This window comes from Nuphar pumila, chromosome 6 (assembly GCF_984573655.1).
Source record: "Nuphar pumila chromosome 6, dmNupPumi1.hap1.1, whole genome shotgun sequence".
NCBI classification, from domain to species: Eukaryota; Viridiplantae; Streptophyta; class Magnoliopsida; order Nymphaeales; family Nymphaeaceae; genus Nuphar; species Nuphar pumila.
Genome location: NC_143254.1, coordinates 19,012,388 through 19,084,476, shown reverse-complemented (window position 1 = coordinate 19,084,476; position 72,089 = coordinate 19,012,388). Strand labels below are relative to the sequence as shown.

Genomic DNA, 72,089 nt, shown 5'->3' with positions numbered 1-72,089 from the left:
AATAAGTATTTTGAATTATTTATAAAATCTAGAACCACTTGCTTCACATATATTTACAAGTGTTTCAGCTAGCACATGCAACTTTGCACTCCAAGGGGTCCTTCCTATGGGATGACCATTCCCTCTTCCATCCTTCACATCTTCATCTTCATCTTCCTCTATGTTTTATCCCATACATGACCTGCTCCATTGTAAAAGTATCTCTAACAAGATACTAAGATCAAGACCTTAATATTCTTGATAACAAACACGACACACATGCACGATAAGAATACTTTAGAACACTTGTGCACAAAAGCACAACTCACAAAATCTCACAAATACGCAACGACATAAAAATATTGGAACCACTTTATTAAGCACTTGGGCTTTGACTCAAAGCCATGAAAAATACAAAGGGGTAAAACCCCTATTTATAAGCACATAAAGGAGCCACAAAAGGGGCCCCCCAAGAGAGTCGTTGGGAGACCCCAACGGTCACATATGTGACTGTTGGAGGCTCTCCAATGACTCTTTGGGGAGCCTCCTTATGTGGTGAAAAAACCAAGAAAGAAAAAGAAAAAAGAAAAGAAAGAAAGAAAAAGAAAAAAAAAAAAAAGAATTACAATCATATTCCAAGGGGAATATGCGTAAAATAGGAATTTACAGAGATACCGTTTTCGGGTAAAAAGAAACAAAAAAGAAATAAGTAAATATATTCATATATATATATATATATATATATATATATATATATATATATATATATTGAGATACATATATACATAGTACATATGTATATGTATTTTAATATATATATATATATATGAATATATATACTAGATTACATAATTTAACACCCCCCCTCAAACTTAGGGCATGATGACCGAAAGTTTGCCAAGGAGAAAGTTGAATTGTGGTGCACATAAAACTTCGGTGAAGAAATCTGCCAACTGATATTCTGAAGTAACATAAGGTAGATCAATTATCCCTTTTAGATAAGCTTCATGAACATAATGGCAGTTCATTTCAATGTGCTTAGTCCGCTCATGGAAAGTATAATTTTTGGCAATATAAATTGCACTCTTGTTATCACAGAATAGCTTAGTGGGCCCTTCAATAGTGATACCCATATCTTCAAGCAACTGATGAATCCATACAATTTCCATGGTAGCAGTTGTCATGGCACGATATTCAGCTTCAGTTGAAGATGGAGAAACTTTTTGTTGCTTCTTATATCTCCACGAGATCAGTGAATCACCTAAGAACATACAAAAACCAGTGGTGGACTGACGATTATTTGGGTCAGCTCCCCAATCAGAGTCACTATAAGCAATTAATTTTAAATCAGAAGAAGATGACAGAAAAACTCCCTTATTTAGAGTACCCTTTAGGTATCTTACGACCCGTAAGACGGCACTCATGTGAACAGAAGTTGGTGCATGCTGAAACTGACTTGTTGTATGAACTGCATGTGAGATATCTGGTCTGGTAATACTCAGGTACATCAATGATCCTACAAGTTGTCTGTAGGGAGTAGGATCGAAGAGGAGAACACTATCATCAATCTTCATTTTAGCTCCTACTATAGCAAGAGTTTCACAAACCTTATCATCTGTAATACCTGACCTGTCAATAATCTCATATGCAAGCTTAGTTTGAGACAAAAAATACCCTCTATGAGAGTATGCTACTTCAATACCCAAAAAATAAGTTAAAAATCCCAAGTCAGACATTTTAAACTGATCCTTTAAAATTGATTTTATGCTTTTAATCCCTTTAGAATTGCTTTCGATTATAAGCATGTCATCCACATATAGAAGTAAAATAACAATCCTTGCATTGGATTTTCTAACAAACAAAGCAATATCAGTAAAACAAGATGAAAAACCATTTTCTATCATTACATAATTAAACCTATCATACCAAGCCTTGGGGGCTTGTTTCAAACCATAAAGTGTTTTTCGAAGGTGAAGCACCTTTCCTTTAGGAGACTCCATACCAAGAGGAGCATCCATATATACTTCTTCATTTAGATCTCCGTTTAGAAATGCATTCTTAACATCCATGTGATAGATGTTTCACTTGTTGATTGAGACAACGAATATAAGACATCTGACAGTGACCATTCGAGCTACTGGGGCAAAGGTCTCTTCATAATCAATCTCATATTCTTGACTATATCTTTTTGCAACCAAACGGGCCTTGTATCTCTCAAGGGACCCATCACTCTTAGTCTTAACCTTAAATACCCATCTACACCCTATTGCTTTCTTACCTTTAGAAAGGTCTTGAAATTCCCATGTCTTAGCTTTTCTCAGAACTTTGAGTTCATTATCCATTGCAGCTATCCATACAGAACATTTTTGTGCTTCCTCGAAGTTTCTAGGATCTATGTAAGAGTGAATGGCGCTTAGACATGCTCTATCTATGTTTAGGTGAAAAAGACTCATATGAGATGAACCTAGAAGGGGTTTTTCTATGTCTTTCGGTCCTATGAAGGTTCTCCTCACTTTGAGGAGCAGTCCCACCAGTATCATCATATCTTTCAAGGGCACTTCTGAAATTATTTCTATCTCTATGAGTATAGGTGATGGGATCTCTATGTGGCTCCTCATTGACATGTTGATGAAATAAAGAGGACACAAGACTGGTTTCATTATCACTTGAGTCATTTTGATTTGACTCATCATCACTAGTTTCATCACCTTCAGTTAAAAGATCAAATAAAAAAAATAGTCTATATTCTCGTCATTAGATTCAAGTTTTTTGAAACCACTGAGATTTTCCAAAAAGCTTACATTTCTGTAGACATATAGTTTATCATTTTAATTATCATAACACCGAAAACCCTTTTGAGTTTCGGAATAACCAAGAAAGGCATAAGGAATGGCCTTGGGGGAGAGTTTGTCATTTTTATCAGTAAGGACAAAATATTTACATCCAAAAACCCTTAACCTGCTATAATCAGGTTTTTTTTCATACAATCGTTCAAATGGGGAAACCTTGTTCAGATTTTTTGATGAGAGTCTATTTATGAGATAGACCGATGTAAGAGCTGCCTCAGCCCAGAGTCTTTTTGGAATATTCTGAGAAATGAGCAAGGTTCTAGTAGTTTCAATGATATGCCTATGTTTTCGCTCAGCCAACACATTTTGTTGTGGGGGTTTTGGGCAAGATTTTTTATGAAGAATACCATGACTTTCAAGATAACTTTTGAATTCATTTGAAAGATATTCGCCACCGGAGTCAGTTCTAAGAACTTTTAAACTCCCATTGAATTGATTTAAAATCATCATATGAAATATTTTAAAAATTGAAAAAACTTCATGTTTATGTTTAAGAAAATATATCCAACAAAATCTAGTGTAATCATTCAAAAAAATAACATAGTATGAGAAACCTCCCTTAGATATCACAGGAGCCGGACCCCATACATCGGAGTGAACAATTTCAAAAGATTTTGTTGTAAACATAGATCTTTGAGTAAACGGTAGACTTTTCATTTTCCCAAGAATACATTCATTACATACAAAATTTTCATTACAAAGATGCTTAATAAAAAGAAAATAAGAGATTTTAACAATGTTGAGATGCCCCAGTCTCTTATGCCATACATGAATATCTTTGTTTTGAGCAACATTACAAAACTGGTTCTTGGGAATTTAGAGAAAATCAACATAGTAGAGGTCTCCCCTCCTAGAGCCTTTCCCAATCAACTTCCCGGAGTGGCGATCATGTATCCAACATTTATTAGAAGAAAATTTTATATCGCAACCATAGTCTGAGAGTTGAGAGACCAAAAGTAGATTTAAGTTTAGTTTTGGTATAAGACAAATTTTTGAAATAAAGAAGTCTTGTTCTTCAAAATTGCCTATTCCTTTAATTTCAAGAGGTGTTCCATCCGTCGTTGAGACAAAAGATGGAAGAGAATTTTTAGAAAAATCGAAAAGAGAACAAGCATTTGGAGTCATATGAAAAGATGCACCGGAATCTAAGAGCCAAGACGTCTTACCGGAAGTTGAGGAGGATGAAATAACAGCTCCGAAAATGCCTCCCTTGAGAAGAGGTTGTAGAGCATCCACAATTTGTTGAAGGGAAAGAGACCCATTTGATGAAGATGGTTGTTCCTCTGGTTGGGATGCCATAGCCGCAGCAAGAATTTTCTTTCATTTGAGGCAAATGGGTTTGATATGCCCAGCTTTTTTACAAAAATGGCAAGTTAATTTGCTATAGTCTTTTTTGCCATATCGATCATTTCCTCCTTGACCTTGATTTTTGAAATAAGGAGGTTTGTAGGCCTTTATATTATTCCTAGGTCTTGATACGGCATTAACCCCTTCACAATCATCTTGAGAAAATGATATAGCAAGGATGCTAGGATTATTCTTACTAATCCCCATACGGGTTTCCTCACCACTTAGCTTGGTGATTACATCTTCAATAGAGGGAGATGTGAAGGCGGATATAAGAGAGGACCGAATTTGTTCAAATTCGGGTCTAAGTCCATTTAGAAAATTGAAGAATTGATCTTCCTCTAGTTGTTTGTGTCTTAACTCAATTGTTTCTCCTCTCCATTTTGGTTCAAGCATAGCAAGCTCGTCCCAAATAGACGATAGTTCGGCAAAATATTCTCAAATAGATAAATCATTTTGTTGAAGGGTCAAAGCCTTCTTTTAGAGGTAATACTTATGAGATAAATCTCTTGAAGTATACATTTTTTCAAGGTACAACCAAGCTTCGGAGGCCTTTTTGAACTTAATGATGTTGGCGTTGATCTTGGTTTCTACGGATGAAAAAATTCAAGACAAGATCTTGAAGTTCTTCATCTCCCACTCATCATGCTTTTTTGAGTAATCTTCTAAGGCTTTTTGTCTATCTTCCCCTTCAAGAATCTTAATATCCCCTTGTTCAATGATTGTAAGTTTGGGTTCGGGTTTCAGTATTGAACCTTGAACGTACCCCCAAAGGCCCTTTCCTTTTATATGAGCTTTCATATTGCCGGCCCAAACATGATAGTTTGAACTACTAAGTTTAAAACCAAGGGAGAAGTGAGAGTCTTTTTCACCCATTAGAGAGGGTAGAAGATAGAAAATAATACGTACCTCAAAAGATTTTCAAGTCTTTCTTGCCAAAAGAGGCTCCTAAAATATTGCCCGAAGAAGAATATCCACTTTAAATTCCAATAGCTTGAAGGCACATTTTTTGAGGCACTTCAAAAAATGAAGAGATGCACAATCCTCCTTCTTCAACGAGGCTTTGATACCATGTAAAAGTATCTCTAACAAGATACTAAGATCAAGACCTTAATATTCTTGATAACAAACACGACACACATGCACGATAAGAACACTTTAGAACACGTGTGCACAAAAGCACAACTCATAAAATCTCGCAAATGTGCAACGACATAAAAATATTGGAACCACTTTATTGAGCACTTGGGCTTTGACTCAAAGCCATAAAAAATGCAAAGCGGTGAAACCCCTATTTATAAGCACATAAAGGAGCTAAAAAAGGGGGCTCCCAAGAGAGTCGTTGGGAGCCCCCAACGGTCACATATGTGACCATTGGAGGCTCCCCAACGACTCTTTGGGAAGCCTCCCTATGTGGTGCAAAAACCAAGAAAAAAAAAGAATTACAATCATATTCCAAGGGGAATATGCGTAAAATAGGAATTTACAAAAATACCCTTTTTGGGTAAAAAGAAACAAAAAAGAAATAAGTAAATATATTCACATATATATATATATATATATATATATTAAGATACATATACATATATACATATTACATATGTATATGCATTTCAATATATATATATATATATATATATATACTAGATTACATAATTTAACATCCATATAGCCATATATGGAAACCCATACATTGGGTCACATCTAAGGGGTTTTTCATTGGATATATGCTCTCATTTCCAAACTTGTAAGAATTAATACATAGATTAATATATCATTGATCACAAAATTATGTTTTAATAAATTAATTTTGTACCTCAAACAAAACTAACATGCTGACAAAGTTTTTTATTTTCTGCTTCACTTGACTCATACTTGCATATAGGTGTGCAAGTGAAGATTATCTCCATGCAAATTCATTGACACAATCTAGGTCATGCATAAGTTGTACAAAGGATGCATGAATCATTTTTCCACTAGTGTTGATGAATGCACATGTACTAAAAAAATAGAGAAGGAATGCCCTCAACTCCCTCTCTATCCTATGATCAACCTTCCCTCCCACAGAGGGTGTCTTCTCCTTCAGTCTCTTTGCTTTGTTATTGTAATATGTTCTTCTCAACCATAACAACTTTAGTCTATCACCTTCGAATGCATTCTTGGTTGCTCCCAATAAAACTTCACATTCGTATATTGAAATTTCTAAACCAAAGTGCATTTATTAGCTTCCTGTAGCACTTTAACCTGTGATGCGTGCCACGTCTTCCAAGGTGATGGTGAACTCAAAACTAAAGAACTAAAACATGTTCGTTGCCAGATTTCAAAATTACATCATAGAATCTATGAGACTATGACCAATAGTACATAGTGCAACATCCATGAATCACAGAAAGTGCATTTGATTTAGTCAGTCCATAGCATCCTCCGATAGCGTTAAGAACCACTTATGTGCTTGAAACCAATAGAACTAAAATGACAAGCATTAAGAACCACTTATGTGCTATTTATGTCTGTGGATCCTGTAATGACAATAGAATTTACATGAAATCAGTCATATATCAAACATCAATAATTGAATATAACACTAAAATTGATTCATTTTAGTAGACTAATTAAAACTGCATATATTAACGAGAATTTGCATGAAATCAGTTACATATCACACATAATCACTAAATATAACACCAAAATTAATTTATTTTAGTAAACTAGTTATAATTGTACACATTAACAAGAATTTCCATGGCAAATAAAAATTTTCACATATCACACATATTGTATTTATTTTTTAAATAGTGAGCTATAAATTTTCATGGCAAATAAAATTTTTTAAGAATCAAAATTTATAGTCCAACTATATTTAATTCTAATCACCAAAATGATGATTTGATATTTTCAATTAAAAGAATGATTAAAGAAGATAATGTTAGTATTCTAACATGCCACATATTGTATTTATTTTTGAGACAGTGAGCTACAAATTGTCATGGCAAATAAAATTTCTTAAGAATCATAATCTATAATCCAATTATATACAATTCTAATCACCAAAATGATGATTTTATATATTTCAATTAAAAGAATGATTAAAAAAGATAATGTTAGTATTCCAACATGTCACATATTGTATTTCATTTTGCAAATTGTGAGCTATAAATTCCGAACAAATAACTTTTTTTTAAGAATCACAATTTCTAATCCAGTTATATGCAATTCTAATTACCAAAATGATGATTTTATATTTTTTAATTAAAAGAATGATTAAAGAAGATAATGTTAGTATTCTAGTATGCCACATATTGTATTTATTTCTCAGAATTGAAAGGTCTGAATGATCAACTCTGCAATCAGTTGTTATAATCAATAGGTATCTAAATCATTCATTTGAATAAATTGGAACCTTTCTTATTGGATGATCATGATACTTTCCAAATATCGAAATTCTTGATCAATGGAGAAACAATATCAGTATTTTTTGTTCAATAAGATACCAAAGTGGATGATTGACTCACTCCATACTAGGAATAATTGTAGAAAATTCTTTAATAACACTGATTCCTATTTCTCAATGATATCCCACGATTGGGACAATTGGCTTAATCCCTTGAAACCATTTCATAGAAGTTCATTGATATCTTTTTTTTAAAGCAAATCTACTTTGATTCTTAAATAATATACATCACTTTTGCTTCTAATCTAACAAAAGATTATCTTTTTATGCGGAAAAGACTCGTATTGATAATTATGATCTTACATATGGACAATTCCTCCATATCTCGCTCATCCGCAACAAGATATTTTCTTTGTGTGTAAGCTATAAATTTTCATGGCAAATACTTTTTTTGAGAATCATAATTTCTAGTCCAATTCTATACAATTCTATTCACCAAAATGATCATTTTATATTTTTTAATTAAAAGAATGATTAAAGAAGATAATGTTAGTATTTTAACACAATAAAAATCACTTTAATTGTATAATCAAAACAAAATTCACAACCAAAGTATAGTCTTTTAATGACATTATAGATTCATTGTTACATTATGATATGGGTCCAACCATATATTTTTCATAGACGAGTTTGTTTCACTCTTTCTAGGAAAGAGACTCTGTTTCTCATGAAAGAGAGTCTCTTTGATAGGAAAGGGCATGAAACAAATGCCATAAGGGCAAAAACATGTCTAACATAATGTTGAAGCGGGAAACAATCACTTGTTTTGATTCCATGGAGCATTAAGGTAAAAATGTTGGTAACATAGACAGGCAAGCCTGTTTGCACTACGTGAGGCTGACTAGAATGCATTTACAACTTATCCTTTAAACTCTACAGAATCGCAACAACCAGAAATGCCCACAAAAAGAAAAAGAAAATAGATTCAGCGTTATCAGAAAGCCTTTCTATTCTTCTCTTTTCGGCAGAGGAAATACCCAAAACGGAACAAACTGCTCCTCCCTCTGGAAATGTAAGGTGGTGGCACGTTCAAAACTGGATTGATCTTAACACCATTGTTGTATTCCTTCTTCTTCGACGTCCATGGTTTCTTTCCCGGCTTCGCCGAAGTTGCTGTTGGTGGTGCCTCCTTCGCATTCGTTCCAACCGAATTGCTCCTTGTCAACCTGCTCAGAGAAGAGAGGAAACCAGACTTGGTGATTCTGTTGCAATTCAAGCTGCTGCTTCTGCCGAACCCCCAGAAGGATTTCGATGCCATCGGCGCCGGAACTGGCTTATTCATGCTGCCGGGGACTTCTTTCGGGCTCTCCGGTCTCGAACTCGGCGGCAGGAATGGCCGGGGAGGTGTGCAGAAGGGTGAAAGAAGGAGGATCTTCCCGTTGGAGAAGAGCTGATCAGCTGAGGATGAGTAATTCTGCTTGGGGATGCAAAAATGGAAGTCACTGGAAGGAGATTCTAAGAGGGAGGAGTCTTCCCGGTGTTCGCCGAAGCGGTCAGTCTGCGAGAGATCGCCTGAGAAGGAGATCCGGGGGCTGATGGTCCAGCCCGGATTATCAGAACACGTCTCTAATGCCATCCAAAGATGTTGCAGACAACTCAGAAAAGGTTCAGCATAGAAACTTCAATATGGGCTAAAGTAAAGAAGTTTGAAGGGAATTATAGGCAAGATACCAGTAAGAGAAAGATTTACTGAATCTTTTTCAAGAGAGGATGAAGAAGATGAGAAATTGGAAGCAAAGGTTTGGATTAAATGAGATTTGCAGAAGGTTATATATGTTTATCTGCACTTTGGATATGAAAAGTGGAGAGTTGAAGTTTGAGCGAAAAACTCAAAAGATGGGAATATTTTGCTGAGTGGGTGAAACAAAAAGGAAGCAGTTGTTTTAACTAAAATTGGCAAACATAGTAAGTGGAAAAGCAATAAGGAAAAAGGAAGAAGCAGATCTGAAGTTTTAGGAAAGGGAAGAGAACAGTTGCTTTATTGCAGGCAAGGTAAAATCTCTCTCTCTCTCTCTCTCTCTCTCTCTCTCTCTCTCTCTCTCTATATATATATATATATATATATATATATATATATATATATATATATATATATATGAGAGCTGAATGCATTAGACTCTATTTTTCATTCTGCCCTATAGGTTTTAAGTGTTTTATGATAGATCTGAACCATTAGATATGTTTAACATGCTCGATTTAGTGGGAATTGGCTCTTGGATCATGTTTTTTCAACCAAAAAACATGTTTTTCTGAGCAAGGGAAAATTGGTACCTTCGTAGCCATTGATTTTAGATCACCAGAAAAACCTGTATACATGTCAGATTCCGGCGATCCAAAAGCTGGTTCCCACTAAACAAAACCTATAAATAACATTTACCGTGTTAGCCATGAAAAAAAGTATCTAAAACAAATGATTTTTGAAGAAGCCTAGCGAGACATAACGGAAAAGGGAGCCAAGGAGTCCTATATATATATATATATATATATATATATAAAGAGAGAGAGAGAGAGTAATGTGTTCCTTAGGCCCCCACTTAGGTTAGGCCCCTTAAAAATCAGTTTTAGGGTTTTTTTTTTTCACATCTAACACCGTAAATGTGATCTATAGATTTTGTTTAGTGGGAATCGACTTTTGGATTGTCAGAATCTGACACAGTTTTTTTCGGTGATCCAAAATCAATGGCTATGAAGGTACCAGTTTTTCTTGGATCAGAAAAACATATTTTTTGGTGGAAAAAACATGATCCAAGAGTCGATTCCCACTAAATATAGGAACTGAACTTATTAGGATTCATTTCTCGTTCTACCTCGTTTTAAGTATTTTATGAGAGATCTGAACCGTTAGAGATGTATTTAGCATGCTAGATTTAGTAGGAATCGACTCTTGGAGCATGTTTTTTGAAGAAAAAACATGATTTTATGAGCCAAAAAACACTAATACCTTCATAGCCATTGATTTGGGATCACCAGAAAAACCTGTATACAAGTCAGATTCTGGCAATCCAAAAACTGGTTTCCACTAAACAAAACCTATAGATCACATCTACAAATACTTAATTAAAACTATGATATTTGAAGGGGGCCTAACGAAAAGTAGAGAGTTGAAGTTTGAGAGTAAACTCAAAAGATGAGAAGATTTTGCTGAGTGGGCAAAGATGCGAGACTGGTGGTTGTTTTGACTAAATTGGTAAACATAGTAAGTGGAAAATCAATCAGGGAAAAGGAAGAAGCAGATCTGAAGTTTCAGGAAAGGGAAGATAACAATCCCTTTATTGCAGAGAGAGAGAGTAATGCATTCCTTAGGCCCCCTCTTCTAGTTTTAAGTTTTTTTTCTCACTTCTAACACTGTAGATGTAATCTATAGGTTTTGTTTAACAGAAACCAGGTTTTGGATAGCCGGAATCTGACATGTATACAAATTTTTTTTGGTGATCCAAAATCAATGGCTATGAAGGTACCAGCTTTTTCAGCTCATAAAAAATATTTTTGCATCAAAAAACATGATCCAAGAGTCGATTCCTACTAAATTGAGCATGCTAAACACAACTGACGGTTCAGAACTATCATAAAGCACTTAAAACCTATGGGCAGAATGAGAAATAGGGCCTAATATATATATATATATATATATATATATGGTCGATGCACGTCTTAGTTTATTTCATCAATTTATATCCTATCACTTGTATTTGGTTGCCACTAACCGAATGACAAAATTTGCGGACCTATTCATTGTATGCACGCAACTAACTGTCCATGGAAGCATTTGAGACTACCCTTAGGTGCTGCAAAGCTGCTTTTTAGATGACATCCAACCTCATCCCTGACATCTCTTTTAAACTTTTAAAATTACAAACAGACAAGAACGTTTACTTAACCACCGAGTTGGTATCCCATGAGGTAAGCGGAGTCCTGTGCCAAGCTGAAGGCCCAGGTTCGAATCCCTCTGCCACATGGGCCAACCTCAGCTTGCCTATCGGAAAAAAAAAAGTTTAGTTAAGAAAGGCCAACTAGACGCAGATATTTATTGTAAAATGAAATTCAGAATGATTTGGAACAGCCCCGAGTTTATCTTACTATCATTCAATATCACAAAATTCAAGTTCTTTATTTCAGACCAGCATGCATAAAATTATGGACATTTGTTCTATGTGGTCATCATTATAGGTCCATGTATGAAAACAAATATTAGGAAATGAACATGAACGATGAATATTTGCTACTAATGAACAAGATGCCCAAACTAAAGTGGTGGCTCCTCCCCATTGTTAAGAGGAAAAACATTGATTTCAAGTAGTGGCTATATATGACTTGTTTTATTGGCAGGTTCAACGAGACCGTTCTTCCATCATCAACGTACACTAATAGGTCTCTAGCTGGTAAAACCCTTGAGGTTTCCTCATCCTACCAGGGAGTACGCTCACCTTTGATCAGAAAACAAGAGGAGCCCCAGGTGGGGTTTCGAACCATGATCATCCTATGTCAAATGACAAACCATGATCACTCCTAGCCAGAAAAGCAGAGCCCTTGTGAGCAGAGATGATGTACAATTGTGTATGAGGTGCTATAGCTTTTTTTGACCTTGGAATCCTTCATATGTTGGATATATATAAATATTCATGCAGTTCCACAACATGGACCAACCACTAGACGTCATAAATTGCCCAATACGTTTCATTCTACTAGACAATTCATGCCACCAAAATGCAGAATGTGTTATGGTCAAGTGCAGGTACCTCTTGGCTTTTGAGAAATCAGTATATGGTTGCAAAGTTGATATAAAGATACTTGTTTTCTAGAAGATACATGAGTGGTTTCTTCTCTTGGCTTTGCAAAGTCTACAAGAGAAAATGTACACCTTAGTAAGGTCAGCGCTTAGTACCCTTCATCTACAAGGCTGATTTAAACATGAAGCTCATAAATCATAACACCAATCAACATGGCATTGATTTGAGTAGGACCTACATTCAGGTGTTGTAGGGCCCAAGCAATGCTGTCATGCAATTGGTTGCTATGATCACACTGACAAAACATGTAGCCCACATGGTCACTCTCCCATAGGATTGGTTCATTAGGTGCCCCGATCACCTGGTCAGATGTAGAAAAGAACTTGCTAAGCTATCAGATGTCAACCTGGACCAACCTGGATTTGACCCACTTTAAACCATTGACAGATCTAATTAACCATAAAAGCATGATAATCATTTATTACTTTTTTTTTTGCTAAACTAAATCAATCTCTAGTGTGGCTTGTTGATAAGAGTGTCAATGGGTCAGACATGACCAGATTTGATTGGATTGACCATCGTAATAAAGAAAGAAGTTCGATTAGGAATTTTGGTTGGACCCATACGATTTGATTAGTACAGGGAGCTGCGCAGTGTTTGAAGCTTCATTGAGTGAAAAAATGCATGTATTGGTCTATTAGTGACGTATGGTGTTTGTATGTCATGCGATGAACAATGGTATCATCATTGTTGTGATTGTTTGTAACAACATAGATGTGAAGCATTGTCCGGTTAAGCATTGGACCAGAGGATGGTTGCCTTTGAAAATTATGAGAAGCATTGTCCGGTTAAGCATTGGACCAGAGGATGGTTGCCTTTGAAAATTTAGTTAAGCACCTCTACGTGGATGAAATATCCCACACGTAGTGTTTGGTACAAGGTTTTTTAAGAGATGCTTTCAGAAGATTGCATCGTGGTTGTGAGGATGCGGCGTGGCCGTTGAATTTGGGTTGTTAGTTTAGAGAGACGTCGCCTTCTCCTGAAAAACTCGAACGATAAGCGCTATATTACATTCGTTAGGGAGCACTGTAGCTTGCATATAAAGAAAATATGCAGAGCCGTGGCTTGGGCTAGGCAACTGGACATGAGTGAGTGGTGGGAAGGGGAGGGTGGTGTATGCCCCCCCCCCCGATGATTCACTGAATCCCACGTCTCTGTTCGGGACTTTGAATGAGCACCATGTATACAAGCACATGGGGCTTGTATTCCCGTGTATGTTGACATAAATTTGCATCGGACTATGTTGTTGTTGGAAAGACTTAAGTATCCTTTCTTGAAGTGATGGTTTGAGAAAATGACAAAAATACCTTTCATTCAAAAAAAAAAAAACAGTTCAAAAAATGTTTACAAAGTGATCCCTGCCTTATTCTTGATTTGCAAAATAGTGTCTTCCTTATGCAATTTTGCAAATTGGTCCTCGCCTTTTCATTAACCTTGGGAGATTACTAGTCAATGAGGTTAACGAGGTTAATAATCGTTAGTTTTCTTGCCCGTAACCGTTAAAGGACAGCAGAATTGATGATTCTACCCATGTAAAAAGGACCAATTTGCAAAATGTGAATAAGATAGGGAGGGAATCAATCTTGTTGACTGTTGTATTTTTGCATGGAACTTTCCTCTAATTTTACCCTTTTATACGTCCAAAATCCATCTGTTGTCCCAAGTATCGTGAGCGTGGTCCAAAATATCAGCATTATTTTAAAATTATCATGAAAAAACATGTCATTTCGGTTGACATTTTAAATAAGCCAAAATATTATGACATTGACATTTTGTACCATAATATCAGCTGTTTAACAAGGAAAAACAACAATTTTTATGTTCTCAATATTTTTAATTTAATGCAATCTTCTGTTATTTATTTATTTACTTATGTATTCATTTATTTTCAGCATTTTAGGTGATAAAAACATGGGGAAAAGAGAACATTTTCAAGTTTTCATGAGAATTTTTTGGTCCATCCAACAAAACTCAGAATTTACATCCACCAAGATATCGAGAGAGACTGTCAAAACCCCAAAACCTTAGTATTTGCATGTACTCTTTCATTCCAAGCATAAACCCGATTACAGAGAACGTTTACATCACCACAAGATGGAAGGGCCCTTAAAACCATCAATTTTACAGAACATAAGAAACCAAAAACCCCTAAACCCCAAATAACAAAGAACTCCCAAAACCCCTACTACCCAAGAAAAACCTAACTGCCATCATATGACATTATGTTCCGTTGATATTTTAGACCATTGGTGTGTGTCAAAATGCCACTAGAGAAAGGATGCCACTTCCTCTCCCCTGTTCACTGCAACCTACACTCTGTTTAGAGAGAGAGATTGGGAATGTAGAACGAAGGGACGGGGTTAGATAGTCATTTTCCATGAAATCTGATCATGGTCAATGTCAAACCATAGTTAGTTTGATGCCAAATTTTAACAGAAGGGCTATTTTGCACTAACGGCTTAAAAGGAGGACCGAATTTCAAAATGGCATAAGGTACCGACTATTTTATAAATCTCCAATAAGGCAGAGACCAATTTACAAAAAAACCCCAAAAATATTATATTTTTTTCACTAAAGGGTTCTTGCCTACGAGTGAGGGTGTCAACAGGTCGGGTTTGGTTTGGACCTAGGTGGAACCAGACTTGAACCAGATTTTTGGGTATGGTATCGGGTCTAGACCTGGGTCTAATCGGGTCTACTATAAAAGAAACCATACCTGAATGAAATAAGAACTACATGAACCAGACCGAGACCGAGACCGAGACCATACCTGGTAAAATAATATCTTTTATTATTTTTACATTGAAAAATTGTGGGTCTTAATCAGAACTCGGGTCAGGCCAGGGTTTGGTATAAAATTTCACAAACTATACCTAGATCCATGTATAAATCAAAATTTAAGGTCTGAACCAAGGTCTTAATCGGGCCTTCTTATTTGTCACCATACCCGGACCTTATAGGATTAGTCAGGTCGAGGCAAAACCCCGTTGACATCCCTAATTAGGAAGATAATTATTATCACTTATATATATATATATATATATATATATATATATATATATATATATATATATATATATATATATTATATATATATAAGAGAGAGAGAAAGAGATGACACCTCCTCATGCACAGAGACACACAAACACTGAAGCAGATCAGGTCATTCTGAACATGAGCGTTTTTGCTCATGCCGACGTCTGTTTGCATTTTGGATGAATGCCACGTGGTTTTGTTGACTTTTGAGCTTTTTAAAATACAAATCGGATGGCCACGATGTCGGCATAAGCAAAAACGCTCATGTTCAGCATGACCTGATCTGCTTCCCACAAACACACACGACAGTTGCACGTTGAATTCCATCCCTAAGGGCCGGGTCATATTAGATAGCTTTCCTGGTAGGATTCTAATAACAGGGGCAACGATGTGGGACCATGACCTTTCCCTTTAAACTGATGCCAGGGATGTCTCCATGAAAGCCTATCTGATGCCACGGAGAACTATCGTGCACAAAAAAAAAAAAAAAGCAAATTTTTTGGTTTCCCACAATTAAGTGGGTCCCATTGTGTACCTACTTCGCCAAAATTTGCGTTCAAAATACCGAATCTGTTCTAAAGCATCTCCAAATTGTTTACTCCTTGCATACTCATCTAAAACAATGAGATTTAACTGTTCACTTTTCTTGATCACCTCATCTGGCTTCTGCCTTTTGTTTTCATGTATCAATCGTGGAAGGAACTGAAGTGGTAGGACACGACCGTGCCCGTATAGGATTTTCCCAAGGCTCCATTTGATTGGAATGACTTTTTTTTCAGTAGAAAGTTGTCTCTTGGGCATCTTTCACTTTTCTCTTTTTTTTTTTGTTTGATAAGGAGGAAAAACAACTAATATTAGGTTAGATGTCCCATTACAGAACAAGAACAAGGGTGTTAAAACTATAACTTAACTTTATAAATTATTGGACAAAACTTATTTTTCTGTCCCAACTTCACGATTCTATCGGACCACTACAGCTAAACAAAAGGAAACATTTTTTTGTTTTGTTTTTCATTTATTTATCCTCTAGCCCTATTTCACCAAGTATCCCTAGAGAGAGACAGGACATGTTATTACTGTAATTCACGTCTCATCTCATCTCCTTGTTCAACAAATGTGTCATTTCCTATACAATAATCACAATGTAGTGGGTATAGTTTAGTGGTAAGTTCAATTTGATTCATATTCCAATGAAAAACTTTATTTCTTACAAAGGTTTAATCATTTCCTATCAATGTCACAATTGGAGAAGAATATACATTTTCGTGAATTGCACTAGAATACCGAGATTATGGAATCACGAAGCATAATCTTTTTAGTTTTTCAATTAGATAAGTACAAGTAAAAAATCCAAAGACAAAGATACAAAAGTTTATTTCTAATCATAACTGGATCTTCAATTTTTGTTAAGGGGAGTTTGAAGCCAAATAGCTATCAAAACCATGACTTTGGTTTACTAGGGCCATTGACATATATATTGTTTCAGCCCAATAGAAATAAGATTATTTTCCTAAAGATTGATGTAAGAAGAAAATAGAGAAGAAAGTAATTAGATTAGAAGGTTTTTTATAACAAAAATTTATTGTACTATATGGCAAAAATGACATGTTTTCCAAAATATCGTACATTTTTTAAAACCTGCCTCATGTCCAAATTTGCAAGTGTTCAACTTCTGTATGAGCATTTTACCCTTCGCATAAGCAAACCTCCTAAACTTTGTGCAATATATCATTATGCTCTCCAAGTATCATAACATATTCACAGAATGAATGTAGCAACTGGTCAATCTCAAAGCAATTGAGAGCTCTTCCGCGATGTTTTGGCATTTGAAACATTGGTTGTAAATGTCAATGTTTACCAATTAATTTTTATTAGACAGTAGAAAAATAACAAAAATATTGCTTTTGAGACTCATAGAGAAATACAAGGTATACTAGATAGTCTTTGACAGTTTGTGTCCTACTTGCATTTGCTCCATGTGATACTTTTAGAGTTTTTCTATGAATTTTTATAGGTACTACATTATCAAAATAAGTGATACATTCATGTTAGATTTAAATGAGTTTGCATACAAACATAACAACCAAACAACATACGGTATATCCACTTCATTGACCAACAACGTTTTTTCTCTAAATAGAATCACATCAGTATATTTTGGTTGTTGGATGCCTTCTACATTCTCATCACCATGTTTTTATCATCAATTGAAATTGAATATCAACATGTACATGTAAGCACCATTGGTTGTATACACACATAACTGAGGATGTTAATAATTATACCTCAATTGTGTCATTTCTTGAGAGTAGGGATGCAGATGGCGTTGGAACCAGTGACTTGAGATTGTAGACATTTCTTGTACCACGTCTACACATAGTACCTTTGGTGAGATACCTAAGATATATACAACATACATAAGACATTAGAGCAGTTCATTGAAAAACACTATACAAATTATAAAGAAGCAATTCATTAAAAACCACTAGTTAAATACATTTTTAAAGTATGAAACGTTGAAAGATAGAGAATGGTCAGCATGATAAAAAATCTGAAAGTGCAGGAGTGAAAAGAAAAGTCATCGTAGAAACAACTCGAATGAACATCAATCATCAAGTATTATAAGCCTTGAAAGGAAGGAATCAAAGAAGGGAGTTATCCAAAGACTTGTTATATACTTTGTATAATTTTCATAGGGTTAACATTATCTACAGTTACTGTAAAACTCACTTTTTGGTTAAAAATCTAGCACAACTAACAAGAGGAGGAATGACCAAGAATTGAAACAATCAACCCCAAGACTGACACCCATTAATAGAAGGGTAATTTTTTATATACAAATCACAACAAGTATTAGGTCAATGAATATGTCGGAGTCTATTTAACCTCGGCTTGACTATATATATATATATATATATATATATATATATATATATATATATATATATATATATATATACATCCACAATAACAACCAAACAAAAATACTACAAGGCTAATAATTTCTTATACCTACAAAAAAAGAAAAAGTTTGAAAACGGTAATAACTAAAATAGAACAAAAAAGCTAACTAAAAAAGTCGATGAGTGTCGGAATGGAGCAAAAAAGCTTTCACAGGAATTGTCGTAAGGGTACAGGAAAAAGGGTTGTCACTCTTTTCATATACAAAAAAAAAAAAGCAAGCACAAACGCCTATATATACAGGTAAATTCGAATGCTAAAACAAAATGTCACATTGTTTAAAGTCGACAACATGCAAAAGTTCATGAATACTATAAACTTTTTATGAATTCCGCATCAAAAATAGACTTTAGTAGCAACCAACGCAAAACTCTTACAAAATTTGCACTCTAATCGCATATATATACACGTAAATTCTCATGCTAAAATAGAATTTCACATTGCTATAAGTCAATAGCATGCATAAGTCCATGAATTCCATAATTTTTTTATGAATTCTGCATCGAAAGGCAGACTTTCACAACTATCAACATGAGACTCTTGACAAAATTTGTAAGTAATGGGTTTTCATAAGCATGATCACGGTATTCATAATATTTATACAAAATTAATGATTTCTACAAAAATATCATATGAATTTTCTTTTTAGTGAGATTTAGTGAGACGAGGAGTGTTGCAACGTAACACACAAAAATCGAGAGACATTCGCACGTGCTAAGAGTAAAAATGTCTTAAAAAAGTCAAAAACCCGCAAAATTAGATATCAAGCGGATTTCAAATTTTGTGGGCATTTAGGAAAACGTTATGATCATTTTTTGAAAAAAAAAACCACTCAATATTTTCATCCATTTGCACTTGGAAGGGCCAAACCTCATGCTAACTTTATTATCAATTATTAATAGGCAACATAGCCTGCACCCTACGCCCAATATCTTAATACCATTACACTTGATCCAAACTCTTGTCATAAGAGCACGTTTGGAAGAGAGAAACATCTAGGAAAGGTGAACCGAGGTAGAAAAACCATCTGTTTTTTTTACCTTTCCAAACGAGCAAAAATGTTTAGCTGAGAAACATTTTGAAAAAGGTACACATTTTGATAGGAAAGACTCCTCCCGCCGCTTCTTCAGAGTGTTTCCTGTCACACCTCCTCACTAGCACCCTCTCCTCCCGCCACTTCTTCTTTTCCCCTAGCCGCTCAACTCCCTCCTCGATGACGGCCCCCTCTGTGAGAGAAGTTCCTGGCATAGGGCGAGATTTCGACCTCCCCTCTGCCGAAGGTCATCGACGGTGGCGTTGCCGTCCTGACTTGCTCACAGGACCCCTCTCTCTCTCTGGGGCATTTGGTCTCTGTGGTGATTCACCGGTATATTTGTGTTCTGGCCTTTCTTGATTGTTATTTTTGGGTTTCTTCAGTTGAGTTGTATTTTCTGGAAATTCGGTATTTTTCTTGTGCCTTATGGTGTGGTGGATGACGATGGCTTTAATGGAGGTGGAGTGATGAAAATATTGATATTCTTTTTTTGTTCTTAGAAATTTTCATTGTTAGGAGTCATTTTGTGGCTTTATCTCACTATTGATCGAGGAAAATGAAAACTAAGGTTGAAAAGATTGGTAGTTCCTGTTGCTTCATCTTGAAATCTGATTATGGTGGCTTGTAACGTCTAAGCTATTAGCGTTACCTGGGGTTTGGTGTTGACGTGAATATGGACACGCTTTGAAATTCTGTGAATTATTGGCTAGCTAGTGGAATCTTGATCTCTTTGATGAAAATTGTTTTTGTTTGGTGATGTAAAATGGGTTTCTTAGTGCTGAATGGTAATTGAAAAATATCATTAAAATCTTGTTTCTCGAGGCACTTTAGTATGCTGTGCAGAGATTCCACCCTCATTTTATTGATGGAATTTTTGTGGGTGGATTTGATACTTGATGGATTGTCGTATAACATTTTTTATAGCTAAATTGTGGATTAGGCGCAGATGAATTTTGATAGTGAACAATCGCAGTTTGGTGCCAGTTACCTAAGGACTCGGGCCCATTTTCATGAATTTCTTGTTGAAATCTGGATATTTTTCCTAATATGGCCTATGAATCATAATTATGTTCATGTGACCAATTTCAGTGGTATGAAGATGCATGTGGATAATTTATTTCCATGCCTATGAATCATAATTTGTTGGTTCTAGAAAGGTTTTCCAAGCGAAAAAATTTCTTGTACTTTTTCAGCTTGTTTTTCTCTTACTATATAAACAAGCAAAAAAAATTCTTTTAGAAAACTTATCATATCAAAACTTCTCATAAGCAAAACTTTATTTTCCTATGAGATATTTTTTTGCTTCCAAATGTGCCCTAAATGTAAATCCTTTATGGTTTTCTGAATCATCAATACACAGGTAGGGGTCTGCCTAACCCTGTCAGTTTATATCCAACAAAAAAATAACTTAACTAAATTATCAATTTACTAAAGAGAAGAAAGAACACCAGAAAACAGACATCCAAAGAAAGAAGGAAAAAGGAGAAAGAGGCCAGGGTAGTGGGATCTTTTTTTGGGAGAAAAAAAAGAGAGCTAACGGCACCTAACTAACCAGAATGAATAACTAGAGCAAATTACTTTTTTTTTGACAGTCCAAGGGAAACCCACGAAACCATTCCTCCCTCCCCCCCCCCCCCAACACACACACACACACAAAAAAAAAAAATCACTGACGGAACATTGGCTGTAGGGTTGCAAACGAGACAGGTTTAGAAAGACATTTTTGCAAATTTTAACTGTTATGAACCCGAACTGACCCGACTCCAAATGTGTATTTTGAAATGCTGGCCTCCAGTTGGTAAAACCCTTGAAGTACCCCCTGCCTACCAAATAGTACACCCAGCTTTGACCTTGCGGCAAGGGATGTCACCCATGGGTTTCCAACTTGTGATGTCCCATCAACTTGGTGACATTCACAAGTCACCCCTACCAGATAAGTGAAGCCCTTGTGGATAATTATAGCAAATTAGTGGGTGACAAACACCATATTTCAAACCAGCAAAATACAAACTCTTTTACTGTGTAAGTGGTTGCATGACATAGTAATCAAGTTAATCAACATAGGAATCTTCAGGGATCATATTACAAAAATAATGAATAAATCAGGAGTATGTAAATCATGAATATATGCTCAACGGAGATCAATAACATCATATTTTAAATTGGCATTCATATATACATGCGTACAATGTTCATAGATTGGACTCCCATCTGCTGGTTCATCATGAGGATGAAAGCCTCGCTGCTGGCAATTTCGGATGACTGTGATGCCTCTGGGATCTGACAGCCGAAATATGCCATGGGATCTGTGTAATACAATTGAATTGTCATCTCAGAGCCAACTGCATATGAAGAACAGAAAACAAGAAGAACGAAACAAAAATGGTTACTGCCTTGTGGTATCCGTAGGCGCCATGACAATTGCAATTGCATCTGGCAGCATAATCTGCAAAAAAAATTGAAGTTTTATAATTGTTACAGTAAACAGGAACTAGCAATCAAGAAGCAAGAAAGCAAATGTGTAGGGTGCATGAAAGCATTTTGCATTTAATCATAATTTTCCCACCCCCAGATGTAATAAAGGCAAGAGGCCTTCCCTATGTGCATGCAGAGATAAAGGCACTGATAAACTGCATTAGAATGAAAAATCTGCAGTTCAGCAATTTGGATTACCTGATATGAATAATGCGTGTGGAGATCTATTGACGACATAAAGCAAGTCTGTGTAGGATGTGTCTGAAAGACAGAGAGAAGTTAATCACTCGGTATGTTATAGAAGAATAATGGTTTCAAATAATGGCAACTGAACAAGACAAGGTTGGCAACCACAAATGGAGATGAATTGTCCAAACAAACAGACAAGGCAAAACAAAGTAAGGACCCACTAAAATGAAGTTACATATAAAAATGTTGCACCTATATTCATCCTTGTAATCTTTGGATATTAAAGAAGATAATAGATGCCCTAGTGCAACAAAATGTAAAGGGTCCTGACAGTGTGCTGTTACATGTCAATATTGTAGCAAGTTGCACTCCATTATCTCTTTTAGAATTTTATTTTAAATATCATTCAAAAATGGTTTTATCTCCTGCATGTCCTATTTACATTTAAGCGAGAGGTTGGCATTTAATGTGAATATGTCAGGTTGTACGGAAGGACCTCAAGAGAATTATATATCTTCTTTACTGCTGTGAAACTGGAAGAGTTTTCCAAATAGTCTTCTGACTGGTAGAAATTGTGGCAAAAATGCACAGAAAATGGGCATCCAGTGAACAATAACGTCATTATTGGACTAACCCACATTCATCTTATTGCATTGTCAAGGAATATGCTCATGGCTATTGCTTTCTACTGAGAATTATCACTACCATGAATCTTCATGTTTGTTCCTGCATGTGCACTTATATAGCACCATATTACCCTTTCAAATGAACTACACCAGTGTCACCAGTCTTCAGTCATCTTGAGAACTGGTTCTTACAACTCTGACTCGTGCCGATCCAACTAGAACAAAGGGACTCCACCAGTTGCATTACATGTGAATAATCTTTCTTATGGTTACATTCATTAAAACTGTGCAGCTAAGATAAAATCACAAAAGAGAATGGTACATTAACAATGGTGGTTGTTTCATTTTATTATCAGTTGCAAAGGCTCTTTAAAACATCCCAAAACATGCAGGTGATGAGATTTATTTTGTTTCAAGAAAAACTAGATTCAAGAGCCCACTATTAACTATAAAATTCATGTGTATATTATTGCCCAATTAACTTCATCTTTTTGGAAAACAAAAACAGAAAAAAAAATAAACTTATTCACATGAAAACACTTACATGAATCCAACCCAGTGTAAATAGTGACTGCTTATCCTGAACATCATACATCTCTTCTTCATTCATAGTCTGACACTGATTAGTTAAATAATGACCTTATTATGGGGGCCATGGCAATCAGAAACTGAAAGAAGCATTTAATGACTATTTAGCATGTTATAAAATGGCTTACTGAATCAGATGTTGACTCCTGCTTTGGAATGATGAGAGATGTAACACAAAATCTTCGGTTTTTCTGCAAAAGAATAAATGAAAGAGATCTGACTAGTTAACCTAAACTTCTGAAATCAAACTATGCAGAAAGATAAATGACTAAACAACTTACAAGTGAACCAGCAAGAACACCACAGGTCTCTAAATTCTTTAAGGTGTTTGACTTTGCCAGCCTCATGAAGTCTTCCATCATTTTAAATGACTACGACATAAAAAAGAAAAAAGAAAAAAGCAGTATTAGAGAGACCAACTCAACCTTACCAAGCAAAAGCAACACGTGAAAAGTCACTTGCTGAATCTAATTTTTCTAGTGAAAGATGTGCTTTAAAGAAGAAGACAATATCTTACCACATGCAGTTGCAAAGGAGAGTCTGAATTAACTAAATAATCTTGCATTGATTTTGTAGGTCCTGATCGTGCATCACTTACTGGAGAAGAAGCTGGAACCAAGTCTTGAACATCAGCAAGAACAGGTGGAGGAGCAGGTTGCCTGTACATATCAAAATGAAGAGGTTCTTCTATTGACTTGGCAATAGTCATTGGACAAGATTCCTCTGGCACTGGTGTTCGTCGGCCATCATCCAAAGACAGAACTGACTCAAGAATAGACATATCAGTTGTTGAACTGCTTCCCTTCCCTACCAGAGGTCCATCTTGTGCAGAACGAGTGAGGCTGTTTAACCACAAGCTTGTTTAAGTACAGGGAAAAGAAAGGGACAACACTTCTAAATGGCCCTGGTAATATAACCAAATGACAAATGCAAATGAATCTGCACAGTTTGATGTACGTTAAATAGCAAACATTGTCAAATGGAATATGACTAAGTAAACTGCATTTTGTTCTACACACAGAAACCTCAAATATGACATTTGGAGAAGTTCACGAGCTTAATGCTAAATGCAATCCTACGATTAGTAAACCACATGCTATACTCACAGGAACTCCGCCTGTGTATAACTGTTTAAGTTATACACTGCCGGTCCCAAGCCCGGATAAAGGAGGAGGGTTGCGGTAGGCCGGTGACAGCCAGCATAAAAACTTAGTCATACCTTATGAATATGAACCAATATGAGAATTTTGTTGGGGCGTTCCCTACTGAGCGACGCGCTGTACTCTATAGCCCCGGAGGCAGTGATAAATGGGCAAGGGTGTAATGAAATGGTGGTCTTCAACAAATGCACAAATAACTCACAAACAAGTGTCTATTGGAGACACTACAAGCATGACCCTTGAAAGGGTATAAAAGGAAGAACACTTGAAAAATAAATAATACTTTATTCATGAACAAAATGCTTAAGAAGCATGGTACATTACATTGAAGGGGTTCACCCCTATATATACAAAAAAGTGGAAGAGAGAGGAGAGCTCATTTTGAGCTCTCCAAAAGAGACGTTGGATTTCAACGTCTCTTAATATAGCTGTTGGACTACAGTCCAACAGCATTTATTATTATAGCTGTTGGACTATAGTCCAACAACATTTATTATAGCTATTGGACTAGAGTCCAATAGCTATTTGCACAGTCAAGTTCCAACAGGAACTTGACTGGATCAAATATCTAGTTTTTATTGAACTAAATGCTAAAAAAGAAAATAAAGAAAAATAGAAAAATAAAATAATAAAAGAAAATATAATAATATTAAATAATATATATATATATATTACAGTTTACATTTTAACACTCCCCCTCAAACTTACGGTACAATGAGCGAAAGTTTGTCTAAGAGGAAGTGAAATCTGGGAGCAGCGAGAGGCTTGGTGAAGAAGTCTGTTAATTGATATTCTGATGTAACATATGGCAGATCAATGGTTCTATGTAAGTATTCCTCTCTGACATAGTGACAGTCCATCTCAATGTGTTTAGTACGCTCATGGAATGTCCGGTTGCTTGCAATGTAGATCGCACTTTTGTTGTCACAGCACATCTTTGAAGCTTGCGTTGCTTTAGCTCCCATATCCGCTAGCAATCGTCTGATCCAAACAACCTCCATAGTGGTGGTTGTCATGGCTCTGTATTCAGCTTCGGTGGAGGAAAGAGAGACTTTTTGTTGCTTCTTGCACCTCCACGAAATTAAGGTTTCACCTAGGAACACACAAAAACCAGTAGTTGAGTGTCTATTATTGGGATCACCTCCCCAGTCAGCATCAGTATATGCAATTAAATTTAATGAAGATGAAGCAGACAAGAAGAGTCCTCGTGAAAGAGAGGATTTTAAGTATCTAATAATACGCAAAATCGCTCCCATGTGCACGGAGGTGGGAGCATGCTGAAACTGACTGACTGTATGAACCGCATGAGTTATATCTGGCCTAGTAATGGAAAGATAAGAAAGAGCTCCAACAAGCTGTCTATAAGGAGTAGGATCATCAAGAAGTTCTCCATCATCAATTTTCATTTTAACATTGACAACTTCTGGAGTGTCTACTTTCTTATCATCTGTAATGTCAGACCTGGAAACGATATCAAGAGCAAATTTAGATTGAGATATCAAATACCCCCGAGGGGAATAAGCAACTTCAATGCCTAAAAAATATCTTAATAAACCTAAGTCAGTCATTTCAAAGTGAGTTTTAAGAAGAGATTTGATATTTGCAACTCCCTGTTTGTCGCCTCCAGAGATGATCATATCGTCTACATAGAGAAGAAGAATAATGATGCCTGCATCAGATTTCTTAACAAACAAAGCAGTGTCAGTTAAACAAGGTTGAAAACCAATATCAAGCATAACATGACTAAATCGGTCATACCAGGCTTTTGGAGCCTGTTTAAGACCATAAAGAGCTTTTTCTAGACGAAGAGCTTTACCCTTAGGGATACTAATACCAGGTGGGGCTTCCATGTATACTTCTTCAACGAGATTCCCATTCAGGAAAGCATTTTTGACATCTAATTGAAAGATAGGCCATGTTCTAATGGAGGCCAAGGCTATTAAAGTTCTAACAGTGGTCATACGGGCCACAGGAGCAAATGTTTCTTTATAATTGATGCCATACTCTTGGGCATATCCTTTTGCTACTAAACGAGCCTTATATCTTTCCAGGGTCCCATCACTTTTGGTTTTGACTTTGTATACCCACCTACAACCTATAGGTTTCTTACCCGGAGGAATATCTTGTATCGTCCAAGTATTGGCCTTTTCTAGTGCATCCAATTCTATTTTCATGGCTTTTATCCATTCTATATGATTTTTTGCTTGAGAATAGGATGATGGTTCAACATATGATTGTATTAATGCAATGGCGGCCATATACGTGGGTGAAAAAGATTCATAAGACACAAATTTTTCTGGAGGTTTAGAGATTCTAGACGTTCTTCTAGGTAAGACTTCAAAGTATTTTTGTAATGCACATGGAAGATTTTGCTCTCTACGTCTTGAATATTGTAGACTAACATCCCTATGGATTTGCTCTTCATTATCATCATTTTCAACAACAATAGGACTTTGATCATTGTCAAGGTCACATCCAACATCACATTCATTGGATTTTGAAGTTGGATCAATTAAAAACGAGTATTCAGTGACATCCTTGGATTTTTCAAATTCAAAGAAGCTTTCTTTTTCCAAAAAAGATACATTTCTTGACACATATAATTTGTCATTTTGAAAATCAAAACACCTGTAGCCTTTTTGATTATCAGCATATCCTAAAAAGGAACATGGGATTGCACGAGGAGAGAGTTTGTCATTTCTGTTGGTGAAAACAAAACATTTGCATCCAAAGACTCTTAATCTAGAATAATCTGGAGTTAAATTAACAAGTTTTTCTATTGGAGTTGTATTCTTTAATGAGGAAGATGGCATCCTATTAATGAGGTAGGTTGCAGTTAGGACCGCTTCAGCCCAAAAACTTTTTGGAACTTGATTTGCAATTAGCAATGTCCTAGTAGTTTCCATAATGTGCCGATGTTTACGTTCGGCTAGGCCATTCTGTTGTTGAGTGTGTGGACATGATCTTTGATGTGTAATACCATGTAAATTGAGATAGTCTTTGAATTCGTTGGACATAAATTCTCCCCCTGAATCAGTGCGAAAAACAGAAATATCATTCTGAAACTTATTTTTAACCATTTTATGAAATATTTGAAAGTTAGCAAAGACATCAGATTTATGTTTAAGAAAATAAATCCAAGTATGTCTAGAAAAGTCATCAACAAAAATGACATAATATGTATAACCACCTTTGGAAATAACTGGTGCGGGGCCCCAAACATCCGAATGTATTAACTCAAGTGGTCGTGAGGAAACAAAAGTTCTACTAAGAAATGGTAACCTTTTCATTTTGCCAAGAATGCAGTCTTTACAAGAAAAATTTTCAGAATTACAAAATTTTTCCAAACTTGGAAAATATTGAATTTTAGACATATTAGGATGGCCAAGCCTTTTGTACCATAAATCCAATTCTAATTTCTGAATATTATAACAAAATGCATTCTTGGGTAATTCCAAAAAGTCCATGTAATAAAGTCCTCCTTCTCTATGGCCTTTCCCAATCAGCTTCCCTGACTGGCGATCCTGTACCCAACAACCATGAGAAGAGAAGGAGATATTACATTCATAATCAGATATTTGCGAGACAGATAAGATATTCAAATTAAGTTTAGGGATATATCTAACTTCTGGGATAAAAAATCTTTTGGATTTTTGAAGATTTTCAAAACATCCTATTCCTTTTACTTCGAGAGATGTGCCATCGGCTGTAAAAACCTTTGACACACTTGAGTTATTTTTAAGACATTCGGATAGACTATTAACATTTGGGGTCATATGAAAAGAAACACCAGAATCTAAAAGCCAAGGAAAGTTACCTGGACCGGAAAAAGATGCAACTGTCGCTCCAGTTGAGGCTTCGGTTGAGGAGGATACCCCTTTGAGAAGAGGTTGAAGGATTTCCATCAGTTGAGCCATAGACACAGGTGCATCTTGATCTTTTGACTCAGATTCAACAGATGCAACTCTTTTTTCTTCTCTTCTTTTTAACTTTGGACATTGAGGCCTATAGTGCCCCGGTTCATGACAATGATGACAAATAACTTTTATTTTATCAAAGTCGCCGTTTTGCCTTCCAAAATGAGACGACTTGTAAGTACGAGTATGATTCCCCGGTCTAGATACAGCTAAAACGGAGTCATCATCAACTTTTGGAGTACTTTTTCTAAGTCTATTTTCCTCCATAGTGAGCTCTTCTATAGTATCAACAATAGAAGGAATTTTTCCACGATGTAAAAGGGCCGATTTGGTGGATTCAAACTCCGGCCTTAGACCATTCACAAATTGATAGAAATGTTCCATATCGAGTTGCTTTTGGCGAAGCTCGATGTCTTCGGCACAATGCCATTTGGGCTCAAGAAGAGTCAACTCTTCCCAAAGTTCGGACAACTCATTATAATATTCTCTAATAGTTTTATCTTTTTGAGTCATTGTCCGAACTTTATCTTGTAAATTACATACATATGCAATATCTTTAAGGGAATACATGTTTTTGAGGTATTCCCAAGCGTTATCGGCATGCTCAAACTTAGCTAGACTAGAGCATTTTTTAATGTCTATGCTATTGATGAGCCATGACATAATTTTTGCATGCCCTATCCTCCATTCTTTCCATTTCTTTTCATAAGTGGCTAACGCCTTACTCTTCTCTTCTTCCGTTAGAAGAACCTCTTTATCACCCTCTTTCTTGGTAAGAGATAGTTTAGGTTCCAAATCGGAACCATCCACTATACCCCATAAACCTTTTCCCCAAATGTGGTGCTTCATAATCGAAGCCCACATTACATAGTTAGTATCATTTAGCTTCATAGGAATGATGGTGATCTTATCATTGTCATCCATCTTTTACAAGACTAAGAGAGGAATAAATAGGAGGAGAGAGAGAGAAAAATAAAAAGAAAAGAAAAAGAGTAGAGAAAGAAATAAGAGAGGATACAAAACCAAAATTTTTTGTAGCACAAGTTTGCCTTTCTTCAAACAAATCTTCTTGAGCCAAGAACAAGGTGATGAAACACCTTTTGTAAATGTGGCACGGAAATCGAGGCGAAAGCACTTCAAGATCTAAGGATTTCGTAGCTCTGATACCATGTAATGAAATGGTGGTCTTCAACAAATGCACAAATAACTCACAAACAAGTCTCTATTGGAGACACTACAAGCATGACCCTTGAAAGGGTATAAAAGGAAGAACACTTGAAAAATAAATAATACTTTATTCATGAACAAAATGCTTAAGAAGCATGGTACATTACATTGAAGGGGTTCACCCTTATATATACAAAAAAGTGGAAGAGAGAGGAGAGCTCATTTTGAGCTCTCCAAAAGAGACGTTGGATTCCAACGTCTCTTAATATAGCTGTTGGACTACAGTCCAACAGCATTTATTATTATAGCTGTTGGACTACAGTCAAGTTCCAACAGGAACTTGACTGGATCAAATATCTAGTTTCTATTGAACTAGATGCTAAAAAAGAAAATAAAGAAAAATAGAAAAATAAAATAATAAAAGAAAATATAATAATATTAAATAATATATATATATTACAGTTTACATTTTAACAAAGGGTTGCTAGGTCGTCGCCCAGAAGCGACGTGTCACACCGGCGCCCAGGTGTGGTGTCAAATAGGCAAGGGTTCCCTCACTTTGTTGGACGGGTGGGGGTAAAGAAGTTAGTCAAGACCATAAAATTAGGTTAGCCACTTGGAACATAGGGTCTTTAACCGGTAAGTTGGTAGAGTTAGTAGATGTTATGTGTAGGAGAAAGATTGATATTTTATGTCTACAAGAAACCAAATGGGTAGGTGAGAAGGCAAAAGTGATAGAACCTTTGGAATATAAGATTTGGTATACAGGAATAAATAGAAATAGGAATGGAATAAGGATTGTTATGAGTCGTGAGTTTATAGATAATGTAGTTGAGGTCCGTAGGAAGGGTGATAGGATTTTACTTATTAAATTAGTATTAGGTATGTATATTATTAATATTATTAGTGTTTATGCACCTCAAGTAGGTTTAGATGATTCCATTAAGCGTCAATTTTGGGAAGATTTAGATGGGGTAGTATAAGGGATATCTTATGGAGAAAAGCTTTTCATCGGCGGTGACCTTAATGGACATGTAGGCATTAGTAGGGATGGATATGAGAGTATCCATGGAGGCTATGGTATAGGAGAAAGAAACGAAAGTGGAGAAAGGATTTTAGATTTTGGTTTGTCCTATGATATGATCTTAGCAAACACTTGGTTTAGGAAGAGGGAGTCTCACCTAATAACATTTAAAAGTAGGGTTAATACGAGTCAGATTTTTTCCTACTTAGAAAGAGAGATAGGGGTTGTTGCATCGATTGTAAGGTTATACCGGGAGAAAGTATAGTTACACAACATAGAGTCTTAATTTTAGATCTTAGAATTAGACAATGCCGCAAAAGGGATAGAAATAGGATAGATCCTAGAATTTAGTGATGGGCACTTAAAGGAGCTAAACAAAGAATGTTTGTAGAGCAGGTAGTTAAGAAAGTTGATTGGTGTCTCGAGGAGGATTCAGAATCAATGTGGAATAAGATAGCGGGTAGCATGAGAAAGGTGGTTAAGGAGGTATTGGGTGAGTCTAAAAGCGGTGCACCGCTAGGTAAAGATACATCATGGTGGAACGAGGATGTCAAATTAGCTATTAAGGTTAAAAGAGAGTGTTATAGAATACTAAGTAAGAGTCGTGATAATGAGAATTTGGAGAGGTATATGATAGCAAAGACGGAAGCTAAAAAAGTAGTTTGAAACGTGAGGGATAAGGTATATAAGGAGGTTTATGACAAGTTGGATACCAAAGAGGGCGAGAAGAATATTTATAGGCTTGCTAAGATGAGAGATAGGAAATAGAGGGATCTGGGTATGGTTAGATGTATCAAATATGAAACACAAAGGGTTTTAGTCAAAGATGAGGAGATTAAAGAGAGATGAAAAGATTATTTTGATAAGCTATTTAATGGAAGTCATGCTCAGGATCCTGGAGACTTGTCCATTCCTTTTCATGAGATGAATCGTGACTCCATGCGCAAGATTCAAAAGAAAGAAATTGCAGAGGCTTTGAAGAAAATGAAATCAAGAAGGGCAGTTGACCCAGATGGTATACCTATCGAGGCTTGGAAATGCTTGGGAGAGAAAAGTTTAGAATGGTTGACAAATCTTTTTAACAAGATTTGACGAACAAATAAGACGCCTAATGAGTAGAGGAAGAGTACTTTGGTGCATCTATATAAGAATAAGGGTGATATACAAGATTGCACAAACTATCGTGGTATAAAACTCATGAGTCATACTATGAAACTTTGGGAGAGGGTGATTGAGTCTAGGTTGAGGAAGGTTGTCATGATATCGGAGAATCAATTTGGTTTTATTCCTGGAAGATCAACTATGAAAGCTATACATCTTCTTAGACAACTTATTGAGAGAAATAGATAGAGGAACAAAGATTTGCATATGGTTTTTATTGATTTGGAGAAGGCATATGATAGAGTACCTAGGAACGTTCTCTGGTGGACAATGATGAAGAAAGGTGTTTCTCTCAAGTACATTAGTATAATTAAGAATATGTATGAAGGAGTAGTAACCAATGTCCGCACTTGTGGAGGGGTGACAACCAATTTTCCTATAACGGTTGGGTTACATCAAGGATCTGCTTTAAGTCATTTCCTATTTGCTATAGTGATGGATGAGCTTACGAGATCAATTCAAGAAAATGTGTCGTGGTGTATGTTGTTTGCTGATGATATTGTTTTGATTGATGAGTCTAGAGCTAAGGTTAATGCTAAGTTAGAATTATGGAGACAGACATTGGAAGCAAGAGGTTTTAAGTTGAGTAAGAGTAAGACAAAATATATGGAATGTCGGTTTAGTACGCAACGAAGTAGTGATGGGAGTGTAGTTAAGCTTGGTGAGCAAGAAATATCGGTGGATGATTGTTTCAAATATTTGAGATCTATCATTTAAAAGTATGGAGAAATTGATGGAGATGTAAATCATAGGATAAAGGTTGGGTGGATGAAATGAAAAAGTGCAACTGGAGTGTTGTGTGATCGTAGAATGTCATTGCGATTGAAGGGAAAGTTTTATAGGACGACTATTAGGCCCGCTTTACTATATGGTACGGAATGTTGGGCTGCCAAGAGACATCATATTAAAAAACTGAGTGTAGTTGAGATGTGTATGCTTAGATGGATGTGCGAAAATACAATAAAAGATAAGATTCGGAACGAGGAGATACGTAAGAAGGTAGGCATTGCACCCATTGAAAATAAGATGAGAGAGAATCATTTACGGTGGTTTGGACATATTCGGCGAAGGCCTAATGATGCTCCAGTTAAAAGGATGGAGAAATGGAAAAATATATTAGTTAAAAGAGGTCGGGGTAGGCCTAGGAAGACTTGGATGGAGATGATAGGAAAGGATATGAATGCTTTGAACCTCACCAAGGACATGGCATTGGATAGAACTGATTGGAGGAGAAGGATTCATGTGGAAGACACAGAATGATTTTCTTTGTTGGTTCATATCGCCGACCCCAATTGTTTTGGGATGAAGGCGTAGTTGTTGTTGTTGTTGTCGTATGCTATACTCACAGGAAACACATTAAAAATATTATAATCTTTTAACAGACAGCTTAACTACAAATGCAACCTTACGGAAAGTAAACCACATGCTACACTCACAAGAGACATTAAAAACACAAATAATCTTTTAATGGACAAAATAAAAGTTCAAAGAGTCTAACCTTGGGAGCTCAACAGGAGTTAGATCAAGATTGCTTGGATATTGAATCTGCAGCAATATGACAACTATTAGCACATTTAATGTCAAGAGAAAATAAATGCAATTCAAAAGCATACTCCTCTGTCCATTGTAGGAGCTTGCCATTGTCCACGAAGACCATCTGGTCCAAGGATAGAGTGCCTTGACAATGTCTCCTCCCTTGGCCTTGGTACACTGAATGACCTAGAATGTCAACACAATTAAATACATAGTTAGGCAAAGGAGGGTTGTGGACAATTTCAGAAGATATTGAAACTAAATTGAATGGTAATATTTTAGTGAGACATTTAGGACTTTTTGAAGGAATTATATTCACCAAGCATCACATATAACAATTCAAATTATTTCAAGACAGTAAAGGAAACATATATTATCTCCACATGTGCCGTCAAATTGTACATTTTACTTGAACATGCATAACTTAGACTTCAAAAGTAGCAATATTATATTTGTTATCACATTCAAACTTTGTCTTTTGATGCTTACATATTTCTTCATTCTCTTCAACCTCTACACCTTCACATAAAGTGTGATATTCAATCTGTATACATAAAATGGAACACAGAATTTGCTACCAGTAATTGCAACCTTAACGGGGTTAAATGTATACTAAAACTAAGCCGATATTAAAGGTAATATCGGTGATATTTTGAAAATATTGCAAAAAATACTGATATTAAAGGTAATAACTTGCGATATTTTCAAAATATCGCAATTTTTGGGAAAAACTCTTTTTATTTTAAGTTTGCATTTCCTTTTTTTTGTTTCTTTTATATTTTAAAACCTTTAAAACATGTTTCTTTATATTTTTGGAAGAAAAATAGTGAAAAACTTATTATTTTCTTAGTTTTTTATGTTATTTATATTTTCTCAAAATTTTAAACTCCTGAGATATTCCTGAGATTTATCAACTTTGAAAATCTCTCTGAGAAATACCCTCGCTGAGAAATTACCTTTAACGATACAGGTGACTATCATTACAACTATTCCCTTTCAATGGTTTGAACTTCTAGAAAACAGGGAAGCTTATCTGATTCATTCATATAACAGTCTCTTTTTCTTTAATATCATAATATATTAGTGTGTTGTATCACTCATTTGTTTTTTTCCATTGTTATTATTATGGATGCCAATAATTCTGTTTATTTATGATGACTATCTATTTTTGAAACCATGATGTTTTGAAAGATTGTTAAAATTAATATTCTTATTTGTGACATTAGTGTGTTTCCATTACAAACTCTCTTACCTTGTGTGTCTTCTCCTTTTTATGCTTTTTATTTAAGTGTCATTTTATGTAGACAAGAGACGTTTTTTATCAGTGTGGTGAGGCAGGTACACCCATTAAAACTAATGTTTATAGTTTAAAAATCATTTGTAAGGTGAGTTATGTGCACCTCTTGTGGATTGTAGTTGATTTGTATTGTTAGGGAGCCCTTTATTTGTGCACGGTCAGAGAGGTGATTGTTGCTGACATTTGTGATTGATATCTTAATTTGTATTGTCAAGGAGCCCTGTATTGCCCGTGCATGGTCACAAAGATGATTGTTGCTCACATTTGTAATTGTGCTCTTGTTTTAGTAGTTGATACACTTAAATTTTGAGGTTTGGAAGTCTAGTGAGGTGATTGTTTGTGGTGGCCAAACTAGTGTTAAGGTTTGCAAATATCATTCATTGTGTTTTTATGAGATTTTTTAAATCTCTAAAGTCATTTATGGGAAATAGTTATTGAATATTTTCATGCATTTTGCATTAATATGCTTTAATTGCATGATCAAGGATATTTAAAAAATTGTTCCATGATGAATTGTCTTGCACGTTTTGCATAAGTTTAATTATTGCTTTCTCAAGCTTTTTTTTATACAAAAATCCTCTATTTTTGTGTTCTTGGGCCCTAAGTGATCTATGTGTATGAGTTTATGTGATTAATTCATAAGTGAACCATGTGCTTTTGAATATTGTATTCTTGTAAGCACATAAGTGGCACTTTCTTGTTCCTATTCATGTTTTTGTTCTTGTTTGATTAATGAAACATTCCATTAGTGAAATTACATATTTTTTATGTGTTGTGTTGTGTATGCCCATAGTGGCTATTATGTGCATTTGTTATGCTCTTGAAATGGTTGACACTTTATATTTGGGTGAATTAATGCTTTTTAACACTCAATGTAGTGTTGTTGATGCTTGGATTCAACTCTTGTATTTGTGTTGATCCTCATTGTGATCACTTTTGTATTTCCACTTATACTACTTTCTAAGCATTTGAAGGATATATTATTTTCACCTTAAGAATTGTTTGTGTGGTCTATAAGTGATCCTTTTTAGTTATATTACTTCTAAAATGAAATTGAACTATGTGTATTTGGCATCTCTCAAATCTTTGTTGAGTCATTAAAATTATTTCTTATCTTTCGTTGTGTAAAAATGATTTGTTATTTATACTCTTTTTGTTACTTATTTATCAATAGTATTAATAATGTTGAAAATTCATGCCTGTTATACATTAATGTGCCTTTTATAATAGATATATGTGTGCATGATTTTCATGAATGATTAAAGTGATGAATGCCTATCGTGTTTGAAATTAATGATTTGTTCAAAAATTAAATCTCACTTTAAAAGATTTTGAAAAATGTTAAATTGACTTCTTAACTATTTTCTATATATTGAATGTGTGCATTGATCATCCTCTCTCCATAATATATAACTAATATAAATGTTCTGTGAAATCTTCTTATGATATATTTATGTATAGTTGGGATGTTTTGTTAGCTCTATTTGCCGGTTTCCAAGAATTGAAGATCTTAAAGATCCTTTGTGTAATGGAGGAGCATATGATAGAGCACCCTCTTAAGAAAACAACGAATGAAAGAACTTGACGAAGACAAATGATGAAATTTTATGTAATGGGTTACTTATTTATATTTACAAACTTACAGTGAGTCATTGTAAGTTTGAGGAGGGTGTTAACATTAATGTATCCTTTTTGTATATATAATTGGGGACTAAGTCAAACAAGTTAACTTAGTCCCAATGCTAGAATTCTAACCATTGGGACCTAGTCAAACTTGTTTGACTAGCTCTCAACGACTAGAATTCTAGGGAGGACTCTCCCTTTGATTCTTGAGAAGACTTCCTCTCCTCTCCTCCTCTACTTCTTCCTCTCTTTTTCTCTATAAATGGGTGTAGGTGTGTGCTTTGTATATTGAGAGATTGATGGGTAGTATTACGCTTATGAGTGTTTTGAGTATATTGTAGTGAGGTTTGAATGTAATTTTCTTTTTGTAATTTTAATGTTCATTATGAATAAAGTTATTCATTTTCATGTGTCTTTTTAGCTCTTAAGTTTGTGACCAAATGTATAATATTTTGATTCTTGGAGTTCATTATGGAGTACATTGAAATCTGTACCATTCTTTGACAATGTATTCCTAAGGTTAAACTGATACAGGTAAATTGCTGCAAAAGCAATCACCGCTAAAACTGAGATCACCCCAGAAAATAGTGGAAATGTGTCAGGGTTTGAGTGCAATCCCTCAGCACTAACCACACTTCGTATTAGATGTCAATGCACAATTATATGCTTACAAAGAGGTATTAGAGCAGGTATGGTTGGAGAATGCAGATCATGAGGGAGAGTGGATGCTTCCTAGTTGTCCAACCAATTTGCAAGGGGGGATGGGCAATTCACTGAACTTCCACTTGCATTCATTGATTCACGTGATGAGCACAAGTTTCCAACATTCAAAGGAGAAGAAAGTGTTGAACAGAAACCAGAGAACTGCCACAAGTTACTTTTTCAAAGAACAATGACCAACATAAATTTCAAAAGAAAGATATTACACTTACATTTTGCGCAGTTGGCTTTCTATTTGCTTGGGTTGCGAGAGCTTATCCAGAGTAGTCTCATAATGCTTCTGTGTAATCAGAGGTAGTTCAGGTTGCCAAGCCCAGGAATTTATAATGCATTTTTTCTGTTCACCTTTTAACTTTTTTCTCAAGCAGTTATGGGGTCACTATGATTAAAGTCTCGATCAACAACAAGGCCACATCATGGCACTGCAATGACTAAAGTAAAAAATTGAAAATTTTGAAAAGAAAAGAAATAAAGGTTTTATTAATATCTTTTTTCACAAAAATGTAAAGGACATATGGAAAAGTTTGTTAAATTTTGAAAAATATAAAGGCTAGGAGAGAATATCAAATATAAAAAATAAAAAAAATTAAAGATTAAAATATCATTATAAAATTGTGTGATTGTTCCCATAATATCTTGATATCTACAAATTTCTGATATACTGAAAATGTCCTGATATTTTACCTTTTTAACCTTTTTGTTATATTGTAAGAATAGTGTGATATTTTCAAAATATAGGCTATTTTTTGTGAAAATGGTCAAAACTATGAATATAATGGAGGCTTTATTGTTCAGTATCCCTTTTACTTGATTTATTTACTGAACATTGAAAAAATAAATAAATCATTGTGCTCAAGGCAGTGACTCTAGAGGATAATACAAGAAATTCAAGATATTTTATTTTTGTGATGAACAAGGATTATACCTGTCTGGTTTCATAATTTGCAAGACCTTGCTTTGTCGCTGGAGGCCACTCAAGAGAAGAATCCATAGAGACATTTTGTTGGACCTGACCCCAGCTATCAACCCGAGTGGTGTGCTTTATGTTTGGCTTCTCTATTTGACGCTGAACAGCTGGTTTCAGTGTCTCCAGTTCATTCAATATATCCAGCAATTTCTACAATATTATACATGGGTTAGAACCCAAAAAAGCCCAGCTCATCTGTTGCTAGGAACATAACAAATCATATCACACCTTTCTATAGAAAGCCTTTTCCCTGGGCAGAGAACTCCGGTAATCTTGATGGCATGGTATGGTCTCATTGATCAAACTAATATTAAAATATGCAATTAGACAGCATGTAGAGTAAGAATCAAACAAATACAAAAAAGCACTGTCAATCATTTTATCAGTATCAATAAAATACATCACTTTGGCTACTGCCATTAACTGCTCTTGAAGATTTCACAGGTTTGAGAGTTTTCATGATCGTAAAAACTAATAATTCCAGGTGACATGTAAGACAAAACAATTGTCCACACCTTGAAAATCTAATAAGCAGTACATATAGATCAATCAGATTCTTCTCCTCTCGGTAAATATTAGCCTGCACAATATCAATAACACAATTGCTGCATCAGCAAAGAGAAATTGGCCAAGACAAAAAAATGTGCACGCACATATGAAATCACATAGTGAAGAAAAGAATGTGAGACCATAGACTGTAAGAATGATAAAGCAAAAAATACAATGGAAGCCTAAAACCACTTTGTAAGCAATATTTAGTACCATTACTAAAATTCAGAAATGCTCTCTTTCAATTCCAACATTCTAAAAGGTAACATAAAGGGTTAAAGAATCATTTTTCTGTACCAAGTACTACGAGATTTCTAATGTCCAGAGGAAAAATATATTGTATAATGCAGATAGGATACATGGATAACACAAGCAATCAAACTTAAAATGAGAAAAGAGTAAGCTAGAAAGGATAAGATAATGGAGATTGGCAAATCTTATGGAACAAGTGTACATGAAAAAAAGAAATAAGTGAGTAAAATGTAGAGGGAGAAGGAAAAACTAGATATCCATGGGATAAATTAAAAACATTGAGCATGACAAGTACAAAGTAAAATGATATAGAGAACATAATAGAAAATGTTTGTGAAGAGAAGAAACCAACAAAGAGAACTAAAACTAGTGTATTAGCAAAAGAAGCAATTACATTAACCACATAAAAGATCAAAAGCAAAACATAGGAAATTAATTAGGCCTCAAGAATTTTCCCAGCTGTTCTTTCACATCCACTCCATGACTGCAGTATTTACCATATAATATCATGATACTATGAAAATATCTTCAAGAATAAAGCTATGTGCACAAAGGCACTAGATTCTCAATAGACAATATATGCACAAAGGCACAAAATGAACACTCATAAAAGAGCACAAATGCACAAAGGCATGAAAAATAAAGAACAAATTTATTGAATGAGAGCCTTTTACTAAAAGAATGGATTTACAAGGGGGATAACCCCATATATATACAAGTGAGAGGATTCAAGGAGGGGCTCCCATATAGGCGTTGGAGGGGCCCAACGTCTATATGTCTTAGAATCTCCTCTTCAGCCTGCGTTGAGAGAAATGGAAAGGAGTAGAAGAGGAAGAGGTTGTGGCTGTCACGATTTCAATAATGAAATCGTGACCTAAGGACTGTATTAATATTTGAGTGTACATTGTGGGTTCGGGTCTGGTATAATATCCAGACCCGGAATAAAAGAAAAAATACAAAGCTATACAAGAATGGACTCGGGTCTAGTATAAGATCCAGACCCGAAACACACACTTTTTTCACCCCCTCTCAAGTTGATCATGGTTCTGAACCATGAACAACTTGCCTTTAAGCATCTAAAAGCGATCTTTTGTCAAGCCCTTAGTAAAAATGTCTGCAACTTGTCTTTCGGTGTTAACAAATTCAGGCTCAATCTCTTTTTCTTCAACCTTTTGTCTCACAAAATGTTGGTCGATCTCAATATACTTAGCGCGACTGTGGTGTACTGGATTGAATGACATATTGAGAGCACTTTGATTGTCACACAACAAGGTTGACAGAGAGATCGTTTCTCCCACTTCAGTTAGTAAATGCCTGACCCATGTGACTTCAGCAGTAGCGACAGCCATGGATCTATACTCAGCTTCAGTGCTTGATCTAGCAACAGCCTTTTGTTTTCTACTACTCCAAGAGACTAGGTTTCTCCCAATAAAAACACAATATCCCGACGTAGACCTTCGCTCATCAGGATCTCCTGCCCAGTCTGCATCACAATATACAGTAAGTTCACGCACATTCTTACCAGACGACTGTGGAGAATATACCAAGCCATCTCCAATGGTCCCTTTCAGATATCTGAGTATCCTCTTAACTGCCTACATATGTCCAGTACATGGTGCATGCATAAATTGAGACACTTAATTGACTGAATAAACAATATCAGGTCGAGTAAATGTGAGATACTGCAACATTCCTATTAGACTGTAGTATCTGGTGAGATCCTCATACAGGTCTCTATCATGAGTACTTAATTTTTGGTGGAGCACACTAGGAGTGGCTAAAGGTTTGCAATCTTTCATACCTGTCTTGTTGAGAACATCTATCGTATACTTGTGTTGAGTGAGAGTCAAGCCATGAGCCTAGCTATCGACTTCTACGCCAAGAAAATAGCACAAGACTCTAAGATCTTTCATTTTGAACCTTTGTCCTAATAGGTCTTTTACTTCTTCGATGTTATCCTCAGAGTTTCCTGTGATAACTATATCATCAACATAAATTAACAATAGAGTGATCACATTCAAGACTTCTAAAAATAAATAATGAGTGATCCAGTAGGGAGCGTGAGAATTCATGCTTCTGAATCTCAAGGGAGAAGTTGTCAAACCAAGAGCGACATGCTTGTTTTAGGCCATAGATAGCTCTTTTTAGTCTGCACACATGTGTTTTACAATTTTGCTCTTGATATCCAGAGGGTTGTTCCATGTAGATTTTCTCCTTCCAATCCCCATGTAAGAAGGCATTCTTAACATCAAGCTGACTCAGCTTCCATCCATGTTCAACGGCCAGTGAAAGAACAATTTGAATTGTTCTCATTCTCACCACTGTACTGAATGTCTCATCATAGTCTTGTCTTGCTTCTCGAGTGAATCCTTTTGCAACCAGTCTCGCCTTATATCGTTCAATGATTTCATCTGGTTTATACTTTATTTTGTAGACCCATTACATCCAACAACATTTCTGTCAGGTGGTCTGGGGACGATTTCTCAGGTTTCACATTCATGTAAGGTTTGCATTTCATCATTCATAGCTTCTACCCATTTGATAGAAGTAGCTGCCTGATAGTACATGACAGGTTCATCTTCCTTATTCAAAGCAGTTAAGAAGAGTTGAAAGTCCAAGGAGAAATTGTTATAACTAACCCACCTATCAATAGGATGTCGCATGCGATTGGATCTTCTGACCTCAAGAGTATGAGAGGAAGTAGGTACAGCTGCTGAGGTGTCATTTGAAAGATTTGGCGTTATCGTTCTCTGTCTAGAATAGCAAATGCCCTTGTATCTGCCCGGTACAGATGAAATTTCTTCCCCATCCTATAATCCCGATGTGCCAATAGTCTCAGACATTTCTTCTTCCTGCCCACAATCTGAAAAGCAAACTTCATTGGAACTAGCAAAAAGTTCTGAATTCAGCCAAGGATGATAAACTTCGGTGGTGGTAGAGGGCATATCCATTGTGCCAGTTTTGTGATCAAAATTGTGTTCATCAATGATGACATTTCTTGAGATTCTGATACGTCGGTTGACGGGATCATAACATCTATATCCTTTGTAGTCTTCGGCATATCCTACAAATCTACACTTTTGAGCCTTATCCTGAAACTTGTTTCTTAGGGAAAGATCAATATGTACATAATAAACACATCCAAAAGCACGCAAATCGTGATAACTAAGATGAGCTCCAAAAAGACAGTAATAGAGAGACTTATTTTCTAGAACAACCATAGGCAATCTATTTATCACATGTACGGCAGAATGAAAAGCTTTTGTTCATAGATTAATGAGAAGATTGCTATCATGGAGCATACTCATGGCACTTTCAATGATAAGCCTATGTTTTCGCTTAGCAATTTCATTTTGTTGAGGGGTGTGTGGGCAAGACACCCTTTTTCCTATCACATTATTTTGAAGAAAAAAAATAAAGTCACTAGATGAAAACTCCCCACCTCCATCACATTGGAAGAATTGGATGGACTCAGAGAATTGTTTTTTAACTAAGGAAAGAAAGTTTTGGAACAAAAGGAAAACTTTCGACTTATTTTTTATGAAATATATTCAGGTGTATCGAGAGTAGCTTTCAATAAAGATTAGGTAGTATCTGCTCCTAGATCCAGAGGCAGCTGGAGCAGGTCCCCATACATCAGAACATATTACCTTAAAAGGCTTTGAAGTTCTCTTATTAATAGAATGGAAAGGCAATACATGACTTTTGCATAAAAGACAACTGAAATACTTCTGACTTTTCTCATCCACATTGAGACTTTCTTTTGGAATGAGATTATTAGAAACAAGTTTTTCAATAAAAGGACTACCACAATGTCCTAATCGACTATGCCATAAGGAAGGCTTATTACATTCAGAAATATTAAAAACATTTGCGGAAGAGAAGGGACACGACTCTAATGAAGGCTTCGAATCAAGATGAATAGGGTGGACGAGATGACATGGAGCTTCTTCAAAGACATACATATTGCCTCATCTCTTTCCTTCAGCGAATGTTTTCCTCGTGCGAAGGTCCTTGACCTGCAAAGAGAAGGGAGTGAATTCGACTGAAGCATGATTATCATCAAGAAGCTTAAAAACAAAGACAATATTTTTCTTGATATTTAAAGCATGAAGGACATCAGTAAGTTCAAGAGTAGAATATGACATGGGAATGACAAATTTTCTAACATGAGAAACAGGATGATAGGATCCATCTCCCGTGACAATTTTACTTTTGCCAAAATAAGGGATAGGTTTAGAAAGTTTACCTGCATCACCAGTCACGTGAGTTGCTGCCCCTGAATCAACGAACCATGTGCCTTGATCATTCTGCTTTAATTGCAATTCTGACAAGGCAGATATTAACATATCTCTAATCTCTCCATTATCTCTGATATTAGTGGGTTTTCTTTTTTGTTTTGTCTGTGGAGTCTTTCCTTTATTTTCAGGGTTGTGCCAACAATTTTCCTTGATATGCCCCCTTTTGTTACAAAAGAAGCAAGTGGGGATTGGCCTTTGTCCCTGAGTGTGAGCCAAAATATTTGGAGTGGGAAGCAATCCACGTCCTTTGTGTCCATTTCGCCCTTGTCCCCCTCGCCCTCGTCCTCGACCATAAGTCATTACTATGGCAAAAACTTCTTGGGAATTTTCATGAGCATGTGTTTCTTCAGAAAATCCCTTCAAAATCATTTCACACTGAATCAATTTAGCTCGCAACTCTTCAAAAGTAGGAAGAGTAGGCAGACACAATAGTGAAATGACGATCATATTGTAGTCGGGTCCCAATCCACTGAGAGTTTGTTGCACCATATCACTGTCACTCACGGCACATCCTATGATTGCAAGTTGATCTGTGAGTCTTTATCTTGTTGAGATATTTCATGATGGTCATGGAATCTTTTCTCAGCTGCTGAAATTCCCTCTTGAGAAAAATCATCCTCGCCTGTGAAACTTGTGAATACGTCTGGACCAACTTCTCCCAAAGTTGCAGGGTTGTATAGTTGTCGGGGATTGCAACAAAGAACCTCTTGAGACAATGTAGAAGTGATGTATGCAACTACTGATTGATTTTTCCTTTCCCAGGTGAGATATTCTGCATTTTTGACATATACAATTGAACTCGCCCCTTTATCATCTTTCTCTTCTCTCGTAACAAATTATGGTGGGACTGGAGTGGTTTCATCCAGGTGACCTAAGAGACCTTGGCTCCTTATAAAAGGTATGATTTGTCTCTTCTAAATTAAGAAGTCTGAGGTGGTTAACTTTTCGAAAACAAGTTGATTGAGGAAAGTTGAAGAGAGACTCGATTGAGAAGAATGAGAATCCATGGAGGAAGAGGAATTGAACAAGGATATTCGAGTGTTCACGGAGTGCCCAGTTTGTTGCCAAAAAAATTAGCTCGTCGCACCCTCTTTTTTTTTTTGGTTGAGCAACCTTCGAGGAACTAGCGATTAGAGACTGTTAGATTCAAAAGAGAATCATATCTGAATTTCCCCTTCCTTCCCTCCTTTTTTTTATAAAACTGAGATTGACGCAATAGGAATTGAAAACTAATTGAAAACTGAGATTCCTCACACGTTGAACAAAAGTTGAAAACTAATTGTGTTTTCAAATCTGGACAAAAACAGATGAAGATAACGTTGACAGACAACTGTTAATTGAGTACCGGTTGTGACAACTAGAAGAAAATATGCCAAAAAGGCGAGACACTTGGTAGAAATGAAAGCAAATTAAAAAGATGATGTTAAATATCAGATCTGAACATCAAAGGTTTAATTCCAGCCCAGATGGCAAAAGGATGCACAGGGGAGAAATATTCCAGATCTGATGCAAAAGCAATCAGATCTGAATATGCTAGACGAATAAGAAAATGGGTGAACCATAGGGTTTCACGCAACACAGTAGATTCATGTGAGATGAGATTTTTTTTTTAGATTCACGATTCAGGTATTCACGCGAAACAGTAGATTCATGTGAGACGAGTTTTTTTTTTTAGATTCATGATTCACGTGATGACTTAGAGATTCACGTGAGATGTGAATCCTGCAGGAAAGAAACAAGAAGAGAGATGGAGAAAATCGAAAGTGAAGAAAACGAGAGAAATGGAGAGATCTCAAACCTTGGTCGCACCTTTGGAAACCCCCTTCAAGCCCTAAGTGGAGAGAAATGGAAAGGAATAGAAGAGGAAGAGGTTGCGACTGTCACAATTTCAATAACGAAATCGTGACCTAAGGACTGTATTAATATTTGAGTGTACATTGTGGGTTCGGGTCTGGTATAATACCCAGACCCGGAATAAAAGAAAAAATACAAAGCTATACATGAATGGACTCGGGTCTGGTATAAGATCCAGACCCAAAACACACACTTTTTTCAATATGGTGGGCCCCTCAATGCCTAAAAGACAAAAAAAAGAGAAAATAAAAAGAATATTAAAAAATGAATATGCGTGAAATGGTAAAAAGACTATTTTACTCCTAGTGGGCATTACAAGAAATATATATTAATTACAATTTAACATTCTCCCTCAAACTTACGATGGTAATGACCGAAAGTTTGCCAAGAAGAAAACTGAATCTAGGAAAAAAGAGCGCCTTAGTAAAAAAGTCAGTTAGTTGATATTTTGATGTTACGTAAGGTAGATCTATGACGTTCTTCAGATATTCTTCTCTAAAATAGTGGTAGTCCATCTCGAAATGCTTCGTGCGCTCATGAAAACTATGATTCTTGACAATATATTGCACTCTTATTATCTCAATAGAGCTTCGTAGGTCCTTAAACATGAACCCCCATATCTTCCAGCAGTTGTCGAAAACACAAAAACCAGTGGTGGAGTGACGGTTATTTGAATTACCTCCCCAATCAGAGTCAGTATAAGCAATTAAATTTAATTCAGAAAATGAGGATATAAATATTGATAATTTGAAGAATGACACTCATATGAACTGATGTAGGAGCATGCTGAAATTGACTTGCAATATGCACAACATGAGAGATATCAGGTCTACTGATGCTAAGATACATCAAAGATCTAACAAGTTGCCCATAAGGAATGAAATCTTCTAGAAGAACCCCATCATCAATTTTTAACTTTGTTCTTATCACTTCAAGAGTTTCACAAATTTTACCATTTGTAATTACTGACCTGTTAATAATCTTAAAAGCAAGTTTAGTTTGAGACAAAAAATAACCCCTGTGAGAGTAGGCAACTTTTATGCCTAAAAAATATGTCAAAAAACCTAAGTTTGACATTTCAATTTTTTTGTTAATGTGGACTTGATACTCTTAATCTCTATAGTATCATCACATGTGATTAACATATCATCAACATATAATAATAAGATCATAATTCCTACATCAGACTTCTTGACAAACAATGCAGTATTATTATAACATGAAGTAAAACCATTTTCTATCATTAAATTATTAAACCGATCGTACCAAACTTTGGGAGCTTATTTCAAACTATAGAAAGCTTTCCACATACGAAGAACTTTACCTTTAGGAACATCCATACCTAGAGGAGCATCAATATAGACCTCTTCATTTAAGTCTATATGTTTCAAACCATAAATGCATTTTTAACATCCATTTGATATATGTTTCATTTTTTAATAGAGGCAATTGTAATTAGACACTTAACAGTCACCATACATGCAACAAGAATAAAAGTTTCATCGTAGTCTTTTCCATATCCTTAACTATATCATTTGGCAACGAGACGGGTTTTATACCTTTTAAGAGACCCATCACTCTTAGTAGTTGACTTTAAAAACTCGCCTACATCCTATTGTCTTCTTACCTCTAGGTAAATCTTGAAACTCTCAAGTTTTAGCTTTTCTAAGAGCTCTAAGTTCATTATCCATTGTATCTGTAAAGCCCATGAAAAAAAAATTCGTGTCGGACACGTGTCAGACACGTGCCATGCACGTGTCAGGGTCGGTCCGCCGTTTTGGACCCGGATCCGAGCTGGACCCGAGCCCGAACTCGAACCCGGCTTCTCGAACGTTCGAGAAGCCTGTGACTTTAAAAGTCACAGGCGTCTCGGGCGAGGGGAAGAACCCCTCGCCCCTTCTCTCTCCTCTGTTTTGTCTCCCTCTTGATGCCGGCGGTGATCGGAGACGTCGGCGAGCAGCTCCGACCGGCGATCCTCCCTGCGGCCTCCCGACGGTGCGAGCACTCCCCTCTCAGTCCGGCAGCCTCCCCGACGACTGATGCTCCTCGCTGCCGGCCTCCTGACGATGCGAGCGATTCCGTCCGGCCGCCTCCTTTCCAAGTTCCGGCGACCCAGTTTTCCTCGTGGTGGCCTCTGATAGCCGGCAATCGAGGCCGACAGCGGCCCCCGTGCGCCGGCGACCTTCGAGCCTTGTCGGCCACCCCTTTTCCCCTTGTTGTCTCCTCTTCGCCTCTCACCCTTCGAGCGAGGGTTCCTTGCCATCGGCCGCCCCTCTCTACTCCCCCTTCGTCAGAGGCTGCGCCAGGGACCCTGAGCACGCCGTCAGCCTCTGCTTCCGTTCGGGGTGCTGCAGCCGCCACCATTCGTCGCCACCGCCTTCCTCGTTCTCCTTGGAGCCTGTGTTGGCGACCTTCCAGCCTCCATCGGCCCTGTTTGCTGCGGTCTTCGGAGGTATAACCCTCCCCTCTCCTCCTTTGTGCAGGGTAGGTCGACAGGGGGGTTGAGCCCCCTGTCACTCTCCCTGTTTGCTGTTGGTCGACAGGGGGGCTGAGCCCCCTGTCGCCTCTTGTGTTGGCAGGGGGATACCCCCCCTTGCCTCTTTGCTGTGGGTCGACAGGGGGGTCGAGCCCCCTGTCGCCTCTTGTCTTGGCAGGGGGTTACCCCCCTGCCTCTTTGTTGTTGGTCAACAGGGGGGCTGAGCCCCCTGTCGCTCCTTGTCGGCAGGGGGTTACCCCCCCTTGCCTCTTTGTTGTGGGTCGACAGGGGGGCCGAGCCCCTTGTCGCCTCTTGTCTTGGCAGGGGGTTACCCCCCCTGCCTCTTTGCTGTTGGTCGACAGGGGGGCTGAGCCCCCTGTCGCTCCTTGTCGGCAGCGGGTTACCCCCCCTGCCTTTTTTTGCAGTGGGTCAGTAGGGGGACTGAGCCCCCCTGCTCTTTTGTTGGTTCTCGGTAGGGGGAGGGGTCCCCCTGCCTTGGTGTTGCCTCTCGGCAGGGGGCTTTGCTCCCTGTCTTTTGTTTGCCGGCAGAGGCGAGGGCCTCCTCTGCCTTCTGTTGTTTCCTCTGCAGGGGGTGGAGCCCCCTGCACCCTCTGTTGTTCTTGGCAGGGGGCGGAGCCCCCCCTGCTCTCTTGTTGCTCCTCGGCAGGGGGTCCTGTCCCCCCTGCCTCCAGAGTTGTGCCAGCAGGAGGCGAGGCCCCCCCTGCTTTCTTGTTTTTCGGGCAGGGGCTTGCCCCCTGTATCTTTGCTGTTCTCCGGTAAGGGGCTTTGCCCCCTTGCCTTGTTCTTGCTGCCGGCAGGGGGCTCTGCCCCTGTCTCGTGTTCTAACAGGGGGTGTTTCCCCCCTGCCTTGTTGTGGCAGGTGTGGCAGGGAGCTTTTGCTCCCTCCCCTGCCTTTCTTTGTGCCTGGCAGACAGGGAGCTCCTGCTCCCTGTCTCTGCTGCTGTTGCCAAGCAGGGCTGAGGCCCCTGTCTCTGGTACCCCTGTCTGCAGGATACAGAGTTTCTGCATCTGCCTCCTGCAGGCAAGGAGGCCTTGTTGCCTTGTTGCTTATGTATATTCGGCATATGCTAACATTCTAAGCTCTCCATGTTGAACGGTGAATCCAGCTCGCCCTCTGTGGCTCGAGCTCTCGTTTGCCTACGCTGCTTGCGTACGAGGACCCGCAACCCCTTAAGGTAGGGGATTCTTGCATGAAAGGACAATGAACTGATAAATGCTAAAATAAGAAAGATAACTAAAAGAGGACGATATATGTATACGTATAATGTATATACGTATGTCTTTACCTTCAAGGACGCGGTTTCGCGATCCTTGTCCTCTTTACTTTCCTGCACTTTCCTTTCTGTCGCCACCGCGCTATATGTGCCTAGGCTTTCCATTTTGTCTTTACATTTCATGTCTTTTAACTCAAGGACGCGGTTTCGCGATCTTTGTCCTCTTTACTTTTTCGCACTTTACTTTTTCTGTTGCCCCGCGCTTTGCGCCCTGGCATTTACTTATGTTTGCCTTGTTCTCCAGGATGCCTGGTCCTCCTTTATGTTCATGCACTTTACCTTCTTGCATTTACTTGTTGCCCCGCGCTTTATGCGCCATGGCCTTTGCTTCTCGCTTTACTTTCTTGTACTATCGTGCTTGCTCTTGCACTTGCCTTTTTCTTGTGTTTGTCCTTACCTTGTTGTTGTCTTGCTCATGCATATATTCTTATCTCTGTCGTATGCTTTCTTTCTTGCTTACGCTTATCGATCTATCGAGGTGCAACCCTATGCCTCGTGAGTCGTCCTTTACACTTGTGTAGTCAGTATAGGATCTCCTACCTCACGAGTCGCTTGCGTAGTTGCCTGCTTGTGCGTTACGATGATCGAGGTATGATCTCATACCTCGTGTGGAGCTTTAGCGTCCTACCCTCGCGGTGCGGATTCGCCCACCGAGTCTTGTCCCTCGTTGTACCTTTCTATTAGTATGTGCATGAGTTTGCCTCTTGTCAGCTTGCACTCCCTGAGTGCAGCTTCGAGTGTATAGTGCATATCGTTTCGCTTGTCTTAAAGGTCTCAACACACACTTATGCACTTCGGTTCTCCAAAGACGATGGTCTTAGGTGCGATCCTATTTTCAGGAATGTATAGCTTGTAAAGTGATAGCGGTCAGATCCTCCCAAATCGATGTATTTGGGATAAATGTGTACAACCTTAGTTTGCCTATTCGATACGACTTAGATAACCTTGTTTAAGATCCTGTGCACGAGTAGGGCGGGGATCCTCTCGAGGTACTTGCGCCATCCATCACTAGATCGGTGTTACCTCACTTCTGATGCGAGACCTAGTTTCTAGGCTTTCTGGTTCAATCAAGATTGTAGCGCCTTCCTTCCTTTGCGAAGGTATTGTTGGATCTCTTACAAAGGATCCATGTTCCTTCTCTTGTAGTTGTACCCTTAGTCACGTACGATTTGTTTGGACTACGAGAGCAGAACGAGAGGTCTATAGCAACCTCTAAACGTGTATTGACACATTAAGCTAATCTTGTTATATTGTTTTCGCCTAATAGGCAGATTGCTCGCGATTGTCTATAGGATCCGAGCACGATCAGTTGGAACTGGAATAAGTTCACTGTGAGCTTCTATAAAGTAGAAGCATTGGGATTTCCTGTGAGAGATCCATACCCCTCTCATCGTGGTTGTACTTTTGAACAGGTACGTTGCGTACTACGATAAGTAGGATGAGAGGTCTATGTCTGCCTCGAACATGCAATGGCATGTGTTTGAGATCACAAGAATGATGTTTCTACACTCACTGGGGATTGACCCCCTTTCATCGTGATTATACATTTTGAATAGGTACGATGCGTACTGCGGTGAGTAAGATGTGAATTGTGTGTTTGCCTCGAACGCGCAATGACGCGTATAACTCACCTAAATAATAATCATGCGCCTTCACAGGCAAGATACTCGATTGGGTTGAAAGACCAGAGCATGAGAATGGGACGGCGGTTAAGAAACCCTCCGTCGTGCTCATTCGGGACGGTTCATCAAGAGAGAGGATGGATGGTACAAAACTCCGATGGACAGTCATATATGGCAATCTCGGGCAAAGATCCGACCTTCCCCAGTCATCGAAGGTTAGGGGAAATCCTTTGGGCCACTTCTGCAGAAGTACGGATGCGCATCCATTGGGCCTTTGTTTGCCTTTGGGGATTTACTCTCTTGGTCACAGACCGTCCCCTTAGGAAGCGGACTCAGACAGTCATTTGGGGTATAATAAAATACATAGCATAATGGACCCCCGAATCGATCTCGGTTGTTTCTACGTTTTGCCTTGTGCGTACCCACAACGGCCTGCTCAGTAATGAGACAAGATATAACTTATACACATGATCATGAGATATGCATGTTGTGACGTGTGTTGCTTGCTTGCTTGTTAGCTCGGTAGTTCGGTATGCTACTCGTTGATCTGGGTACGCCTGTCGAGGCGTTACCCTTGTTGGTTAAACTGCTTGCGCAGTTCTGCTAAGTAATGACTAGCTTCTCATACTAGTCAATTACTTATAATACTAGCACTATGCTAGTTGTTGCATGTTGTGATATAACTGCTACATGTTTGCCTATCATAGCTGCGGGCCGATAGACTGAACTATATAATGGTACTTGTATGTATTACGAGTGTTATTATGAATACCTGTCTTGTGCAATTGCTTTGCTTGACTGGTGAATAGAGTTAGTTACTCTTCACCTATTATATATCTGTGGGATTGCTATAGTTGTTTGTTTAGCACTTTGATTCTTCCTGCTCTTGTGTGTAGCTGTTTGCTTTACTAGAGTATTGCTTACTCTATAGCATGTTTGATTAGATTTGCTAGTCTTGCTTGTTCCTGCTTGAGCTAGCGTTTATCTTGCTTATTGTAGCCTTTGCCCTTTCTTGTTCTTTGCACCCTTACTAGTCTGTTGTGAGACTGACCCATTTTCATGGGCAGGTGGTGAACAGGTTGAGACAGCTTGCGATGGCATGATGACGCGATGCATTCAAGGCAATGCCCTTTCCTGACGTTGCACTCCTGGGGACTCTTTTGATAGATGTGGTACAAGGTTTTTTTGAAAGCATCTCTTTTGATTATAACTCTGTATTTCTAAAATTGTATTACCAAAATGTAGTTCTTCTTTTCATTTCAATAAAATATATATTTGAACTGCAAATCGGTTTGTAAGGCGGAATCTGCTTTTGCTTGTAATGTGCCCAAGGTCTAGGAACTTGTTGTTTTGAACCTGATCTTCTGCTGAACTTTTGTTTTAAACTCTGATAAATGATTGATTTCAAAGCTTTCAACATTTTTCATAAAAGGTTTCAAGACCATGATTTTGGGGCGTTACAGTATCCCTTCATTCTAAAATTTTCTTGGCTTCTTCAAAGTTTTTAGGTTCCACATATGGATGAATGACACTAAGGCATGCTCTATGTGTGAAAATATCTTCAATGAGACAATGTGCACAAAAGCACTAAATCTTCAATATATAATGTGTGCACAAAAGCACAAAAAGAGAACTTGAAACAAGTGTGCACAAAGGCACAACACATAAATGAGAACACAAATGCTCAAAGGCATAAAAAATAAGAAGAATCTTTATTAAAGTGAATAGGAGCTTTACTAGAAAGCTTAATCCATATAAAAGGGGTTTGCCCTTATATATAATCCACAAGGAGCAAAGGAGGTGCTCCAAAGTAGACGTTGGAGCCCCTCCAACGGTTAGAAATCTAACCATTGGAGGGGTCCCAACTTCTATTTGTGGGACCCCTCAAGAATGAAAAAGAAAGAAATAAAACAGAAAAATAAAAGAAAAATACATTACAAACATATTCAAAAAGATGAATATGCGTAAAAGAGAGTGAAAAGACAAAATTACACTTATCGGGTATTTCAAAAGGAATATACTTCTTTATATATATGTAGATACATATGCATATATATATACATATTTTAACACCCCCCCCCCCTCAAACTTACAGTGTGATGACCGAAAGTTTGCCAAGAAGAAAATAGCAGCGCAGTTAACACAACACCTTAGTGAAAAATCAGTTAGTTGATATTCTGATGTCACGGAAGGTAGATCAATGACATTCTTTAGATATTTTTCTCTAACATAATGGCAGTTCATCTCGATATGTTTTGTGCGCTCATGGAAAGTGTGATTTTTTGCAATATATATGGCACTTTTGTTGTCGCAGCATAACTTTGTAGGCCTTTGAATACTAACCCCCATATCTTTCAGTAGCTACCGAATCCAAACAATTTCCATGGTGGTGGTTGTCATGGCTCGATGCTCTGCTTCTGTAGAAGATAACGACACTTTCTGTTGTTTCTTGTATCTCTATAAAACCAAGATTCTCCTAAAAAGACACAAAAACCAGTGGTGGAGTGACGGTTATTCGAGTCACCTCCCCAATCTGAGTCAGTATAAGCAATTAAATTTAACTCAGAAGACGAAGAAAGAAATAGTCTTTTATTTATGGATCCCTTCACATGTCTGATGATCCAAAGCGCAACACTCATATGAATTGTTGTTGGTGCATGTTGAAATTTACTTGCAACATGCACTACATGGGAGATATCTGGCTTGGTAATACTAAGATCTATGTCACATGGGTGCGAGTGCGGGCGGGCGAGGGTGCGGGTGCGGGTGCGGGGATTCGGCACTTCCAAAAAACCCGAGTGTGGGGGTGCAGCAGGGGCAAAAATGTAAAAAAAATAAAATAAAAAATATATATATAAAGGGGAGAGAGAAAATCCTTTACGAAAAAAAAGGATTTGAAAAGGCAGGAGCTGTCAGCAGAGAAAATCCTTTACGAAAAAAAAGGATTTGAAAAGGCAGGAGCTGACAGCAGAATTTTTTTTTTAAAAAAAATCGCAGCCCATCAGCAGCTGTCAGCAGAATTTTTTTTAAAAAAATTTCGCAACCCATTTCATAGGGAAAATTTAAAAAAAAAAAACCAAAAAAAAAAATGGACCTAAATGATCCTGAGTGCGGTGACCGCACCCGATGCCACACCCGCACCCTCGTCGAGTCGCGTCGACGCAGGTGCGGCACCCTGCTAGCCGAATCCCTGTGACATAGACTAAGATACATTAATGAACCAACAAGTTGCCTGTAAGGAGTAGAATTTGCTAGAAGAATCCCATCATCAATCTTCATTTTTTATCTCACAAGCAAGTTTAGTTTGAAACAAAAAATACCCTCGTGAGAATAGACAACTTCAATGCCGAAAAAATATGTCAGAAAAACCAAGTCTAACATTTTAACTTTTTTTGTTAAAGTAGATTTGATACTTTTGATCCCTATTGCATCATCCCCTGTAATTAACATATCATCAATATATAATAACAGAATTACAATACCTGTATCAGAATTCTTAATAAATAGAGCAATGTCAGTGTAGCAAAAAACAAAACCATTTTCTATCATTACACTGGTAAATCTATCATACCAAGCCTTGAGAGCTTGCTTCAAACCATAGAGAGTTTTTTGCAGATGAAGAACCTTACCCTTAGGTACATTCATACCCGAAGGAGCATCTATATAAACTTCTTCATGTAAATCACCATTTAAGAAAGCATTTTTAACGTCCATTTGATATATATTTCATTTTTTAATAGATGCAATTGTAATTAGGAACCTAAGAGTAACCATACGTGCAACCGGGGCAAAAGTGTCATCATAGTCAATACCATATTCTTGACTATACCCCTTGGCAACAAGACGGGCTTATATCTTTCAAGAGACCCGTCACTCTTGGTTTTAACTTTGAAAACCCACCTACATCCTAGAGCTTTCTTTCCTTTTGACAAATCTTGAAATTCTCAAGTTCTGGCTTTCCTAAGGGCTCTAAGTTCATTATTCATTACCTCCCTCCACTCTATCATTTTATTGGCTTCTTCAAAAATTTTAGGTTCTATATAAGAATGAATAGCACTAAGACATGCTCAATATTTAGGCGAGAAAGATTCATAAGAAATAAATCTAGAAGGATTTTTCCTAATTCTTTCGGTTCTACGAGAGTTATTTAATGAGGAAGATTCCCTGGATTCACTATACTTTTCAATTGCACTTTTAAAATTATTTGTCTCTATGTGTATAAGTAACGGGATCATTAGATGTTTTTTCCTCTATAGGTGGATCAATAGGTTTATAAGGATGGTTATCTTCAACTATATTTTCCTTTTTACTAAAGTCATCGAGTTCATCATCGCTAGAGATATCATCATCTCTAGATAGTAACTCAAACAAGAAAGAATAATCCATGTTCTCTTTATGGGATCCATCTTTCTCAAAACCACTAATATTTTCTAAGAAAGTCACATTCCTAGAGACATAGTTTGTCGTTCTTAACATCATAGCATTTAAATCCTTTTTTAAGGTCTTAATATCTAAGAAATACACAAGGAATGGCTTTTGGAGAAAGTTTATCATTTTTGTCGGTAAGCATAAAACATTTATATCCAAAAATTCTTAGCCTATTGTAATCGGGGGTTTTTGGTATAAAATTTCAAAAGGTGAAGTTTTGTTTAGATTTTTTAAAGAAAGATGATTTATAACATAAATGGATGTAAGAGTTGTCTCAGGCCAAAATCTTTTAGGAATGTTTTAAGAAATGAGTAAGGTTCTAGTTATTTCAATAATATGCCTGTATTTTCTTTCGGCTAGACCATTTTGTTGCGGTGTTTTTGAACAAGATCTTTGATGAACTATTCCATGGTTGTCAAGATAGTTTTTAAAATCACTTGAAAGATACTCTCCTCCAGAATCGGTTCTAAAGATTTTAAATTATCATTAAATTGATTTTTAATCATCATATGATATGTCATAAACGTTGCAAAGACTTCATGATTATGTTTAAGCAAGTATATCCAACAAAATCTTGAATAATTATCAACAAAAATAACATAGTAAGTGAATCATCCCTTAGATATCACGAGTGTCGGTCCCCATATATCCGAGTGCACAAGTTCAAAGGGTTTGTTTGTAAACATAGATATTTGTTCAAAAGGCAAGCTTCTCATTTTTCCAAGAATGCAATCATTACAAGTGAAATTACTTTTACAGAGATCATTAACAAAATACAAATAAGAAAGCATGACAACATTGGGATGTCCATGTCTTTTATGCCAAACATTTATATCTTTATGTTGGGCAATATTATAAAAAGAATGTTTTAAAATTTGTAGAAACTTCATATAGTAGAGATCTCCTTTTCTAGAGCCTTCCCCAATCAACTTCCTAGACTGACGCTTTTGTACCCAACATTTATTTGATGAGAACTTAACATCACATCCATGGTTCAAGAGTTGAGAAACCGAAAGCAAATTTAAATTTAATTTTGGTATAAATCTAACTTTTGGAATAAAAAAATCTTGTTTTTCAAAATTTTCAATTCCTTTGATTTCAAGAGAAACACCATTAGCGGTTTAAACAAACGATGAAAAATCATTTTTTGAATATTCGAAAAGTGCACAAAAATTTAAAGTCATATGAAAAAAGGCACTCGAATCTAAGAGCCAAGAGATTTTACCGGGAAGAGAAGACATAGCAGCACTAAAGATGGATCCTTTGAGTAAGGGTTGAAGAGCCTCCATGATTTGACTTAAGGACAATGCCCCATTATTGAAAGAAGATGGATTTTCTTCCCTTTGTGGTTGAAATGTAGTAGACATAACTACTTTCTTCTTCCACTTAGGACAAACCAACTTAATGTGTCCCGGTTCTTTACAAAAGTGACAAATGATTTTTCCATAATTCCTCCCTTGATTCCATCTTTTATTTTGTATTCCTTCTCCTCTTTGATTTTGATCTTTGAAGTGAGGAGGCTTATATGACTTTAAATTGCTTTTGAGTCTAGAGACAGCATAAGCACCTTCATTTTCATCTTTATTTGAAGGTATGGCAAGAACACTTGGCTTTGATTTACTCATTCCCAAATGAGTCTCCTCTCCACTTAATTTGGTAAGAACATCTTCAAGAAGAGGAGAAGTAAAAGAAGATATGAGAGAAGACCTTATTTGTTCAAATTCGAGCCTAAGCCCATTCAAGAAATTAAAGAACCGATCTTCCTCTAATTGTTTATGGCGAAGCTCAATGGCTTCTCCACTCCACTTAGGTTCGAGCATAGCAAGTTCATCCCAAATGAAAGATAATTCGACGAAATATTCTCTAATGGTCATTTCGCCTTGTTGAAGAGTCAAAGCTCTCTTTTAAAGATAATACATGTGGGATAAGTCTCTTGAGGTATACATCCTCTCAAGATATTCTCACTTGAGACACTTTTTTGAATTTTAAAATATTTGCATTGATCCTTGTCTCAACCGAAGAAAAAATCCATGATAGAATTTTGTAGTTTTTCATCTCTCACTCTTCATGTTCTTTGCAATATTCCTCAAGTGCTTTTGTTCTTTCTTCTCCATCAAGAATTTTTATTTCCCCTTTTTCAACCATCATAATCTTTGGCTCCGGTTTCAGTATTGAACCTTGGATATACCCCCAAAGTCCCTTCCCTTTGATGTGTGCTTCCATATTTTCGGCTCAAACATGATAGTTTGACCCATTGAGCTTAAAGCCAAGAGAAAAGTGAGAATCTTTTCCGCCATAGAGAAGTATATGAGAGAGAAAACTTCAAGAATAGAGGCTCTTATCACAGGGGGTCTTTTAAGCTCACTTAAAGAGATGAATTGCACTTAGAAGTGGATTGTAAGAGCTCTCCACGCCAAAAAAGGAAAGATTGAGAAAAAAAGTACACGCTTTTCGAGGCAACCACCGGAGTATGGCAAAACACGAGCTATACTTTCATCGACCTTGCTTTGATACTATGTGAAAATGTCTTCAAAGAGACAATGTGCACAAAGGCACTAAATCTTCAATATATAATGTGTGCACAAAAGCACAAAAAGAGAACTTGAAACAAGTGTGCACAAAGGCACAACACATAAATGAGAACACAAATGCTCAAAGGCATAAAAAATAAGAAGAATCTTTATTGAAGTGAATAGGAGCTTTGCTAGAAAGCTTAATCAATACAAAGGGGGTTCACCCCTATATATAATCCACAAGGAGCAAAGGAGGGGCTCCAAAGTAGACATTGGAGCCCCTCCAACGGTTAAAAATCTAACCATTGGAGGGGTCCCAACGTCTACTTGTGGGGGGCTCTCAAGAATGAAAAAGAAAGAAATAACAAAGAAAAATAAAAAAATAAAAAATAAAAATAAATTACAAACATATTAAAAAAGATGAATATGCGTAAAAGAGAGTAAAAAGACAAAATTACCCTTATCCAGTATTGCAAAAGGAATATACTTCTTTTATATATTTTTTTATTTATATATATATAGATAGATATTTTAACACTATGCTTAGGTGAGAAAGATTCATAGGATATAAATCTAGAAGGATTTCTTCTAGCTCTTTCAGTCCTACAAGGATTTAGATTATTTATGAAAGTATATTCACTATATTTCTCAATTGCACTTCTAAAAGTATTTTTATCTCTATGGGTATAGGTAATAGGTTCATAAGATGTTTCCACTTTGGTAGGTTGTTCAAGAAATTGATAATAAGAGTTATTACTCTCATGTATATTTTCATCATTACTAGGAGCATCATATATCATTTCATCATCACTAGAAATATCATCATTTCTATAAAACAATTTAAACAAAAATGAACAATCCATATTATCTCCATGAGGTTCATACTTTTCAAAACCACTAACATTTTCTTAAAAGGTTACATTTCTAGAAACATATAATTTATCATTTTTAACATCATAACATCTAAAACCTTTTTGTGTTTTAGAATATCCAAGAAATGCACAAGGAATAGCTTTTGGTGAAAGTTTATCATTTTTGTCGGTAAGAACAAAATATTTGCATTCAAAAACTCTTAACCTATTGTAGTTGAGTTCTTTTTTATATATAATTTCAAAAGGTGAGATTTTATTTAAATTTTTTGAGGGAAGACGATTTATAAGATAAATAGATGCAAGAGTCGCCTCAGCTCAAAATCTTTGAGAAATAAGCAAGGTTCTAGTAGTTTCAACTATATGTCTATCTTTTCTTTTGGTTAAGCCATTTTGTTGAGGTGTTTTGAGGCACGATTTTTTATGAACAATTTCATTAATCTCAATATAGTTTTTAAATTCATTTGAAAAATATTCACCTCCGGAGTCGATTGTAAGAATCTTTAAGTTTTCATTAAATTGATTTTTATTCATCATGTGATAGGTCTTGAATGACGCAAACACCTCATGTTTATGCTTAAGAAAATATATCCAACAATGTCTAAAGTAGTCATCAACAAAAATGACATAATAGGAGAATCCTCCTTTAGATATAATGGGTGTCTGTCTCCATACATCCAAATGCACAACTTCAAATGGTTTAGTTGTGAACATAGATTCTTGTTCAAAAGGCAAGCTTCTCATTTTTCCAATAATACAATCATTATAAGTGAAATTACTTTTACAAAGGTCTTTAACAAAATATAAATAAGAGACCTTGGCAATATTGGGATTGTGAAGAATCCTTGCAAGCAATCAAGCTTTCAAGTAACTTGATACTTCAAATACTCAAGACACAAAATAAATGCACAGTGTTTATAAGCTTTACACCACAAAAGAAGTGCAATAAATGCACAGTGTTTATAAGCTTAAGGAGACAACTCCTTAATGTAATACTTACATTCAATGGGCTCACATAGCCCTTATTTATAAGCACACTTAAAGAGTCGTTGGGCTATTTCCAACGGCTCTTATTAGAGAAGTTGGGAATCAGCCTAACGTCTATCTTTTTAAACTGTGTACAATAGTCAGGCTGACTGTTATACACTACACAGTCAGTGACAGAAATATTACATAAAAGAACAAAAAAAAAGAAATGAAAAAAATTATAAAAATAAGAAAAAATAAAAAGGAGGAATTACAATCATATTAAAAAACATGAATATGCATAAAATGTAGAAATAACTAAAATACCCCTACAACTAATACAAGAAAGAAATATATATTTTATATATATAAGTAGATGGATATATGTAAATATATATGAAATATATATATATATATATATATATATCTTCTTTTATATATAGAAAATATATTGTCTTATGAATTACAATTTAACACCCCCCCCCCTCCTCAAACTTAGGGCAAGATGACCAAAAGTTTGTCAAGGAGGAAATTGAACCGCGGAGCACACAAAGCTTTGGTGAAGAAATCTGCCAACTGATATTCTGAAGTTACATATGGAAGATCTATAACTCCTTTCAGATACGCTTCCCGAACATAGTGACAGTTCATCTCAATGTGTTTAGCCCGCTCATGAAAAGTATGATTTTTGGCAATGTATATTGCACTCTTGTTATCACAACATAGCTTGGTGGGCCCTTCTATTGAGATCCCCATGTCTTCTAACAGGTGATGAATCCATACAATTTTCATGGTAGTAGTCGTCATGGCATGATATTCAGCTTCTGTTGAGGATAGAAATACTTTTTGTTGCTTCTTACATCTCCATGAAATCAATGAGTCTCCTAAAAACACAAAAAACAGTGGTGGAGTAACGGTTATTTGGATCATCTCCCAGTCAGAGTCAGTATAAGCAATTAATTTTAATTCAGAAGAAGAGGATAAGAATACTTCATTGTTTAGTGTGCCCTTTATATATCTCATAATCCGCAAGATGACACTCATGTGAACTGATGTTGGTGCATATTGAAACTGACTTGCAGTACGAACTGCATAAGAGATATCTGGTCTAGCAATACTCAGATACATCAAAGATCCCACAAGTTGTCTGTAGAGGGTGGGATGAGAGAGAGGAATATCATCATCAATCTTCATTTTAGCTCCTACTATAGCAGAAGTTTCACAAACCTTATCATCCGTAATACCGGACCTGTCAATAATCTCATAGGCAAGCTTAGTTTGAGATAAAAAATATACTTTTATGCTTTTAACCCCTTTACAATCACTTTCGGTTATAAGCATATCATCCACATATAAGAGCAGAATGACAATCTCTGCATTGGTAAACAGGAAGAAAAACCATTTTCTAACATTACGAAGTTAAATCTATCATACCAAGCCTTGGGAGCTTGTTTTAAACCATAAAGTGTTTTTCGAAGGCGAAGCATTTTCCCTTTGGGAGTCTCCATTCCTGGTGGAGCATCCATATATACCTCTTCATTCAGATCACCATTAAGGAAGACGTTTTTAACATTCATTTGATAGATGTTTCATTTGTTGATTGAAGCAACGGTAATGAGACATCAGACAGTGACCATTCGGGCAATAGGGGCAAAAGTTTCTTTATAGCCAATCCCGTATTCTTGACTATATCCCTTTGCAACTAATCGAGCCTTATATCTCTCAAGAGATCTATCGCTCTTAGTTTTTACCTTAAATACCCATCTACACCTTATTGCTTTCTTACCCTTAGGAAGATCTTGCCCTATTGAGAGTTGAAAGCTCACGTTCCATTGCTTTCAGCCATGCATCATTCTTTTTGGCTTCTTCGAAGTTTCTGGGTTCTATATAGAAATGAATGGCGCTAAGGCAGGCTCTATGTTTAGGAGTAAACGAATCATACAAAATAAACCTAGAAGACATCTTTCTACTTCTCTCAGTTCTTCGTAGGTTTTCATCATTTGTTGAATTGGGCCCACTAGGTTCACTCAATTTTTCAATTGCACTCCTAAAACTGTTTTTATCTCTATGGGTATATGTTATAGTATCTATCAATGCTCCTTCATTTCTATGTTGGGAGATAGATGGATGGGAAGAGCCATCTTCTTTATCATTGACGTCATTATGAATGAAATCGTTATCACAATCATCACTATTATCATCATGTGCTAACATTTCAAATAATAAAGAGTAATCCATGTTTTCTTCAAAGGGTTCACTCCTTTCAAAACCATTAACATTTTCCAGAAAACTCACATTTCTGAAAACATATAGCTTACTATGTCACACAGACTCGGCTAGGGAGGCGCCGCACCCGAGTCGACACGCTCCGACACGGATGCGGCTTCGGACACGGGCTGGACACGGTCAACGCCGAGTCAGACTTGATCAACGAGTCGAGGCCGAGTCCGTCCTTGTTTTGGACTCGGTCAACATTGACCGAGTCCAAAAATGTCCATTTGTAAGGTGAAAAAACTAAAAAAAATGAATTTTTTATTTAAAAAATATATATAAAAAAAGGTTGTGTCGCAGTGCACAGTGTTGTGCACAATGGACTGTGTTGTGCACAGTCACAGACTGTGATTGTGTTGTCTTTGCACTTTTTTTTAAAAATAAAAATAAATATATATATATATATATAGTCGAGTCCTCATGTCCAAAAATTTTAAAATCGCGCCGCACCTCCGTCACACCCACACCCTCACCCATGTGACATAGATAGCTTGTCATTCTTAATATCATAACAACGAAACCCTTTTTGGGTTTCAGAATATCCAAGAAAAGCACAGGCAATGGCTTTTGGTGAAAGCTTGTCGTTCTTGTCATCAAGAACGAAGCATTTACAACCGAAAATTCTCAACCGACTATAGTCGGGTTCTTTGGTATACAATTTTTCAAAAGGCGAGATATTGTTCAAGTTTTTAAAAGGTAACTGATTTATCAGATAGACAGATGCTAAAGCCGCTTTAGCCCAAAAACCTTTTGGGATGTTTTGAGAAACAAATAATGTTTAAGTTATCTCTATTATATGTCTATGCTTTCTTTCGACTAATCCATTTTGTTGAAGGTTTTAGGACAAGATCTTTGGTGAAGAATATCATGACTTTCAAGATAATTTTTGAATTCACTTGAAAGGTATTCTCCACCAGAGTCAGTTCTAAAAATTTTTAGATTCCCATTAAATTGATTTTTAATCACCATATAATAGGTTTTAAAAATGAAAAAAACTTCATATTTGTGTTTAAGAAAATAAATCCAACAATATCTCGTGTAGTCGTCAACAAAAATAACATAATATGCAAAGCCTCCTTTTCATAGGACGGGTGTCGGTCTCCATACATCCGAATGGATAATTTCAAAAGGTCTTGTTGTAAATATAGATCTTTGACAAAAAGGCAATTTTTTCATTTTCCCAAGAATACAGTCATTACAAGTGAAATCACTTTTACATAGACTTTTAACAAAAGGTAAATGAGAAATTTTTGTAATATTTGGATGTCCAAGTCTCTTGTGCCACACATTAATATCCTTTTGTTGGACAACATTACAAAATGAGTTCTTTGGAATTTGAAGGGAATCGACATAATATAGATCGTCTTTCCTAGAGACTTCCCCAATCAATCTCCCAGACCAGCGATCCTGTATCCAACATTTGTTAGATGAAAACCCATGATCCGAGAGTTGAAAAACGAAAAGCAAATTTAAGTTTAATTTGAGTATAAATCTAATTTTTGGAATAAAGAACCCTTGTTTTTCAAAATTTCCTATTCCTTTTACTTCAAGAGATGTTCCATCCGCGGTTGAAACAAAAGATGGAGAGGGATTTTTTGAGTATTCGAAAAAAAAAACTAAAACTTAGGGTCATGTGAAAAGAAGCACCCGAATTTAAAAGCCAAGAGGTCTTACTGGGAGGAGAAGAGGTTGACATGGCGGCTCTGAAAATAGCCCCTTTTAGAAGAGGTTGAAGTGCACCCACGATTTATTGTAATGAGAGAGCTCCATTTGAAGATGACGAGCACTCTTCCTTTTGAGGTTGGGATGTAGTAGCCATGGCAAGTAACTTTTTTCACTTTGGGCAAATAGGCTTGATATGCCCCGGTTCCTTATAAAAATGGCATAAAAGCTTGCTATAATCCTTCTTTCCTCCTTGACCAGTTGAGTTTTGATTCTTGAAGTGAAGAGGCTTGTAGGTCCTTAAATTGCTCCCTGGTCTTGAGACGGCATTAACTCATTCATTTTCTTTATTATTGGAAGCTGTAGCTAGAACACTTGGATTGTTCTTGCTTATACCCATATGAGTCTCTTCCCCACTTAGTTTAGTAATTACATCTTCAAGAGAAGGGGAAGTGAAGGTGGATAAAAGAGAAGATCAAATTTATTCGAATTTAGGCCTAAGCTCATTCAAAAAATTAAAAAATCTATCTTCTTCCAATTGTTTATGATGAAGCTCTATGGCTTCTCCATTCCACTTGGGTTCGAGCATAGCAAGCTCATCCCAAATAGAAGAGAGTTCGGCAAAATACTCCCTTATAGTCATTTCTCCATATGAAGAGTTAGCGTCCTCTTTTGGAGGTAATATTTATGGGATAAGTCCCTAGAAGTGTACATCTTTTCAAGGTACTCCCACGCTTGAGAAGCCTTCTTAAACTTGATAATATTAGTGTTAATTCTTGTTTTTACGGATGAGAAAATCTATGAGAGTATTTTAAAATTCCTCATCACCCATTCTTCATGCTTTTTGGTGTAGTCTTCAAGAGCCTTGGCTCTTTCTTCGCCTTCAAGGTTTTTTATTTCTCCTTTCTCCATCAAGGTTATCTTTGGCTCCGGTTCAAGAATCGAGCCTTGGACATAGCCTCAAAGCCCTATCCCTTTAATATGAGCCTCCATGTTTCCGGCCCAAACGTGATAGTTGAACCCATTGACTTTAAAGCCGAAAGAAAAATGAGAGTTTTTTAGACCCATTAGAGATGAGAGATGAAAAAGAATACATACCATAAAGGATTTTTAGACCTTTCTTGATAGAAGAGTCTTCTAAAATATTGGATAAACAAGAGGATTCACTCCAATCACCAAAAAAATGAAGGCGCGATTTTCGAGACACCCAAAAAAGTGAGAATCCACACAATCTTTCTTTATCCAACTTTGCTCTGATACCATGTGAAGAATCCTTGCAAACAATAAGTTTTCAAATAACTTGATACTTCAAATACTCAAGACACAAAATAAATGCACAGTGTTTATAAGCTTTACACCACAAAAGAAGGGCAATAAATGCACAGTGTTTATAAGTTTTACACCACAAAAGAAGTGCAATAAATGCACAGTGTTTATAAGTTTTACACCACAAAAGAAGTGCAATAAATGCACAGTGTTCACTGTAATACTTATATTCAATGGGCTCACATAGCCCTTATTTATAAGCACACTTAAAGAGTCGTTGGGCTATTTCCAACGGCTCTTATTAGAGATGTTGGGAATCAGCCCAACGTCTATCTTTTTAAATTGTGTACAACAGTCAGTGGCTGACTGTTATACACTACACAGTCAGCCACTGACTGTGTACAGAAATATTACATAAAAGAACAAAAAAAGAAATGAAAAAATTATAAAAATAAGAAAAAAATAAAAAGCAGGAATTACAATCATATTCAAAAACATGAATATGCGTAAAATGTAGAAATTACTAAAATACCCCTATAGCTAATACAAGAAAGAAATATATATTTTATATATATAAGTAGATGGATACATGTACATATATATGAAATATATATATATATATATGTATCTTCTTTTATATATATAAAATATATATAGAAAATACATTGTCTTATGAATTACAATTTAACAGGGATGCCCAAGGCGTTTATGCCAAACATTTATATCTTTATGTTGGGCAATATTACAAAAAGAGTGTTTTGGAATTTGAAGAAATTTCATGTAGTATAGATCTCCTTTCCTAGAGTTTTCCCCAATCAACTTTCCGAACCGGCGATCATGTATCCAACATTTATTTGATAAGAACTTGACATCACACCCATAGTCCGAGAGTTGAGAGACCGAAAGCAAATTTAAATTTAGTTTTGGTATAAATCTAATTTTGGGAACAAAAAGACCTTGATTTTCAAAATTTTCAATTCCTTTAATTTCAAGAGAAGCATCATTCGTAATTGAAACAAAAGAAGGTGATATATTTTTTGTGTATTCGGAAAGAGCAAAAATATTTGGAGTCATATGAAAAGAGGCACCTGAATCTAAAAGCCAAGAAGTCTTATCGAGAGGAGAAAAGGTTGATATGGTGGCTCCAAAAATAGATCCTTTGAGAAGAGGTTGAAGAACCTCCATAATTTGACTTAATGATAATGCTCCATTGTTGAAAGTAGATGGACCATCTTCCTTATGTGGTTGAAATGCGGTGGACATAGCCACCTTTTTCTTCCACTTTGGACAAACCGGTTTAATGTGTTCCGGTTCTTTGCAAAAATGGCAAATAATTATACCATATTCTCTTCCTTGGTATATTCCATTTTTCCCACCATTTTGTCCACCTTCTTCTCTTACTCCTTGATTTTGATTTTAAAACTTATTGAAGTGAGGAGGTTTATAAGTTTTCAAATTATTTCCCGATCTAGAAACGACATAAGCTCCTTCATTCTCATCCTTAGTTGAAGACATGGTCAAAACATTTTGATTGGATTTGTTAATTCTCAATCGAGTTTCTTCTCTACTTAGCTTAATAAGAACATCTTCTAATAGTGGATAAGTGAAAGAAGATAGAAGAGAGGATCTTGTTTGCTCGAATTCGGGTCTAAGACCATTCATAAAATTGAAGAAGTGATCTTCCTCTAATTGCTTATGTCGTAGCTCAATAACTTCTCCACTCAATTTTGATTCAAGGAGAGCGAGTTCATCCCAAATTGATGATAATTCGGCAAAGTATTCTCTAATAGACATTTTTCCTTGTTGAAGAGTCAATGCCCTTTTTTTAAGATAATATATGTGGGATAAATCTCTCGAGGTATAAATCCTCTCAAGATATTCCCAAACTTGAGGCACCTTTTTAAATTTCAAAATATTGACACCTATTCTCAACAGTAGAAAAAAATCATGAAAGGATTTTGTAGTTTTTCATTTCTCATTCTTCATGTTTCTTGTTATATTCTTCAAAAACCTTCAGTCTTTCCTCTTCATCAAGGACTTTTATTTCCCCTTTCTCAACTATAGTAATTTTTTGTTCGGGTTCCGAAATCGTACTTTTGATGTAGCCCCAAAGCCCTTTTCCCTTTATGTGAGTTTCCAAATTACCAGCCCAAACATGATAGTTTGACCCATTGAATTTGAATCCGAGGGAAAAATAAAAGTCTTTTTCCACCATTGAGAGGCTCTTACGAGGAAAAGAATCTTCACAATTAGAACACTTACCACAACGGGTCTTCTTTAAGCTATTTCTTATAGTATGTTAAACGGGAAGTAAATTGCAAGAGCTTTCCACGCCAAAATACAAGAATGAAGAGTGGGCATGATTTTTGAGGCAACCTCCTTAATGATGCAGCACACGTGCTATTCTTCTAGAAACTTGGCTTTGATACCATGTGAAAATATCTTCAAGAATAAAACTATGTGCATAAAGGCACTAGATTCTCAATAGACAATATGTGCACAAAGGTACAAAATGAATACTCATAAAAGAGCACAAATGCACAAAGGCATGAAAAATAAAGAACAAATTTATTGAATGAGTGAGAGAGCCTTTTACTAAAAGAATGGATTTACAAGGGGAATAACCCCATATATATAAAAGTGAGAGAACCCAAGGAGAGGGCTCCCATATAGGCGTTGGAGCCCCTCCAATGGTCATATTTATGACCATTAGAGGAGCCCAACGTCTATATGGTGGGCCCCTCAATGCCTAAAAGACAAAAGAAATAAAAAAGGAAAGAGAAAAGAGAAAAATAAAAAGAATACAAAAAGAAAAAAAATCATATTAAAAACTAAATATGCGTGAAATGATAAAAAGACTGTTTTACCCTTAGTGGGTATTATAAGAAATAAATAAATATATATATATATATAGATACATAGACATATATAAGAGATATATATGTATATGTATCTCTCTCTATATATATATATAGATATATATGAATTACAATTTAACAGATACCATATGATATGCTAATTGTATGGGAAAGTAGGTTTCACCTCACTGAATCAATATTCATTACATGTCATGCAATAGAAATTGCAATGTATGATGCCAAAAATATAGTGTTTCATTTTTTATTTCTTTTTTGCATTTTTATCCAATTTTGAATGGACCTTTAGAATTAATAGTCATTTTGCCCTAATTCATACCCACCAGATCAAAGGCGAGTTTCCCCCTTGCTTCTATGGTATTTGATTTGATTTAATATGTACAATTGTCATTATCTCCAAAAACAGGAAGAAGTTTTGAAGCATGTGAAGTTCGAAGAAGCTCTCAATCATATGAAGAAATGAGTTGAGTTAGTCAAATCTCTTAAGAAAGTTCGAAGAAGCTCTCAAGCATATGAAGCAATGCATAGAATTAGTGAGATCTTCGAGATTTACTTAAGAAAAGAGAAGGAAGTAAACTAACTTTCAGATGTTTGGAAGTTATATAATCAATAACTTTTCAGATTGGGTATTATGTTTTCATAAACTTCACCAATCTTGAAAACCCTCAGATAAACGGCCAAGGCACATAATCTGGGAAGGATAGTCCACATTAATTTTCAGATCTTTGAATGTTTGCAACCTCAGGATTGGTGGCAGCTACTCTTAACTGGTTTTGGGGGATAAAATGGTTTCTTCACTCCCAAAGGTAGAAAATCAACTGATATTCTTCGACTATTAAAAAATCAGGTACAAGTTCATTGCTCTTCCACTTTTTTGTATACTTACCTTACAAGGGACCTCTAATTGCAAATCCTTCAATGCATTAATCTCTTCACTCAACAATAGTAGTTCAACCCTAGATCTAAATCAAATGGGTCCCATTAGCCACATTATCCAAAAAATGAAGTAGCAGTAAGCTATAGTGCTTGATACTTCCTACTAGACTCTAGGGAACCACCTCCTGACCTACCAACCACACCATCAACATACCACTCCCCAAAAATTACCAACTATCCCTCTCAACATGAAGCAGCTCCATGCATGCATCTTAAACCTAAGCACTAGAATGAATATGCAGAAAAGGCTATTAAGAGAGATTGCTGCAAAAATAAAAATGGTGAGACAGTAATATGCTCACAAGAAACAGACAGCTGCAGCACGTGCTACTGCCACATTAGCTTCATATTGATTGCACACTGACATGCCAAGTATAACACTAAGGCCAATTTCAGATAACGAACCCAGAATGTCACTCTTCTTTTCACACAAACATCTCAGAACTGTGCTGCCAAAATGAACAAGTTGCCATAAGGACAGAGACCATTCACAGAGTAAATAAGGCTCTAGATGAGGTACTTCATTGATGGTTCTTTAGGTCCTTGGCTTGTCACACTGATCTGGATTTTCTATTTTGAGATATGAAAAGAAGGATAAATGTCGTCAAAGGCCAGACATTTTTTAACAGGTAACATGTCTTCAAAATTGTAACCGTCCCATGGGATATAAGTGAAACGTTTTTCAAAAAGGTGAGTTTGCAACCAACTATAGCTGCACCATCTACCAAAAGATTGTACCTTCAAAATCATTTATCCTAGTGAAACACCTCTTATTGCTACCACTCTGCTCCCTAACAGAAGCTTGATCACTTTATCCAAGTGCCAGTGCATCTGGAGCAGGAGAGTCTCTAAAGGATCTTACAACACCCATCCACACTACTAATTACCCAAAAAAAGAAGAATCGACGTAGGCCCTCCATCCTATATTCTACCCCCATCCCTTCCATATTCAATAAAGAGAAGAAGATGCATTAGCAGCATTACATATCCAAGGCACTACTGGCGCAGCGACAACCTAACTTAAGGAGAAACACAAGCACTGGAAAAAACGGCTAGCAAGAAATGCAGTGGGGGTAGGAGAAGCCTCCAACTTTAAACCAAGTGTTACTATGTTTCAGGATCATTTGTACTAAAATAACTTGAAAAGGAAAAAGGATGCATACAGACCTTACTGATAAATTCTCAAACACCTAAAATGAACAAGTTGCTGCTCCATGTCACGTCTTCAGATACATAATACAATTAAGGATCGATTGCACACCAAATTTAACCTCAAAACCAAAGGATGCAGCGTTCAACTTTCATGGTAAGGCCAAACACCACCATCATAACAGAGTACATAATACAATCAAGCTGCCACAGAGACATGGAAAAAGACTGCATACAGACCTTACCAGTACCACATCCAGCACAAATACTCAAACCTCAATTGCATTAAGGACATCCGCGGATCGAACATGTCATATGCATTCCCTACATTAAAATTCAAGCTCCACAAAAAAATCTTGATTCAACCTAAAGCTAATGCCTTTATAAGTTCACAACCACACTAACCCACTGTTTTCGTTTACAATAGAACACACACTAAGCCAACATACACAAAACGCGAGATAACTTCTCTAGTTCTCCCAAGCACAACTCAATGGACAATTCTTCGCATACGCCAACATAGGCAAACAATTTCGAACGAACGTCAAAAGTATCACTCATATGTTACGGAATTATAAAAAGCCCAATTCAAAGGCCAATCTAGCTACCCATAGCAGCAGAAACAACAACTAAACCTCCTTTTTCAAGAATAACTGATCGAAAATTCACTAGAAAATCATTAACAGGCAAACATTCAATCATTCCACCCAAAAAAGAAGCGCGATAAATCAACGAATCCCTCTGAAAAAAACCAAATTGCATGGATTTTCCGCCAAATTACTGCATAATTGATAAGGGAAAGCAAGGGTAGTCCAAAACTGGCTTCAAATTAGATCGCCAACGAAACCAAAGTCACCAAGAAAAGAAAAAACTAGCCTCATCGAAAGCACAACACGAGTTCGTGATCAGAAGATCAAAAAACAAAAACCTATGAATGGGTCTGAATAATCGTACTTGCTTGAGGAGGTTCGCCGCGATCCGATAATAGTAGGCGAGGGGGATCCGACTGTCGACCTCGAGCTTGCGGGTGCTCGCAGCGATGCTGATCGGCCTAGACGATGGCTTCATCTTCGAAGGTTGGGTTGGTAGAGAGAGAGAATGCTATGATTCTTCAGAGAGAGAGAGAGGGGCGAAGTCGTCGTCGTCGTCGTTCTTCATGGCCCTCTCTGCACAAACGAGGAAGAGTCGAGAAGGATGGTGGAAAACTGGAGCGCAGGAAATAAGCATATCGGGGATATTTAAATCGCGATGTTTTCAAAAGCTAGTGCTTTCTCCAAGAAAACGCGATATGTTAAAAAGTTGCTTATTTTAAATGTATCGCGTTAATATCACAATATAATACTGATATTTTATAACTTATATTTTTCTTCACAGTTTATAATTTATATTTTATGTTTATTTTTTTATAGCGATAAACCCTTGGCAAAGTAAGGAAAACCCTGAGTGACGACCACGGACCACCTGCCTTACGTGGCTCACCACCTTTAACGGTCACACCCGTTGCACCAGCGGGGTTTGATCCGGTGTCTTCATCCCACCACCCTCACAACCACCCCACTGGCCATGCCCCTCACGGTGGTAAAAATATTTGTTATTAGTTAACGAGTCTATCCGAGGCAAGCTGAGCTACAAGCAGCTCATCTCGTTCCTAGCCTACCCCTAGATTGCCTATTAAAAAGAAAAGAAAAAAATCTAAGCATCAAGTAGCAACATCTTGGACTTGCTGCTAGTTTTAAATAAATATATTGTTTTTTTGTATATTTTATAAATTTCTTGCAATTTGCACATCAAGTCTAAAACCTGATCGCCTACTATTCCTGGCCAATCACACCCCTAGATCTAATTCATTATGTTACGAATTTTAACTTGATTGTCAATTTGCTATTAATGAAAAACGCTTCTCATAATTTATAAGAGTGAACTAAAAAAATGGTTAAGGAGCCATTATCAATATAATTTATGACATGCCAAACTGCCCAAATTAGCACCAATAAAATAGAGAAATAAAGTCAATCAACATTTTGAAATTAAAAACTAATGACTCACAAAAATTATAAGCCTCAGATAGAGGCATGCAAGGTAACTTTGGACATTTTTTACATTGATTGCCGCCTTCAATCCTTGTCCATATTTGCTTGCCTTTGAAGCTAGCAAACCATAATGTTGACACCATATGCCACATCATTGCTAAGTACTCTACTTTCAAAGAATTTAAAGAAATCAGTGTAAAACTAAACGTAATGTCTCATTGTTTTATAGCTAATTACTGTTTCTTTGCATGTAGGAGAACACTCGTTTACTCGAGAATGGGCCATAAATTTTGACGAAACATTGACAAGTTATTCCCTATATCATCGAGACACAGACACCAACCTTGAGTTGATATGAGTTTTTATATATATATATATATTTATACGAAGAAACCACCCCTAGGATCAGAGACCTAGCTGCGCTGGCTCGGCACGCCGTACTTATACTTACGATCACTGTCTTGGTAGCGCAAAACTCAGTGAGCTTACCCCTTGTCCCAAGAGAGTTGCCACATATCTGTTTGATATGGGTTCAAGACTCGAGTATGCAAATTTGGAAACATAGGACATAAGGACAAGGATTTTTTATTATTATTCAATTGATTAAAATATTTTTGATATTTAATAGATAAAAAAATATCTTTATTGTTACAATATTATAAAAGTTATTATAATTCTATTATAAAATAAGAATATATTGTTCATATGTATGTGTTCCCATTTAGTGTTTTGCCTCTAGACGTGACTAAAAATGGCATATGCACTATTCAATAGCGATGATTACCATTGAAAGGCATGTGCCTAACAATTTTTATTTTCTGTAACCTACGGAAATAATATATTTCCTTATCATGTTTTGCAAAACTTGGTTTTGAGTGTTTTTT

At 36.5% G+C, this 72,089-nt stretch overlaps 2 protein-coding genes across 3 annotated transcripts; both read right to left on the bottom strand.

The window, feature by feature from the left end:
• Positions 1 to 8,560: 8,560 nt before the first annotated feature.
• Positions 8,561 to 9,202, bottom strand: LOC149834199 (uncharacterized). The gene has a single exon (XM_090009304.1). It carries the CDS (start codon positions 9,200 to 9,202, stop codon positions 8,561 to 8,563), a length of 642 nt encoding a protein of 213 aa, XP_089865430.1.
• Positions 9,203 to 21,434: 12,232 nt separating this feature from the next.
• LOC149834198 (AMSH-like ubiquitin thioesterase 1) lies at positions 21,435 to 70,387 on the bottom strand. Of its 2 annotated transcripts, XM_090011274.1 has the most exons (14): positions 70,130 to 70,387; positions 38,406 to 38,470; positions 38,119 to 38,194; positions 37,849 to 38,040; positions 37,136 to 37,203; positions 33,364 to 33,469; positions 33,249 to 33,295; positions 23,839 to 24,163; positions 23,603 to 23,692; positions 23,450 to 23,512; positions 23,278 to 23,352; positions 22,117 to 22,179; positions 21,837 to 21,889; positions 21,435 to 21,749 (listed from the first exon to the last, which is right to left on the bottom strand). In XM_090011274.1, the coding sequence occupies exons 1-14, from the start codon at positions 70,241 to 70,243 to the stop codon at positions 21,575 to 21,577; spliced, it is 1,512 nt and encodes a 503-aa protein (XP_089867400.1). In that variant the 5' UTR covers positions 70,244 to 70,387; the 3' UTR covers positions 21,435 to 21,574. The 2 variants fall into 2 exon arrangements, with proteins under 2 accessions (XP_089867400.1, XP_089867401.1); XM_090011275.1 differs by lacking the exon at positions 22,117 to 22,179.
• Positions 70,388 to 72,089: the final 1,702 nt, after the last annotated feature.

Coding starts and splice junctions, on each gene's coding strand:
- LOC149834199 (XM_090009304.1), bottom strand. CDS start 9,202: ATGGCATTAGAGACGTGTTCTGATAATCCGGGCTGGACCATCAGCCCC.
- LOC149834198 (XM_090011274.1), bottom strand. CDS start 70,243: ATGAAGCCATCGTCTAGGCCGATCAGCATCGCTGCGAGCACCCGCAAG. Junction 23,513..23,602: donor GTGTTCTTGCTGGTTCACTT/GTAAGTTGTTTA, acceptor ATTCTTTTGCAG/AAAAACCGAAGATTTTGTGT. Junction 22,180..23,277: donor TTACACTGGGTTGGATTCAT/GTAAGTGTTTTC, acceptor TCTGTCTTTCAG/ACACATCCTACACAGACTTG.